Here is a 72,089-nt window from a genome sequence, read left to right on the forward strand (position 1 = left end):
CTGTTCCCCCTCCCCCTCTCCCTCTCCCTCTGCTTGTGCTTTCTCTGTCTCTCTCTCTCAAATGAATAATATTTTTTAAAAAATCTCAAAAAAAAAAGTAGATGGGAAGAGATATAAAACAACAGAGATAAAACAGTGTAGACTGATACAATACATATGTTAATTTTTAGAAGTTTTGAGACAGGAAAGAGAGAAAGGAAAAAAGTAAATGCAGAAGCTAAGTTACAGAGGACACGCAGAGAGAGTTACAATCTATATTTCTGATCATTTTTCAGTACTTCCTTTCCTGGGGCTTACCTAAAATGAACTAAAGCTAAAATGGTCAGAAAGAACTTCTGAGAGACGTGGGATTTGATTTGGGGCTAGAAGGAGGAGACAGGATTTGAAAGGATAAGTTGCCACACGGACAACATAACCCAAAGTGTGGAGACGCGGGTACGCTCAGTTTTGCAGAGAAACAGTTAATCTTACCAGACCGTTAAGTGCACGTTGGAAGCCACGGGAAGCTATACTAGGTGAACATGGTGGATAAGGAGAAGTCAGAGGACTCTAAACATAAGGAGAATTAGGAATTTCTGAGCAGAGAAAGAACAGGATAAAACTTGGGGTTGAGGAGATTAGTTGGCAAAGGTTATGAAAAATGCATCGGGAGGCTGGAGACTGGAGTCTGGCAAGCTAACTAGGACATTGCTGGAGTCGTTCTTCCATGAAGCAATGAGGACGTGGATTGGGCAGTGTCATTGCAAATGTAGTGGTTCAGTTTCATTCCTTTGCATGAGGCTGTCCAGTTCTCCCAGCACTATTTATTTAAGAGACTATCCTTTCCGCATTGTATGCTTTTGGCTTTTTTGGCATATATTAATCGACCACATATGGGTGGATTTATTTCTGGGCTCTGTATTCTGTTCCACTGATCTATGTGTCAGTTTGTATGCCAGTACCATACTGTAGGATTATTACAGCTTTGCAATATAGTTTGAAATCAGGGACAGTGATGCTTTGTTTTTTCTCGAGCTTGGGTCTTTCTTCAGATTGTTTTGGCTATTCAGAGTCCTTGTGGTTCCATGCACATTTTAGAGTGGTTTATTCTATTCCTGTGAAAAATGCCATTGAAATTTTGATAGGCATTGCCTTGTATCTGTGGACTGCTTTGGGTAGTATGGATAGTTCAACAATAATCTTTAATCCATGAGCATGGAATATCTTCCCATTTATGTGTGTCTTCAATTTCTTTCATTAATGTCTTATAAGCTACATGCTTTAGAGATTTATTAATTATATTATCCTTCAGAGAAGACACTCTGGAAGGTTAGAGTCTTATTCTAATGATGTTGCCATTACTCTGAACACTTTTTAATTCTTTTTCAAACCAAGTTACGAACTATGGAAACAAATGTTTCACCACTTATGTTACACCTCATTTTTAAAATCTCAATTCAATTAATTAACATGTAGTGTATTATTAGTGTCAGAGGTAGAGTTCAGTGTTGCACCATTCTTACATAACACGCAGTGCTCAGGACATCCCATGCCTCCTTAATGCCCATCACCCAGTTACCCATCCCCCCACCCAACTCCCCTCCAGCAACCCTCAGTTTGTTTCCTATAGTTAAGAGTCTCTTATAGTTTGTCTCCTTCTCTGATTTCATCTTCTTTTATTTTTCCCTCACTTCCCCTATGATCATCTGTTTTGTTTCTTAAATTCCACATATGAGTGAAGTCATATGATAATTGTCTTTCTCCAACTGACTTATTTCACTTAACATAATACCCTCCAGTTCTACCAAATCATTGCAAGTGGCAAAGTTTTTCTTTTTGATGGCTGAGTAATATTCCATTGTATACTATATACACAACATCTTCTTTATCCATTCATCTGCCAGTGGACATCTGGGCACTTTCCATAGTTTGGCTATTGTGGACATTGCTGCTATAAATTTTGGGGTCATGTGCCCCTTTGAATAACTATATTTGTATCCTCCAGATAAATATTTAGTAGTGCAATTGCTGGGTCTATTTTTAACTTTTTGAGGAACCTCCATACTGTTTTTGAGAGTGGCTGCACCAGCTTGCATTCCTACCAACAGTGTAAGAAGGTTCCACTTTCTCCATGTCCTCTTCAACATCTGTTGTTTCCTGACTTGTTAATTTCAGCCATTCTGACTGGTATGAGGTGGTGTCTCCTCGTGGTTTTGATTTATATTTCCCTGAGGCTGAGTGAGGGTTAGTCTCCAAAATCTATAAAGAACTTCTCAAAATCAACAGCCAAGGAACAAATAAGCCAATCAAGAAATGGGCAGAAGACATGAACAGACATTTGTCCAAAGAAGACATAGAGATGGCCAACAGACACATTAAAAAATTTACACCTCATTTTTGATCAAAAGAAATATTTTCCCAGGCTGATCACTCAACTCATATTATACCAAGCAACTTCTGACTATTACCAAATGACAAATCCACCCTCAAGTGATAAACATTAGTAGCATTGAGGGCATTTTTAAAAAGTGTACTAACTATTTATTGAAGGTAGCCTAAAATGTCCACATGTCCAAGGAAAAGACTCTGATTTCAAATAGAAAAGCAACTTTATTGGCATAAATGCTTGACTTCAAACCAGGAAAACTTTTTAACAGAACTTTTTAAAAGCATATATTATAGAACAATCTGTTTCCAGATACTTAAATAGTTAGCCCTGACTGCTTACTCTTACTGAAGCAATGATGACATTTTCAAGGATGCATTTCCAGTTGAGGTCAAGTCGGCAATTTCAAAGTAAGTGACCAATTTAAATACATGAATTTTTTTCTTTCTCATTTCTTAGGTCTCAGTATGCATAAGAAGGAAATGGCCTTGTTTTTCAAAGGCTCACAAAGACTAGTAAGGAATAAATAATGATTTCAAAATGCTTAATAATCTATTCACATCATGTTCAGACTTTCAGAAAGGAAGAAGGGCAAATGAAAGGAAAAATGGTCTTTAATTTGTGCCCACTTCAAGTAACTTCCCCAGAGTTTCCAGATTCCCCTCCCTAAAAAAAAATTATTACAAAATAGTCACTCTGTTTAAAATGTGATGTTTTTAAATGGGCCCCTTAGGATACATGGACTGCAAATTTTTCACTGCTGATCCTCACCCTGGAGTAAATTAATATGTTTATTCATCCTTCTGTGTTTTATGTACATATTTCACAGTAAAATACTAAACTGCTCTTTGTTTAGAAATCCAGGGCAAAATACCAGAAGGTTGAATTAAAGGGGAGGTTCCCTTGGAAGCCAGACTCTGAGAAGCAAGAAATGCTCCCTGGTTGCAGAGAGGAAGTTGCATTTTGTTGTGCAACTTGTTGGTTACACAGCACTGTTGGCCTAATTCTGAGAGATGCCACTTCAACCATTGCCCAAACTCAGTGCCTTGCTCAATTAGTATCTGTTAATTTGATTTTAAGACACTGTCTTCTATTCCTTTGGTCTTTGGGAATGATAAATTAAGAAAGGTAGTTGAATGCTCTAGTTGATACAACCTTTCCTCAAATTTGGAATTGAGTCACGTGATTTTGTGTATATGTGTATATATATATATATGTAACATATTTACTGAGTACACACTATATAATATAATATAGGAAAGTATATAATGTATATTATTCATATAATATGTAATACATGTATATTTTATATATACATATTACATACAATACATATATAATAATGTACATACATATATACATAAATCATCTAATTGTGTGTTATATACATGTATAATACATGTCACACATGTATATTTCATATATAATGTTAGTGTATGTTCAGTCTCAAGTTGTTTTTTACCTGTTTCTTTATCGTTTCTAATGTATGTTCTGTTCTCCCTTAAATTGATGCTGAGGTCTTCAAGGGTAGGAATAACAACTTCTTTTTAAAAACCATATATGATTAGGATAAGGAAAGAAAAATGATGGAAATTATTAACATGGGTTCAAGGTTGTACTCTAACAATGGGCCCGATGTTTTCATTATATTCCTAGTTACCCCAGATGTTTACTATATGAGCTTGAAAATGTTATATTATCTAAGATGGCATAAAAAATGGCTACTGAAAAATTTATGTTCAGGGTTTTACTTTAATGTGACAATATATTTCTAGTTGACTTCAATCTATGATTGGTTATACAATCAACATATGATTGGTTATACAATCAACGTATGATTGGTTATATATGTGACAATGTATTTCTAGTTGACTTCAATCTATGATTGGACAGAAATTTAACATGGGCTGGAGTGGAGGGGTAATGTTCATTGTGCATGTGATATAAAAAATTAAGCTGTTGGAATGGGGGAAGGAAGCTGGTCTGGGTGAGTTATCCAGGAAATGCATTCACTAGCTACAGAAGTATTGCTTGGGTAGAAAGATTTTGTGATAAACAAGATCTGCTCAAATTATTTGAGTCTGATAGAAAATTTGGATCACCTAGATTGGATTATTACATTGAACTCACTAGTAGATTCCAAGAAACAGAATTACACTGAATTCATCAGTAGATTCCAGGAAATAGAATTAGTGAGCCATCAGGTACAACAGAATGCATTCCTATCAGAAAAGTATTGGAACATTAATTAGGTTATCTAAACCGCTGAAACAAGAGCTCCAAAATACAATAGCTCAGTGCCAAGAGGGTTCAAAGTAGCTCTATCTAGGTCAGTAGGGGTGCTCTCTGCCTTGTTCCATGCACCCTCCCAAGAACCTGGGCTGATGATTGCTTTGATGTCTTCAAGTTCTGGCTTTCAAGGCTCCTTGGGTATCACCATCCCAATGGGTCAGAAAAGTGAGAGACTGTAAAGGAACAGTTATGAGAGGTTTTTACACACCAGCCTGAAAAGGGTACACAGCACATCTGGGCACATTCCCTGGCTAGTCTTTAACTCCAAGGAAGGCTGGAGAACATATTCCGCTGTGTGCCCAGGAGGAAGGGAAGAAGAGAATTTGGTGACCAGCTAACATCTCTGCCACAAATATCATACAAGAAGTTCTCCTTCTATAGTTTCTATAAATTTCAAGTCTCAGAAATCTTACTAAAAGAAAGGGGTAGTTTGGGGGAGTAACAGGTTTGGGGGGTCTGAAGTTAAATGGTACTGTGCTTGGTGACTTTGGCAGGTAACTGGAGGCTCAGAGCTACACTTTACTCATTGGAAAAGTAGAATAACACCCGCACCTTAAAAGAGCATTTGAGGGTCATAGTTCAGCATGTGGAAGATAGAAAAGTCAAGTGATAGCTTTTAAGCTGTTTGTAACAGTTCCACCTTTCATTTCAGAGTTTCTTTCAATAATATAAGGGATATCCCTTCTGTTGAATATATTGTATAACCTAGATTTCTTCAAGTTTGTTTGTTTGTTTATGTATTTATTTATTTATTTATTTTAGAAAGAGGAGGAGGGAGCACAAGCAGGGTAAAGGGTGGGGGAGGGGCAGAGGGAGGAGCAGACTCCCAGCTGAACAGGGACCCCTCTCCCAAATGTGTGACTCCATCCCAGGACCCTGGGATCATAACCTGAGCCAAAGGCAGAAGCTTAACCAACTGAGCCACCCAGGTACCCCAATCCAGATGTCTTCAAATCTCCTGAATTTCTTAGATTACCCTTGTGATGATTAATTTTACGTGTCAACTTGACTGGGCTATGAGGTGTCCAAATGTTTGGTCAAATGTTGACCTCAGTGTTTCTTTGAGTGTGGTTCTAGATGAGATTAAGGTTTGAATTCGTAGACTAAGTAAAATAGGCTGCCTTCTCTAATGTGAGTGGGTCTCATCCAATCAGGTGAGGCAGTTAGGGGACCCTTATCCTGCTCTTCAAGCCACAAGAAAACTTCTCTTGGGGCTCTCTCTTTGAGTACCTGCGTCCCTGTCTAGGTTCTGTGTTGTCCTGAGCCTGGGCCAGGGAACACCAGAGGAACAAAACATGGGAAACTAGTGGTCTGTCTGGTGGCACTTCTCATCCTCTTCTCCAAGCCATCTGCTACTATTTACTTTTCAAAGTTCTTCCTGTCTTCTAACTGTAATAGCTTAGCACTCCACAGAGTAATAGCACTCCACAGAGGATGCCAAGTGAAGGGTTTATTCTATCTTACCTTGAACTAGACTGTGACTTATTAATTTTTTGCTTAATCAAATTTTCACTTAAGCGTGAAACAAAAGCAACAACAAAATATTTTAAGGAATTTATTGTATTTTCCATAGACTTCTTAGTGTCAATGATGAAGTAATACTGTGTAACTTACAGAAGTTGAGAGGGAAGTGGGTAAAGGGAAGGTTTAAACATTTGGATTTCCTAATCTTTTCTAGCTGGGATTGAAATGATATTTAAAGTGGCTAAGTTTTAGAATGAATCAGCAGAAGAGTTAATACCAGTGGATACCTGAGGACTACCAAGTGGTTGGGGACCAGAGGTAGAAGAAGACTTTTCACTGTACACATTTGCATGATGAGAGTTTTCAGCCATGGGGATATTTTATGTCTAAAAAAGGGGTTGCGGCACCCAGGTGGGTCAGTCACTTAAGGGTCTGACTTCAGCTCAGGTCATGATCCCCAAGTCCTGGGATCAAACCTCATGTCAGGCTACCTGCTTAACAAGGAGTCTGCTTTCCCCTCTCCCTCTGCCCCTCCACCGGATTTGTGTGCAGTCTTTCTCAAATAAACAAATGAAATCTTAAAAAAAAAAAAAAAAAAGGAGATGAGGAGAATCAGAGGTAGATGCTTTCCCATCAAGACTATTCCTTGCAAGTCCTTTTTGTATATTCTTTAGAAGAACTATTGTTCAGAAAGTTGACATTTCCATATAGTTTTATATATTTATATATATTAATAAAACTATATTTCCATATAGTTTTATAAAAATATAATAATATTTAAATAAAACAATAATAAAAGCTAGCTTTAATTAAATGTTTATAGCTCCCAGATTCCGTTCTGAGTACTTGTCTGACCCTCACATTAGCTCTAGGAAATGTTAAAATAGAACATATAATATACAAATGAACAATAGAAATATATACGCACACACACACACACATACATATATGTATGTATATGTATATGAGGAAATTAGAGATTAGACAGGTTAAGTAATTTGCCTAACATTAAGTGTTCGCATCTGGAGGAACAGGCAAACTAGGATTAGACCAATGTAGTTTAGCAGTAGAAGTAAAGAGTAGAAAAAATATATAATCTACTATAATCTGATGGGGAAGAAGAGGAAAAACAGATGTGAGGAAGTGGAAGTAAGTAATTTTAGGATTGCTTAGAGTGGGTCAGGAGTCACATTCTAAACAGAGGATATGTCTATTAGTGATGGTGATAGAGATTATAATAAGAAATAAAAACAGAATCTACTCTTTTAAATGATAAGAAATGCATAAAGGACGTACAAACCACATTAATTAAATACTTCTTTTAAAAAAACAACACAAACAGAATAATATAACTATGATACAACTAATACCACATACCTATTATGTCAGCAAATGGAAATGGTTTCAAATTTTCTGTAAATTAGTCTAATGGTGCACCACAAAGTCAATCTCAACAACAGAACCGCTAGAACAAAGTTATTCAGAAAGGTTAAAAAAGAATGGACAAAATTATGCCTAGCAAATACAAACAAGAATATTTCCTTTAAAGTCATGACCTTAACATTAGACAAGATTAAATTAAATGTTGAAAGCCTCTATAATACAAATGAAGACATTTTATTATTATTATTATTATTATTATTATTTAAGATTTTATTTACTTGACAGAGGAGAGCACAAGCAGGCAGAGCAGCAAACGGAGAGGAAGGGAGAAGCAGACTCCCTGCTGAGCAGAGAGCCCAATGTGGGGCTCAATCCCAGGACCATGGGACCATGACCTGAGCTGAAGGCGGACACTTAACCAACTGAGCCACCCAGATGCCCCAAATGAAGACATTTTAAATAGCAAGGCATTAACCTTAAAAAATAAAACCAGTTATTTTACCAGGCAAAAATGGGTTTATTTGGGAATAGCAGAGAATGGCAATCCTGGACAAGCAAACTAAGACAAAACCTAAAGGCAAGTCCACTGAACAAAGCAGAGGAGTGCTCTTTACAGAGGAGAGGGGGAAGTTGGAAGGCTGATTCAAACAAAAGTCCACTGGAGTAAACTGGGAGTTAGAAGCATAGTGGCCTCATTGGCTGAGGTGTGACCAGCTCTCATTGGCTGGGCTGTTGCTAGGAGAGGAGGAAAACCTTTCTTCCTCCTGCTGGGGTAGTAAAATTGTATCCATGAATAAGGTCTGTCTCTTCCTGTCAGATTTGCAATGGTAACAGGTGGTAGGGCCCGAGAGCTCCTGTCGCCCAACCTCTGGACTCTGTTTTAGTGAGGTTTCCTTTTATTAGTTTTCACAAAAGTAACCATCATAACAAGTCTAATATACTAGAAAATCTGCTCGCTGAAAAGTATACAATCAAAATTCATAAAACCCAAACTACAGAAATAGGAGAAATAGACAGACATATTGAAAGGGTTCTATTCAAAGTCCCCTTCCCAGCCAAGCTTACAGACGAATCTCACAGGTGTCTGTAGTTGGCCTCAACTCTTTGTTTTTCTAGGTCATGGTGCTCCACGTCCTCAAAAAATAGACCACAACTACCAAACATATTCTTCTCCAGCTGGACCACAACCCTGGACAAGCCCTGGACAGAGTTGTTTGTGAAACCTGTCACCTCCTGCTCTACCAGGCCAAGGGTTGACCTCCTCCCCACACACCCTTCCCCATAGGCACAGCTACAACCCTCTCACATCCTTAAGTTCCCTAACAGAAACTTGGGGTTGTCATCTCTCTTAATGTCTGGCCCCTCTCTTCCCTTGGAGAATGAATAAGCTCTCTTAGGCTTGTTGCTCTATTCTTGGTGCCATTCTTTGCCACCCACATTACTGGCCACCCTAATACATATATTATTTGTAGGAGACTGACCTCACTCAGCCTGTTTTGGACTGTATTATTTGTTCAAATTATTTGTTGCCTCCATGCATCCATGCTTCCCTTCCTTCCTTCTTTTCCTTCTTTTTCCTATCCCTTTTGGTCTTTTTTTTTTTTTAAGATTTTATTTATTTATTTGACAGACAGAGATCACAAGTAGGCAGAAAGGCAGGCAGAGAGAGAGGAGGAAGCGGGCTCCCTGCTGAGCAGAGACCCGGATGCGGGGCTGGATCCCAGGACCCTGAGATCATGACCTGAACTGAAGGCAGAGGCTTTAACCCACTGAGCCACCCAGACATCCCTCCCTTTTGGTCTTAATCATGTAACCTGCTTTGGCCAAAAGAACGTGAGTCTATGTGACATGGATCATATCTGTTCGTAAACTTTAAATGCACCGGTTTAGTTTGGCGCTCCTCTCTTGTTCCTGCCAGCGCTAGGACTGGGGGTGAGGTGGGCAAGGTAGGATTATGCAAGTGCAGGATCAGATTCTGCTTTTATTTAAAACTTTTGATATTGTGTTCATCGTGGATTTTTGTATTAATATTGATTTTTTAAATCTTTTTTTTTTTTTTTTAGATTTTATTTATTTATTTGACAGACAGAGCTCACAAGTAGGCAGAGAGGCAGGCAGAGAGAGAGAGGGAGAAGCAGGCTCCCCGCCAAGCAGAGAGCCCAATGCGGGGCTCGATCCCAGGACCCTGAGATCATGACCCGAGCCAAAGGCAGAGGCCCAACCCACTGAGCCAACCAGGCGCCCCGTTAATATTGATTTTTGAAACTATTGCACGAGAACATTATTTATATCGATTGCTGAGGTTTGGAGTCCTCTTGAAATTTGCAGGCAAAGCCAGAGCCTTTGCTGTGACCCTACTTCCAGCCCTAGACCATGAGGACAGCATGAACCTTCAGACGGTATCTGATGTGAATAGACCTGGACCTGGACTGAGCCCAAGTGAGTGGATACCAGGAGAACAAAAACTGATCTAAAGTCCTCATGCTCCACAAGTAAGAAATGAGATGTGTTGTTTAATCCAATGAAATTTTGAGTTTCTGCGTTGTGTACCTTGGGCTAGTGAAACCTAATGTACAGCCTATGGAGATCTAGCAGGTAAAAATAAGTAAGATTTGGAAGGTTGTTGGTAACAGAGTAAAAATGGTAGATCTTCATGGATACGGCAGTTTACTAAAAATAGAATACACATTTTTTCTCTGTGTTTTCTCACTTACCAAAGTTAACCATATACTGGGCCACAAAGAAAATGTTAATAAATCTCCCAAAGTAGAAATCTTATAGATAACACTCTTTGGCCAGACTGTAATTGCATGATGAATGGCTAGTCCGTAGGAAACCTCCTCTCCTAAAAGCCAAAAATTAAATTATCTTTTTGAAATAATTTAAAAGTAGAAATCAAAACTACAATGGCAGAATTCCTGGGAGGTAATAATAGAAAATATTAATGGAACAGTATGCTTCGAAAGCTCTAGAACAGAAGTACTGTTCAGTGAACACTCAAACTTATGTACTTATTCAGAAACAAGAACAAAAGTAAATGAATCAAACAGCTAATGTAAAACTAATAGAAAAGATCAAAATGATACAAAGGAAAGCAGAAGAAAACTGATCATGATAAAAGTAAAAAAGTGAATGAATATATAGACATATGGAGAACTGATAAGTATCTCTTAAGACCTAGTTAATGGGGAGAAATATAAAATCATCAGCAAATATAATTAAGATAAAATGAGGGAATATGCAAATTCACAAACTAAGCAATGTGTTGGAAAAGTTTAAAGAATTACAGGAGGCATAGGTTAACAATGAAAATTATCTTTTAGGGGTGCCGGGAGGGCTCAGTCAGTTAAGCGTCTGCCTTCGGCTCAGGTCATGATCCCAGGGTCCTGGGATCCAGCCCCACATCAGGCTCTCTGTTCAGTGGGAAGCCTGCTTCTCCCTTTCTCACTCCCCTTACTTATGTTCCCTCTCTCTCTGTGTCTCCCTCTCTCTGTCAAATAAATAAATAAATAAAATCTTTAAAAAAAAAAAGAAAATTATTTTTTTAAATGGTGGACAAAATTATAAAAAGGAATCGAGAAGAGAAAAACATATCCACATGGATTGACTGCCCCAGGGAGAAAATATTAAATAGAAAAAGCTGATGAAGAACTGCTTCCCCAAAGCATCAACAGCAGTTTAACAGTTGAATTCCTCCAAACCTTTAAGGGAGAGAGGAAACCCAAATAAGAACAGTTTCTAATTATTTTATATAAAGCCAATACAAATTAATTAGAAAAAAACCCTAAATTAAACGTGTTTTTAAACAGAGAACTGCAGATCAATCTCACTTGTAATATTAACGGCACAATTCTTTTTGTTCAATTTTTAAAGTGTTTTATTTTTTAATTTTTTAGAGACGGGGAGAGAAGGAGCACAGGAGTGGGGGTTGAGGAGCAGAGGGAGAGGGAAAGAATCCTAGCTCCACACCCAGCGCAGAGCCAGATGTGGGCCCAGATCTCAGGACCCTAAGATTATGACCTGGGCCAAAATCAAGAGTCGGATGCTTACCCAACCGAGCTATGTAGGGGCTGTCACCCCCTCTTTTTTGGAAGATTTTATTTTTAAGTAATCGCTACACCCAGTGTGGGACTTGAACTTAACAATGCCATAATCCGGAGTCACATGGTCTACTGATTGAGCCACCCAGGCACCCTAAAAATGGCAAAATTTTAATAAAAAATTAAGATGCAGAATTGAGTATCATATTAAAAGAATGAGAGATCATGACCCAGTAGCATTAATCGTAAGAATTCAAAGAGAATGCATTAGGAAATGTATTAATACAATTCACCATATGTGGAGAACCAAAGGAAGAATCACATGGTCTTATCTACAGATATTAAACAGACATTTTCAATAACTTTTCAAAATTAAAATTCTTAAAATAAGGGGAAAGTTCTCAATTTCCCCTAAACTTATTTATAAATTTAACATAATTCCACTAAAAATATAACCAGTAGTATTTTTAGAATTAAGAAGCTGATTTTAAAGTTCCTCTCGGATAATATGCATTCAAGATTAATTTTTTCAAAATTGAAAATGAAGAATAAGCAAGATGGAATTTAGATATTAAAGCATATTTTACAGTTAAAATAAAAACAGTGTAATACTGATACATGAATAGATAGATGGAACAGAAATGAAAGCCTGAAAATAGATCCAAGTATATAAAGAATTTTGTACATGAAGTAGCTGGTATTTTAGGTGGTTAGATATTTTAAGCATTTAGGTGAGAAAATGATGGATTATTCAATAAATGTTTTAGGACAACTGAGTGGCCATCTTAAAAAAAATTGGATCTCTGCCAAACTCCTTACATTAAAAAAAATTACAAGTGGACCAAAGTTGTAAACAAAAACACTCATAAAATATTCAGGAAACGTATAAGAGACTTTAAAAATCAGATCTGAGAGAAAGGAAGACTTTCTAAAGCATGGCTGAAGACTCAGATACCATAAAAGGAAAGCCTGACAATGTAAATATCAGAAATTCTGTATGACAAAAGAATTTTATTAAAATTAAAAGGCAATGGACAAAGATTATGGAAATGATAAATGCAATGCATGTCACAAATGGTGTGTTGTTAAATATCTAAAAGGTCCTACATGGTATTTTTAAAAGATAAAATACCCCAAGGAAAAATGGGTAAAATTCCCTAGAAAAGGTAATCCAAATGTTCCTATACACATGAAAAAATGTGTAACTTCACTCAAGATCCGAAAAACATTAATTAAGATACAGTGAAATATGACTTTCACCATTTTGTTCTTGGCATATAATGTTTGCTGATGATTAGATCAACAGTGAAATAATTTAAGAACTGAATGCAGTGAGAATTAGGTATTACAAAACTATAGGTGCTGTTCAGTCAACAGACTATTTTATGTTTTATAGTTGACCTTCCATCTATAATATGAGCAGGGTAGATGCAGGGTAATTTGTAAACGTTGGTTTTAGGGTGAAAACTAAGTCTTGTATGTTGCCAATGCAGGATTTTGTGTGCATGTGATTTTAGCAGTATTTTTCTTCTTATGCTCACATTTAGCCTTCAATATATGAATTTTTAGAGTCCAAATTTCATTATGTATTCTCTCTTTTTAAGACTTGGGATGATATCGGGGCGCCTGGGTGGCTCAGTGGGTTAAAGCCTCTGCCTTCGGCTCGGGTCATGATCCCAGGGTCCTGGGATAGAGCCCCACATCGGGCTCTCCGCTTAGCGGGGAGCCTGCTTCTCCTCCTCTCTCTCTGCCTGCCTCTCTGCCTACTTGTGCTCTCTATCAAATAAATAAATAAAATCTTAAAAAACAAAAAGACTTGGGAAGATAAATAAGGTGGTTTGAATACACAGGTAGAGATAAGGCACAAAAATGAGATGGAAAATGGAGCTGGAGGCACTGTCAGTTATCTATCTGTCCTCCCATCTCAAACATGGCCTTGACTCTTGATGACTATGGATGGATGTCCCACTGCCAATGTGGAGAAACTTTTCCTTTTCTGGGCAGCTCCATAAAGGTAGCTTGGCATCCTAAGTGTGCCATATTGGGGAGATACAATAGGACACACCTTTGTATTTCCCCGTCACAGAAATTTCAACTTTTTAAATTCCCAAGGTGGGCAAAGTGGAATGATTCTAATTGTGGTAGCTAGGCTATATTTAGGGTGTGAATTTCCACAGTGTCATTTTGCAACATTGTTTTTAGAATTACAGCTTTTAGAGAAGGAAATACTGTTTACCTTGTTCTCTGATTTACTGTGATAGAAATGTCTCTTGACTTAATAGGTGTTCTGAGAAACACTGCAACATGTAAAACATGTAAAAAACGACTCTTTCTTCTTCTTACTTCTGTCATTTCTTTCAACCGAATTTTATTTTCTTCAGAAAACAACCAACAATGATCTCACTGTGTGTGTGTGTGTGTGTGTGTGTGCAAAGAAGATTTGGACAGCTTTATGTATGGATTTCGAAAACAAAATAGTTTAAAAGTGTTGTGAAATTTTAACTCATCCTTGTGAAAATTAAATCTATAGTATTTTACACAAGGCCTGACATAAGGAAGGAGGTTGCATTCATTATTACTATTTCTCAAAGGACATCAAATATTTGGAGAGAGAGATAATATTATTATTCCCATTTTAAAGCTAGTAAGTGTTGCAGGCAGTATTCAAACCATATTTTTCAGATAATCAATCTATTGAACCTATTCCACCACTCAGGGTTTAGAACCCCTAAGATGTGCAAGAAGATGAAATTAGATTGTCTACACAATGTGACATTATGCTGTAGTACTGTAGACCAAGAGAGGAAGATAATAAAGTGAAGGAAAAAATTCTCAATTGTCAATGTTTTTCTCAAAGGATCATATCATTTTATATTCCGGTTGATTTTTAAAGCTTTCTTCCGGGCCCTCTCTGAACAATTAATAAGAGGCCTAAGACTTAGGGGTGTCCCTTCACTCGCAAGCAAAAAATAAACCAGGATCTGTTTGTAGATTGGGCACAAGGGCACAAGATTGAAAGACACCTCAAGGATTCATTTGAGGCATTCCCTGACTTCCGCAGTGTGACTAAGCCATTCCTTGATTGCTACATTAATTCAGTATCAAAATCTGCAAGGAAAGAAGTTACGCACGTGACTTCTTTTTGCATTAACTCAGTTTGGAGTTTCATTACTCTGGCTATTGGGAAAATGTTCAGTTTTCTTAAGACTATAGGGTTCTACATGGTGGATATGATTAGCTTATCAAAGCAAAGACATTAAATGCAATACATTAGCCTAGAGAATAGGGACCTTATTCATCTTCAAATCCTATAGATGAGGCCTCACATAGAACATTATGGATAGTAGGAGCCGAATAAATACCAAAGTGAACTGAAAAGGAGGGAGAAAATTGTCAGGTTATCGAAGTGCAGATCAACTTGAGGCTTCATTGCTGTGTTTTACTTTCACATTTCCTGACGTTGTTTAGATTTAGTTTAAAAAATTTTGCAAAACAAGCAAAATGCCAACTCTTCTATGAAGTTCATTCAGTTATTCATCCAGCTAATATTTATTGAATATCACTTGCTAGGCACTGCCCCAACTCCTGAATGTTTTAAATATATGCTACCTTGTTTAAATAGTGTGTAACCAGAAGAACCCCAATTGATTCTATGTAAACTGACTAAAAGTTCTTGATGTGAGAGTTTAATGCAGCTGTTCCTATAAACCCTTCATCATGGGATGTGCTCATGTTCTCTAATACCACTAACCAAATAATACCAAGTCTCTTAATGTTGCCATAAGGTAACCAGCACTTCCCCATTCAGAACCTTAAATTATGGAGTTAATTACTGAGGTGAGAAAGATAGTGTCATTTGCAAGAAAGAATTCATAGATGAGGAATTCAGAAACTGGACTTTCGAGCAGTGTCACCTCTGTTCAATCACTTAATTCTGCAGGATTAGTTTTCTACCTGTAAAATAAAATGCATTAGAAAATTATTAAAGCCTCTTTTAAGTCTGGTAGTGTATAATCTTAAATTAATTAAGATGTAATACTTCTAAACGGTAGGAAGATAAACTGTACATTGTGAGTTTTGGCTCAATTCCTATTAATAACGCAAAAATTTCCCTTTCCTGTGTTGTAATAGCAAACAAATAATACATACATATACACAACAGACAATTACATACATATAAAATTATTTTTAAAGTGGTCACCAAGACCACTGTCTTACAGGTGATTCAATCCCTCTGTGCTTTGGCCAAATATACTTGGTGATTTAGCTAACACATGAACTTCTTTATTTCTCTTTGTCGATTTTCTTTTCCAGAAAGCAGAGCAGTTGAAAAAGGCTGGAGAGGAGGAGGGGGCTGCCTAGTGTATATTTATGTTATCGTCAAAATTTAGCTTTTATTTTTCAAGTTAAAAGGTTTCATCCTTTAAGGAGGAGTTAATAAATGAATTTGCTGTAGTTGTAAATCAGACAGCTCCTCGGGCTCAGGTTGAACACAGAGAAAGGCAGCAAGCCATGGGAAGAGAGTACAGTTTCAGTCGTAGGGGGAAAAAAAACAACGGAGGCTCTGACAATTTAGATAAAAAGAATATTGCAACGAAAAGAGAGCGAGACTAGAGGACGGCATTCAGGAGTAGGACACCTCCGGATACCTGGATGCATAGGTGATTTCAGATGCTAGCACCACGGGAGGCCCAAATTCTTGAAGCGGGAAGGACTGGATGAATGATAGAGCGGGTCTATTTCTGTTTTAGCGGCTTAGAAATATATTCTGCAGGTTGTGACCTAGCCAGATCAGCTGACTTACTTGAAAAAAAAAAAAAAAAAAACACCGCAAATTTTAATACATCTAAAACGTTGAGATATTTACACCCTTAAAAGAAAAAAAAAACAACTTGTACGCAAACATCTTTATTAAAAGCATTTTGAGGCCAAAGAGCTGTAATGCCACAGAACCCATCACACGCGCTTGAGCACCCCGGCTCCCCACAAGGTGGGTCAGGGCTGCCCCTCACGCTTCGGGTTCCGCATCTCCGCATCCAGCTCCGCCCTGGGGCAAGACTCCAGCTCACACCAGGCGCGCTCCCGGGGTCTGGGGGCGGGGAGGGAGTGGAGGTGGTTCCCTCAGAGCACCCAATCAGCGGCGGGGCCGGGCGGTGGCGCTAGTGACGTAGGCCGCGCTTCCCTCCGCCCCACTGCGGGCCGACGCTTGGCGCCGTCAGCCACCCAAGCTCGCGCGCGCGGGGAGGGGGAGGAGGAGGGCTTTGGGGGCCCGCAGGCTGTCGGAGGGCGGCGGGTCGAGGGGAGGGGGGAGAGTGAGCATGCGCAGCGGCTCCGGGGACGGCGGGGGAGGTGGGGACCTGTGCGCGCGCGCACGAGCGGCCCGCCGGCGGCCGCGGGTGGAGGGGGCGGTTCCTCGAGTGTCCGCGGCCGGAGGGTGGGCAGGCTGGCGGCAGGTGCCGCTGCGGCCACCGCCGCAGCCTCCTCCGGGTCCCGGGTCTCCTCGTCCTCCGGCGGTGATGAGCTGGGCCCCGTCGGGGGCTGCACCTGCCGTCTGCCCATCACCCCGGGCCTCCCTGCGTGACCTCGGCCTCCTCGCGTGCCCGGCCCCAGCGGCGCGGGGCTGCCCCTGAAAGGGAGCGGCAGCGGCCTCTTCCGCCCCGAGTCCTCGCTCGGGGGCCGCGCGGGGAGAGCGCCCGGCCCCCTCCCCTCCCCGTCCGCCGTCCTCAATGTCTCCCCGGCGGGGAGGGGGCTGCCTGGGAGACGCGCTGAGCTGCCCCCCCCGGAGGCCCGTCGGCGGCAGCAGCAGCGCCCGGCCCGGCGCCCCGCAGCCTTCCCCGGCGGCGGCGGCGGCCTGGAGGAGCCCTGCACCCGCCGCCGCCCCCGGAGCCTCGCAGCCGCCGCCGCCACCCGGCGCCCGAGGAGAGGGCGGCGGGCGCCCCCCGGGGAAGATGAAGGCGGAGGGGGGCGACCACTCCATGATCAACCTGTCGGTGCAGCAGGTCCTGAGCCTCTGGGCCCACGGGACGGTGCTGAGGAACCTCACGGGTAATTGATGCGCCCGGGATGGGGACGGGGATGCGGTGCCGCCCCCTGCCTCCCTTCTCCCTCGCGAGGAGGGGCCGCGCTCCTGCCGCCCCACCCCCGTGCGCGCCGGCGGGCTGGCAGGCGGTCCCAGGTCCTGGCCGGGAAGGTGTTAACTGGGGGCACTCCACGCGGGTCCCCGGGGCCAGACGCTCGACCCACTCCCAGGGCGCTCCGAGGGGCCTGATCGCGGGCGGAGAATCCACGACCCCCTCCTCCTGCCCAGCGCGGGGAGGGCTGCCGATGGTGCTGCCTTGTGTAGTACGCGCGGAATAGCGTTAGTGCTGAGACTCGGGCACAGTTAGCGTTGGTTTCCCCCACACCCCCCGCCCCGCAAACGCGCACACACACACCCCGCTTCTTGCTGCTAAAATCCTCTTCTTTCTGGCAAATCTCAAACCGGATGCAGGACTTAAATTCTCTGTACACCATGATCAGTTTGCTTCACCTGTTAAATTGTTGTTGCCCTAGATGACTGATGAAGTAGGTTATAGGGGGTCAGGGGCTTGGGCCAAGATCTAGTGCATTTCAAGCATTTCAGCTTAACCATTTTCTCCCTCTTGTCTCTCTCTGGCCTCAAGCTGCCGCTTCTGTGACATTTGATTTTTTTTTTTTTTTCATTTCCCTTCATTCGTCAAGGCTGTCAAGAGGGAATTGGACTTAACTACATTGTAATAATTAACCTCAAATTTGGTTGTAAAAGTGTGCAGTAATACTCATTTTTATCGAATTTGTAGGTTTGGTTTGTGAAGAAACTTCTGCATTAATGTGGAAATTCTTACACTCTGATTTCTGAATTTAAAAAATACTCTTTAAGATTAGTGGTTAGAGGAAAGAGATTTACTTGCAATGTGATGTCTCCTCAGTCTCTGCTTCCCAGGGAAAAAACTTAAAAACATACTCAGGATTTAATTCTTGCAAATGTATAAAGCTAAATTTGGTAGGAACATTTAAAATACATTATGTCAAACTTGTTAAGTGTGAGGAGTATTTTACAAATATAACCTGTCCTGACATTATATACACATGTGTATTATATACATGATAAATATAGAGTATCATTTATAATATAGTAACATATGTATATATTTATTATAAAATCTGGCATGATATGGAATTCGGATATCTGTAGAGAACAATTTTATAGAATTTTATACCATAGAATGAATTTAAAGACACTGGTTTTCTTGAATGCGGCAACTATAAAATTAACATAGATTCTCGATTGATTCATGGTGTCCTCACTTTTAATCTGTGGTTATTTAACTTGATACAAACTGACCTTACATGATGGTTGAGGGTCAGGAACATATTTTTATTTCTAAAAAAAATACACTGACAGGAAGACCATTTCATGATTCAGTTGAACTTGGAGATAGCCTACGTTATCTTATTTCTGGCTTTGCTTCTATTTATCTACTGTTCATATTTCAAATGTTGTATCAATAGTGTTTGTAGGATTGAAGTGAAAAGTAAGAACTTAAATATATGTTTGTATTTGGTAAAGACTGGCTTAGCTCCTCATTTATTTAGAGAAAATTAGTTTGGGGAGCTATAGAGTAGTGTAAATGTAACTTACCACTTGGTTAAATTTAACAGTATTTCTAAAATATTGACTTTAGGATTCTAATCATTATAGTAGCTTCCAGTTCTATGAGTCAACCAGTAGGTTGATAATAGTTTCAACCCAGCGTTAGCTCTCATTATCGCTTAATATAATCTTAATAATCGTCAGTTGCTCATCAGACTTCGCCATTTCGTAAAGGATATGCTGAACATCCAAAACTAGTTCCTTGGGTGGGACTGAGGAACATGGGGACCGCTTCTAGGAAATATCGAGCCTGACTATGCAAAATGCTGTTTGTCTCAGTAGAAACAGAGGAAGATGTAGGTCAGAAATACGCTTCACCAGCAGGTGAGTGGACCACATGTTAGGAATCCATTTCTAAAAAAATGTGGATTCTGGAAGTGGTAACATTTGACGTGATGTGATTCACTGTGGCCCTCTCCTGCTGGTGACCTTAGTAATCCCATATGTAGCTTGGTCATTAGTCAAGAGATGCTCGCCATAGTGCCATTTAGGATTTGGTCTATTCAAAACAAACACACACGTCCTAAGACAAGACTCGACCGCCGCTTACTTTGTGAGTGCCTGCTATGTAGCAGACACTTTCCATATATTATTTCTGATCTTAAGAATAACTTTCCAAAGTAGAATTGCAGAGAAGAGAGGCGAAGTTGCCCCAAATCATATCACCAGTGAGTGGCCGAGCAGGACTTGCAACGCCTGTCTTTGCCCGCAAATGTACTCTTTCCCCTTTGCCACCTGCTTCCGCTCCTCTTTCTTTCGGCAGAATGAGTTACTTACCTCACCCTGCTGCTTCTGCTCCATGTACGTGCTTTTATTATTATATTGTCCCAATTACAATTTTTATTTGTCTCTTCCAGACTGAGCTTTTGGGGGGGTCATTGTCATAATCATGAAATTCTAGAGTTTTAGCATTATTCTATCTGCACATATAAATACTCAATATGTGTTTATCGAATTGCATTTCTAAAATAATACTTAAAAATTGCATTAGTTAAATATTCTATTTGCATTAGTTGGTGTGAATATACTGTTAACTAAGGGATGAGTTGTGTAAGCAAATTTTATGGCTAGATGTTGAACCTTTAAGCTACTTAATCCTAAAACTACTTAAAATGCTTATTAAATATACTTTTCTGTGCTTGTTATCATGCCTTCATGTATTTGATCTTTTCGATAATCTTGGAAGAGATTATTGTTTATCTTTATGGATTCAGACATGAGAGTAACTTGCTCAGCTCTGATAGCTAATAAGTGAAAATTTATTACCCTTTTTTCAGGCTATGATAACACATTAACTCAGAAGACATGTTTGTCATCATGATAAACTTAGGAATGAAACAGGTAGAAAGGAGTACAGTGTAGAACCAAATTAATTTGGATTTAAGAAATGACTGGGTGAAGGATTGCAGAAATCTAGTCAATAGGAACTCTGGTTAATTAAGCAAAAGGAGAGTGTGTTCTCATCTCTATTTTTTCTTTACACTAACATAAATAACAGGTGTTATTTATTCTTCTCTTTGTATTTTATCCTAAACAAAGGTGAAGTAGGGAAGTTTTTATATTGACTTTTTTTTTCCCTTAGACACTTATCTTTAGGAAACAGTCTTGTGTATTTTCAAAAAAATGAAAATAAGAGCTAGAAATTAGAACAGGCTTTAGAACTAGAACTTACATAGATTGGCTGCTTCATTTTAGAAATACTGATGTATCACATCATTAAAGTAACATGGCTGGAATCAGTTACTCAGGGACAGAGGCAGGCCTAGAAATGATGTTCACTGATGCTTTTCTGTGCATTTTATTTTGTTCCACACGGATTTTTAACTCAGGCACGTCTGGTGATAAATCTTAAGATACTTAAGAATAGCCTAGCATTATTTGCCCTGATAAGCCTAATAACATGTGAATGGAACTATTTTTTGTCTAGCAAACAAAAGATACTGGAAAATGTAAGATATTATTGAATAATATTTCTTTCCCAAAATTTTAAGTTGCCATTGCCTGTGTAAAAGTTAGTGATCCATATTTATTATAGTAGCTTTAGAAATCCTACCAAATTTGCTCTGCTATTTATTTTTTCTCCTTCCTGAAGACACTAGTATAGGGATTCCATATAGAACAGATTAGTACCTGGAAATTCCATCTCTTCTGTTAATCACCATTGCTAAAGTTCTCTTCTCTATCCATCACTTCCCAAAGTGTGTAATTCACAGGATTCCAAAATTATTAACGGTGTGTAGGTTATACGCTTCTTCAGCTTACTAAAGTAGAGATAAATGCCTTCTTTATGAAATAGTTTTTCTTTCTTTCCATATGTTCTAAGTCCCCTTTCCCCAATCTAAAATTATAGTCAGTATGCATGTACTCTTTCAGTTTTATGGGTAATTTGACTTAAAAAAATAATCTACAGTGTAATACATTCCTTTGCTTTACTTTTATTTTCTTCAACTACTTTGGCTCCCAATTTTGTGTTCTGACCCAAATTTAGTTGCTAAGAATTTAGAGAAGAATTTTTTACTTAGAAAAACGCAGGATCCCTAAACCCGTGTGTAAACACAGAGTGAGGCTGGTACTGGGAAAAGATAATTGGTCCCTGGGAAAAAAGGCACAGGCTGGCCTCAGGCTCATCCTTTTGCAGTGTCTGTTACAAATGTGGGGCAGGTGCCCCTCTTCTGTTGGTACAGACATGGAGAAGCTGGGAATTCAGGCTTGAATGAAGGTCAGATAAAATATATATGTGCTTATTTTCCTGTTATACATACACACTATTCTAGTTCTCTGTTAGACTTTATAGTGGCTGAGCTACTTTAGTGTTAATGTTGACTGTCAGCAAAAAAACAAAGAAAGAAAGGTGGGGGGGGTGGAAAATTTTTATCCATTTCGTGTAGTTGGAATTGTCCATACTCCCACGGGAATAGCCAGCATCTTCTTTCAGTGTGCTCCCAAGAAAGTGTGCAGCTTTCTGGGGTACCCTGCTCCCTAGCTTCCAGTGAATTAAGTTCTTCTTTCTAAATGCTCCACTACAGGAGGTTTTTCTGCAATACAAGTGAAAAATTCCTTACTCTTATGTGGTACAGAGGCCATTAACTAGCGCTGCTATGACTTGTACTTTATAGGCTTTCACTTTTTGGAAGTTTTACCTGTATGTCTTACTGAGAATGAAGCTACTGTAGTTTTTCAAAACCCAGAATTGTCATCCACGGGTTCTTACTTTCTTAGTCTCTGTCCCATTATCTTTGAGTCATGCGTCCGTATGATTCATCCACACCCTCCGGCAATCGCAAGGCCGAGGTCTAGATGACATTTCTTAAAGCAATTTCTGGTTACGTCTTCGGACTGTGTGAGCTGTAATTTTGACGCTTTAATAGACTCTTAATATAAATTTACCTTTGCTTTGTTTGGTGATTGAAAGGAAGGACCGGAAAAGTAAGGTAATTCAGGAAGAGGAGTCAAATAGCTAGAGGTATTTGGTATTTGTCTTGTAGAGAAAGAGCCTGAACTGCAGAGGAAGGGTGAGTCCGGGGTGGGGCGCAGGCCTGAAACCAGGAAAGGGAATTGGGATTAAGAATAGTTAGGTGCGGGCGCCTGGGTGGCTCAGGGGGTTAAGCCGCTGCCTTCGGCTCAGGTCATGGTCCCAGGGTCCTGGGATCGAGTCCCGCATCGGGCTCTGCTTGCCAGGGAGCCTGCTTCCCTCCCTCTCTCTGTGCCTGCCTCTCTGCCTCCTTGTGATCTCTCTCTGTCAAGTAAATAAATAAAATCTTTAAAAAAAAAAAAAAAGAATAGTTAGGTGTAAACTGCAAAGCTCCTGGAAAAAACAGAGGCAGTAATCTTTTTGACATTAGCCATGGCAGCATTTTTCTAGATCTGTCTCCTTGGGCAAGGGAAACAAAAGCAAAATTAAACCGTTGGGACTATAGCAAAGTAAAGCTTCTGCGCAGCGAAGGAAACCCATCAACAAAACAAAAAGGCAATATATTGAGTGGGAGAAGATATTGCAACTGATATATCTGTTAAGGGATTAATATCCAAACTATCAAAGGAATATAAATAATACCAAAAAATGAATGATCTAATTAAAAAATGGGCAGAGCACCTAAATAGTCATTTTTCCAAGGAACACCTTTGGATGGCCAACAGACACATGGAAAGATACTCAACGTCACTCATCATAAGGGAAGTGTAAACCAAAACTATAATGACGTATCACCTATATCTGTCAGACCAGCTAGAGTCCAAGTGACAAGAAATAACAAGTGTTGGTGAGGATGGGAATAAAAAGGAATCCTCACGCACAGTTGGTGGGGATGCAGACTGGTGCAGCCACTATGGAAAACAGTGTGAAGGTTCCTCAAAAAATTAAAAATAGAACTGTCATGTGATCTAGTGATTCTACTACTGGGTATTTACCCAAAGAGAATAAAAACACTAATCCCAAGACATACATGCAGCCCTATTGTTATTGCAACATTATTTACAATATCCAAGGTGTGGAAGCTACCCAAGTGTCCACTGGTAGATCAATGGATAGAGAAGATGTGGTAGGTATGTACAATGTAATATTAGCTATTAAAAAAGAAAGATTTGTGACGCAATGGATGGACCTGGAGGAAATTACAATGAGTGAAATAAGCCAGACAGGTAAGTCAGAGACAGATACCATGTGATAGTACTTACATGTGGAATCTAAAACCAAAACAAACCAACAATTAAAAAGCAGAAACAGACCCATAAGTACAAAGAACCACCTGATGGTTGTCAGAGGGGAGGGAGATGGGGGGGGCAAAATAGATAAAGGGGATTGAGAAATACAGACCTCTGGTTATCGAATGAATAGGTCACCCAGATAAAAGATACAGGAAAAGGATTATAGCCAATGGTGTTGTAACAGCGTTGTATGGAGACAGTACTGCCATAGTGAGCGGAGTGCATAGTGCAGCGTGTAGACTTGTGCAATCACTGTGTTGTGCACCTGAAACTAATATTGTGTGTCAGCTCTTCCTCAACTAAAAAAAAAAAAAACAGCTGTAGGAAGAGAGCCCCGAGACTCTATAGCTTGTTGACTTTACTGCAGTATCAGATGAAAAATTCTAATAAATACCAAAGCTCTAAAATAGTGATGTTCATTGAATATTTACTACATACCTGACACAGTGCAAAGCATTTGGTGTGCTTCTTTTTTCCTATAATGGAAGTGACCGTGTAACCTACTGCTTTATTAAATGTATGTGGTTATATCAGGTATGATAGACTAATTGTGCTTTTCATGACAAACTATTTTAGCAGTAAAAGTGTAATATAAAAAAAAGTAAAATATAAATAAAAAGTGTAATATAAAAAAAGTGTGATATTAAAAAAAAGTAAAAGTAGTATAAACAGTGGCAGTGGAATCATTTGAAAAAAGGTCTCATTAGATTATCGAATTCCAGTAACCTTAGTTGAGATTTTTCACCAAACCTTGTACAAGTAGGAAGAACCAGACTTTTACCTGGGTCCAGTTGCCTGTTCTTACAAATCTTGGGATATAATCTTGAAGGACTTTTTGTGAGAGTGAAGTGGTATAATAGGAGATTTTGGAAAGCAGGAGGCACCTGTATAGTACTCTCAGATATCAATGTCTAGCTGCGATGTTTCTGTCAGTGTTGTGGACTGGATTTTCATGATGAAATTGCTCCCCTCTCCCATTCCCTGCCACGAATTACTTTAATCCAGCATAGTTTCTGAACTTTGCTGCTTATCAGCATCACCTGGGTTGGGTTAAAGGTACAGATCCAAGGTTCCAGTCCCTATTTATGGAGGACTTTTGAGAATGGGGTCTATGAAGCTACATTTTTAGCTAGTTCTGGGTGGTTTTGTTATTGAGAGCTCAAGGTTTGGGAACACCCGATTTTTAAAAATAAAGTTTTTGGTGATCAATCAGTAGCTATGTTGTGATATATAAAGCAAATTAATATGGAGAATTTGGTATAACTAAAGACATTAAATTTTCAATATAAATAACTCATTTCCAGGAGGATGCTCAAACCCAGTTTTTAAAAAGTGACTATCTTTTAATTATTAATATTATTATTATTTTTTTAAAGATTTTTATTTATTTATTTGACAGAGATCACAAGTAGGCAGAGAGATAGGCAGAGAGAGAATGGGGAAGCAGGCTCTTCGCTGAGCAGAGAGCCCAATGCGGGGCTCGATCCCAGGACCCCAGGATCATGACCTGAGCCAAAGGCAGAGGCCTTAACCCACTGAGCCACCCAGGCGCCCCTTAATATTATTTTTAATACTTTAATCTATTTAATATTTTAGTAATGTTTCTTTATATGAACCGTTAGCTGTAGAGAATAATTCCTATTAAATTATCATATTTTGAAAATTCAAGATGGCTTAGCTGCATTCGATCTGAAGTATATGGGAGAATTTAACATTAGCAATATTTATGTAAACACTTAGATAATGTGCAGTTATTGGAATTCTTCCTTCCAGAATAATCTGGGTTCTGTCAGATTTTTGTATGCAAATAAAGAGTCTGAAGAAGCAGTAGGATCCTTGCATTTATGGATCAAGAAACCGAGTCTTATGCTTGACTGCGACTAACTGGATTTTGCACGTTGGACAAGCCGCGTGTTTCCCAGGCTCAGGTTCCTTGTGTGTAACACAGTCTGATACCAGCCGTTCTCATGCTGATGTTATGGGAAAGCTGAGTTAGAAATTAGTAGGGAGAGAAAAGTTTAGTTACGGGCACCTGGGTGGCTCAGTCCTTCAGTGTGTGCCTTCAGCTCAGGGCATGATCCCAGGGTCCTGGGATGGAGCCCACATTGCACTCCTTGCTCGGCAGGGGGCCTGCTTCTCCCTCTCCCACTCAACCCTGCTTGCGTTCCTTCTCTCTCTGTCAAATAAATAAAATAAAATCTTAAAAAAGAAAAGAAAAAAGTTCAGTTAACTATGAGTTAAGGAAAATGCTTACCATTTGCATATAAACTTGTTTCTTTAATCTTTAAAATTAAGAAATTTTTCATTTTTAAGTGGTGCTTCCTCAGATTTTTAATAGGCTGATTTGTAAGGTGAAGCTTAGGACCTAGAGAAATCCATACTCTGTGAACACCATTTAACAGCTCTTAGGATGGGGCCTTCTTAAAATTTGGTTTAGGAAACTCTGCATTCAGTATCTGAAATTATGTCTTCGTTTAATTTCGTTTTGTTGATCCGTGTGTGGTGTAACCGCTTCCTCCGGATTATTGTCAGTGATATCCAAGGTGTGACGCTCTGACCAGGCGTGCACATTACTTGCTAAATTTTCTTGGTTGTGCTTTTATTTTCTGATCTGTCATTCATCTGATCCTGTATTTAGATTTAACTTTAGGAGTTTATTACATTGAGAATTTCTTTATACATTATGCTCATTGATGTAAAAAGTTCAATTTTCAGTGTTCAGTGTTAATATCCCTTGGAAATACTGTGTCATGAGATTGTGAAACATTTTATCAATTGCTGACAAGATTTTTTAGATCAGTGACTGATTCAAACAAACATGTTGTTACTGACTTTTTTTTTAGTATGACATGGATAATTTAAGATACTTGAGGGCATACAAGTAAGAACAATTGAAATCATTGTATAATGCTATAATTTCATAATAGATTCAGATTTTGACATTTAATTCTTATGCTTTTGTAACTGAATAGCTAATCCATTACAAGGAAGAACAAGTTGAGTGACATCTTTCAGGAAGACAGTACTATGGCTTGAATATAGAGCAGTATTTGAACTATTTTAAGTAGCCTTAACCTGATTGCTTTAAAGCAGTGATATTTTGATTGTTTTAAATTAAAAAACTTGCTTTTTAAAGAAATTTCTTTTACTATTCAATGATAAGTACTGTAATTTACAGTTTGAAATTATATAATTAGCTGGCAAAAGTGTAATTTAGTGAAAGTGGGTAATAAGTGTTGCCATAAGCTTTGAAAAAGCCAGTGAATTAAGGCAAACCTTGAAAGTATCACCCTTGAATTTAAAAATTAGTATTTTTTTCTCTCTTTAAGAAGCAGAAGCAGATAACTATTAAATATTTACTGTAGCTTCAACTTCTATGTTAATTGGGGTTTCAAGTGGACGAATACAGCAACTTATTTTTAAGTCCAGTTAATATGTTAAGAATGATTAAAAATAAGGAAAAATGTCCTTTATGTTTACCTTCATTTTAACTTTCTTTTTTGTTCATTTCTTAGTGTAGAGTTAAGCTTCCATCTACTATCATATTCCGTCTGTCTGAAGAGCTTCCTTTAATATGTCTTTTAGGTCCAGTGACGATTAATTCTCCCAGCTTTTCTTCTTTTTGAAAAAAGTCTTCATTTCACCTTCAGTTTTGAAAGCCATTTCTCCGAAATATAGATTCCTGCCTTTCCAGGTTTTTTGTTTTGTTTTGGTTTGTTTTCCCCTTTCAGTCTTTAAAAAAATGTCACTCTATTGTCTTCTGGTTTGATAGTTTCTGATGAGAAGTTTGCTATACTTTTTATCTTTGTTCTCCTATATGTGAACTGTTCTACCACTACTTTCAATATTTTCCCTTTATCTTTGATTTTTCATCATTTCACTATGATGTATCTATGTAGTGTGTAGCTTATTTTTATTTTATTGTGTTTTGGTTATTTTGGCAAGTCTTTATCTTGCCTGAGATTCTCTGGGAGTCTTAGATTTGTGGTGTGATATCTTTCATTATTTTCAGAATTTTTCAACTATCTCTCTTCAAATATTTTTCTTCTCCATTCTCTTTTTCTTCTCCCTCTATGACTCCAATTACATGTGTGCTAAACCATTTGAAATTGTTGCATAGCTCTTAGATGGATGATTCTTCTTTTCCCTTAATCTCTTTCTTTCCCTTATTCTCCTCCTTTTGTTCTATTATTTTTTCTCTCATATTTTAGTTTGAATAATTTCTTTTGGTCTATCTTTAAGTTGACTGATTCTTTGCTTAACTGTGTCAGGTCTATTGGGGAAACCATTAACAGAATTTTTTATCTCAGATATTATGGTTTTTGTTGTTGACTTTTAAAAAAATTTCAAGCATTTCCATTTGACTTTTACTTGGAATTTCCATTTTTCTGCTAAAATTCCCCATCTGTTCATGTGAGTTTTCTACCTTTCCCATGAAAGCCTTTAACATGTAAATTATAGTAACTGTAAAGTCCCTTTCTGCTTGTTGTAAAGTCTGGGTCATTCCTCAATTTGGTTCTATGGATTGCTTTATTTCTTGACAGTGGATTGTTTTCTTTATCCTCATGCCATCTCCAATATGTTTATTATTTGGTTAAATTAAATTTATTTTAAAAAATTCATATGTGACAGTGAATTCTCTTGGGACCTTCCTTGACATTGTCCTTCTTGTTCAAGCTTCTCTTCAGCATGACATCAGCTACCCACTGTGCTCTGAAGAACCTGAGTTATTAGAATATATGCCATTGAAGTATCATTAACTAAACACTCAGTGTGTCAGCTCTTGCTAATATATGAAACTAATTGTATTAAATTAATTAAAGTACCACAGTAAATATTTTCAGCTATGCAGGCCATATGATCTCTGTCATAACTACTCAGTTTTGCTTTTATAGCATGAAAGTAGCCATAGAGAGTCTGGATGAGTCTGACTATGTTTCAGTAAAGTTTTATGGACACTGAAATTCAAACTGTGTAATTTTGAGGTGTGAAATATAGTTCTTTTGATTTTTCAACCACTTGAAAATGTAGGAACCATTCTTAGCTCACAGACTTTACAGAAACAGGTGGTAGGCCAGCTACAGCTCAAGGACCCTACTTTGCTGACCCCTGATCTAGGGGACTTTTTCAAATTATAAGTGCATCATCTTCCTGAGAGTCTCATAAGTCACCTAGATGAGATGCATCCCCAAACTGAGAAGTCACTGATATTGGAAACTAAGGGGAGTGATTTCCACACTTTTAGATTTGCTGGAATGAGAACAAAGCTTGAGATAATCTAATGTAAACACAGACTATCTAAACATACAATGTGGACCATTTCTATAAAGAAGGTAGAAATCATGAACAGCTTCAACATATGGTCTTACTGCCTTGGTATTTTCTGCTGGAGACTTCGAGTATGTCGAGCACACAGTAAGAGTTTGGTATCTGTTAATGATTTTAGTAGAAAGGTGAGATAGTCTCTAGAGGATTAAAAATACATTTAGTGTTTGTCTAATGAGATGGTTTTATTGTTTTTATGACTTTGGGATTTTTTTCATAAGTATCTCTTCTGTAACTTTATCATGGAGTAGTAATTCTGATTTCTATTGCATGTTGTGATTATTTGGTAGAGTTGACGAAAGTGTTGTTCTTTAGGTCCTACCTCCAGAGATTACTTTAATTTAGGGTAATTCTTGTGAGCAGCTCCGGTTGAGGAACTTTGGCCTAGTAGAGCACCTTCATTGATGAATTTTAGAATGAAAAACTACTTTTTTGAAGACAGTATGTTTGCAGCAAAATTAAAAAATATACACATTTCAGGCAGGTGCTGAAAAATATAAGGAATATATAAAATAATATCACCCATCTCTTATCTTTAAAAGATAGCCATTGCCAAGTTTTCTGTTTGTGCTTTTTTCTGTACATAAACATATTTTTTAGTGAATAGGATTGTACAGTATGTACCATTCTTTAACTTGTTTTTACTCAGTTAATACATTTTAGACATCTAGAGAAAACCATTTCTTTTTTTTTGTTTTGTTTTGTTTTGTTTTTAAGTTTTTTTTTTTTAATTTTATTTTTTATAAACATATAATATATTTTTATCCCCAGGGGTACAGGTCTGTGAATCGCCAGGTTTACACACTTCACAGCACTCATCATAGCACATACCCTCCCCAATGGAGAAAACCATTTCTCATAAATAATTTTGTCCAAGGATTAAAAACAAAAGCACAGAAGTTAATTTTTGAGCAACTTGGCAACGGGAGCTGATGAGAGATACAGATTGGGAGCAGGGCTATTCTAGGATTGTTTGGAGGCTGGGACACATCACAGTTCTCCGTGCAACGATTCAGCCAGAATTTGTTTACGGTGAAGATTCCATAATCTTTGAATAGGGAAAAATAACCAGAGGAGATGCACCCAAGAAGAAGGAATATTTCCTTCCAGTGAATTAAGGTGAGTGTATGGATGGCAGGCTTCAGAATTTTCTGTTTTGTGCATTGTATTTTTAAAATTTTGTGTTGCGTCTTGTTTAGCATGCGCCAAGTCTCCCTCTGGCCTATCCTCCTCTCACCGTTGCTCAGTTGCTGGAGGCTTAGATTAGGTGGGCCGTTGGCAGACAGGAACACTGGGCCTGTGGATGTCCACATCAGCTGTATGGCCTAGGCAGTTGAAGAGAAGGTGGTGGTATTCCATGCCTGTCCTCCTAGCATCTGTCCTTCCTCTAGGGCTCTTGGACATCTGGTCTTGCTCTCCTCTTAGGATCCTGTAGTTCTCTTCACCTGAACTAACCCAGCAGGCTTCCTGTGTTTGCCAGTAGTGAGCAGGGCCTAAGACAGACTTGCTTATGCAGAGGAGATCAAGTTCTTCAGAAGCCTGTCCATGGACCAGGTTGCGTGCATCCATCAGGTAGTTCATAAGCATAGTGATAACATGAGGCCTAAGTTAGCTACAGATATTCTCAGCAGAGTTCAGTTTTTCCAAGATAAATAATAACGATTTTTTAACAAAGACAGAAATATGAAAATAAGTTTAGGTAGTTTATGCTCAGTCTGCTTAAGGGATAACCCTTGCCTGGTCACTAGAGGACTCTTCAAGGTTCTATTTTAGTTGTATAATTCTTTGATATCTTGGGGCTTCATAAAACATTAAACTTAAAATTTACATTTCCAAATGATCAGGCCAATTTATCGTTGAGACCAATAAATATCTAGTCAATAGACAAACACCATTATTTATAATGTCAAATAATCCCTCACTCATAGTCTTAAATATAGTTAAGAATGCTTTCACCCTATTTGTATTTCAAGGACAACGAAGAAAAGTGCTTTCTGGGGTAGATCTGGTAAGCTACCAGAGTTGGCTTGGGATACGAGGCAGATGATTGTTTTCCTTCCTTCCTTCCTTCCTTTCTTTCTTTCTTTTTTTAAGATTTTATTTATTTGTTTGACAGACAGAGATCACAAGTAGGCAGAGAGAGAGGGGGAAGCAGGCTCTCCGTGGAGCAGAGAGCCTGATGCAGGGCTCGATCCCAGGACCCTGAGATCACGGCCTGAGCTGAAGGTAGAGGCTTAACCCGCTGAGCCACCCAGGCGCCCCGATTGTTTTCTTTCTTAAGAGTATGTGCCTGTTGCTATAGAACCCTTCTTGTCTCAGAGCTCCCCTGATGAAAATGCCTTCATATTATTATTCCCTTATATTTCCAGTTTTTTAGGTTCACTTTGAAAAATTACATCTTTTAAGATAGAAATATCTTCTGAGCAGGTTAAGCCTTTTTGTCTTTAATGCATTTATTATAAATCGAAGCTATTTGTTTGGGAGTGACAGCACGAAAACACTATTTTCCTGAAAGCTGGAAAGGCAAGCTTTGTCTTCTTTTCCGAAATGACCAGCATCTGTCTCTTATGCCACTGAGAAGCGTGCATGGTCCTTCAGCACACATTGGAAGATATATCCGATGACTCTTCCTTCAAATTATTTCACATTAACTGAGTCCAATCTAATTGTTACTCTTAAGAATTTGGCATGCTGAAATGATTTTATTTTTTAATCTGTTTTCTGTATATCCTCTCTTTAAAAAAAAAAAAAAAAGGAGCTTTTTACTTGGAGATGATTGTAGATTCACATGCGTTTGCAGGAAATAATGTGGAGAGAACCCCCTTACCCTTTATCCGGTTTACCCGATGAGACCATCTTGGAAAACCACAGTATAATATCAAAACCTTGATACGGACCTTATTCAGACTTCACCAGTATTACTTGGATAGGTGTACTCATTTGTGTGTGTATATTTATTTCTGTACAGAGTGACAAAACTGTACACTTGTACAAAACCACTGCAGTCAAACTATAGAATAGTTCCATTGCCCGAGACCCCTAGTATTTACCTTGTTCTATCCACACCTTCTTTCCTTCATGAGGTTTTTTTTTTTTTTAAGAATTTATTTATTTATTTATTTATTTGAGAGAGGGAGAGCGCAGGGGCGGGGGCAACAGAGGGAAGAGGACAAGCACACTCCCCGCTGAGTGCAGAGCCAGACGCAGGGACCCATCCCAGGACCCTGAGATCATGACCCGAGCCAGAATCATGAGTCAGGTGCCTAACCACCTGAGCCACCCAGGCGCCCCACTTCACATGTCTTTAATTTGTTTCTCATTTATGGTCATGACTTAAAATAATTATCTCTTTTTTCTTTAAATTTTATTTTATTTTTTTCAGTGTTCCAAGATTCATTGTTCATGCACCACACCCAGTGCTCCATGCAATACGTACCCTCCGTGATACCCACCACCAGGCCCTCCCAACCCTCCACCCCTCACCCCTCCAAAACCCTGTTTGTTTCTCAACCGTGAGAGACTGTGGACTCAGAAAATAATTATCTTTGAAAATTATATCCATACTTTAAAAAGTTTATTTTTAGTGTAGTTAAAAAAAACGCATAAAATTTCCCATCATAGCTATGTTAAGTGTGTAGTTCAGTAGCGTTTAGTCCCTTCACACTGTTGTATAACGGATTTCCACATCTTTTTCGTCTTGCAGAACTGCAGTTCTGTACCCATTTCCCTCTTCCCAAGCCTCGGGCAATCATCATTCCGTTTCGTCTCTGAACTACACTGCTTTTGATATACCTCATGTGAATGGAATCACACAGTATGTGTAGTTTTCTGTTACTGGCTGAGTTTACTCAGTATGAAGTCCTCAAGCTTGAGCCCTGTCATGGCATGTCCCAAGGTTTCTTTCCTTTTTTGAGCTGAATACTATTCCATTGTATGCGCCATCCCCGTTGGTGGACACTCAAGCTGCTTCCGTTTCTTGGCTGCTATGAATAATGCTGCTATGAGCACGGGTGTGCGGATCGCTCTTTGGGATGCTGCCTTTAATTCTTTGGCTCTGTACACAGAAGCGGAATTGCTGGATTGCATGGTAGTTCTTTTTCCAAGTTCTTGAGGAACCACTCTACTTCTCCTTGGCAGCGGCACCATTCTACATTCCCACCAACAGCATATACCTGATAAATCTGTTCTTATTCATCCATTTTTGTTCTATCTGTCTGTTTCATGACTGTTTCATTGACCTTTCTTTTACAGTGATAGAGAGCGAACGCTAATGCAGATAGATATTTTGCATTACGGAATGTTGGCCTACCAAGGATGATCCTCAAGGTGACATCCCAGCGTTCTGCTGTCAACTCTTCCAGCTCTAAGTCACACAACTTGTTTACATAAAAAGGAATTTTATGACAAGAAAACTTGGGTGTTAATGTGGAAACTAAGGGTGGTGATGTGGCAGGCCATAGGAATCACTGGAATGAGGGATTTGGTTGTCTCTTGTCTTTGGTGGGTACAGTTTTCTTTCGTCCTGTCCCGAGGCTCTCATCATGTGATGAAGAAATGGCCCTTCAGAGATCCCTCATCCACCCAAAGACTGAGGTGCTCCCTTGGGCCCAGTCCAGAATTCTCAGGGGAAGGGAAAGAGCGGCTTAGCTGGGATCAGTTGTCTCCCCTGACGTACCTCACCACAGGCTTGGGCGGGGAGAGGGAGTCAATGCAAGGACCTGGCCAAGCCTCTAGAAGCTGCACAGGTTGACTGGGAGGGCGCAGGAAGCCAGAAAGAAAGGGAACGAGCATGAGAGAGACAGAATGGAAGGTGCGCTCATCGACCGTAACCTAAACCACAGTGAACAGTAATTAAGGACACTCTGAGGAAGGAACAATGGAGCTTGGGAAGGTCTGGGTAAGGACTATTAAAATTATGCGAGACAAAGAAATTAAAAAAAAAACCCATTCTGAGTGATGCCTTAGTATATAAAGTTGGGAGCCAAGAGGGGAATTGCCTGAAATGCCTAAAATCATAAAAGATGAAATTGTTGATTTCTGGAACAATTTGAATTAAGAGGTAGATTTCAAAAATGTCAACACTGTTATTTAGTGTAGAAAATAGAAAATCCTATCTCAAACAGCAGTTAATTAATTTATTGCACAAGATTTGCAAATATGTTAGGGACTCGTTAGACACGTTGATGGGTTATAGCTCTGTGATGGAGACTGAGCCAGTCAGAGTGTCTTCGCCTTAATGTGTTGAAGGCTGAACTCTTCCCCGCTCGAGCATCAGTGATGATGGTCATCGTTAATGTTTAGTTAATGTTGCTATGCGTGAGGCACAGTACTGGGCACTTTTCTATCCGTCTTCTCATTTACCCTTCCTCCAAAGCCTTGGTGTGCCCCTGTTCATTAACCCAGATTGTCTAGGTTGTTTCCAACAGAATTAATAACCCTCTGCTCTTCTTTTCAGAGATGTGGTACTGGATCTTCCTGTGGGCTCTCTTCTCGTCCCTGTTTGTCCACGGTGCTGCGGGCGTGTTGATGTTCGTGATGCTGCAGAGACACAGGCAAGGGAGAGTGATCTCACTCATCGCTGTCAGCGTCGGATTTCTGGCTTCTGTCACCGGCGCGATGATTACTAGTAAGCTGGTTTTGTTTTGCTTAAGGACCTGCCCGTGCATGCACTTTATTTTTACGATGAAGGGGACGTTCGTGTCATCTCCCGTGCAAGGTATTTTCAGCACTGATCACACTTCACCTGGGAGTTCATGGGCTCATGGAATGGAGAGTTTTAGTACTTCTCTGTGAAGACTCGCTATGCAAGGTTCTGTGGGAACTAGAACAACTTGTGAAAATTGACAAGGGGCACAGAAATTCAGGGGGGAGTTTATTTTCTAGTGGACTTAGTTTTTGCTTTAAAGGAACTCCCGATGTAGTCAGGGAGAGAGACAGGCACACCGATTTGACAGTGATCATTGTCATCAAAAAAGTGAAAATAGAGCCCCGAGGTCCTCGATGTGATCTGTGAGGACTACAAGGTAAAACCACACTTTTCTTCTTAAATACAACTTGTGACGACACGAATCTCCCCTGACCTAGTGGGGATCGGCCGCGTGTGAGTGTCCTTGAGCCCTGATCAGCTGTCCTCCTGTGCTGCCCAAAGTGCCCAGCATACAGGCCCTCAGTGTCCTTCCCTCTGCCTTTCTCTGACGCCGGAGCGGGGCCCCGCCTCTGCCTGGGGTTCAGAGAGGCGGTCCCAGTTCCTCCTGTGCTGGTTGAGCCAGGACTTAGATGCATCCTGTTGAGACCGGAGGGTGCCACGGCCGCTTCCCTGATGCAGCTCTGCCTGCACGGGGCTGCTTCTCCGTGCTGCTGGGGACTTATGCCCTCACCAGGGCGTCATAGCGGCTTACATGGCCCAGCACTTGGGGCCTGCTCCCTGGTGTCTGGGGCAGCTCACTGCTGCACAAGAAGGACGTCTTCCTTTCTGGTTGGTTCCTAGCCTCCCAGATATAACAGTCAGTCCTCTTCTTCTCTAGTTCAAAGGCCTCTTTTTGGGCGCCTGGGTGGCTCAGTGGGTTAAGCCGCTGCCTTCGGCTCAGGTCATGATCTCAGGGTCCTGGGATCGAGTCCCACATCGGGCTCTCTGCTCAGCAAGAAGCCTGCTTCCTCCTCTCTCTCTCTCTCTGCCTGCCTCTCCGTCTACTTGTGATCTCTCTCTGTCAAAAAAAAAAAAAAAAAAAAAAAAAAAATCTAAAGGCCTCCTTTTGTGGGGGGCAGTCACCTTTTCCCAGAGGGATTTGCATACCTTGCCCTGTTCCCATGTCCCAGTGTCTGTCCTGTGGCACTAATAGGACATTCATAAAACAGTTGTGGGACAAAGTGTAACTATGATTTGTACTGGGATTTAAGGGAATGGAGAGGTTAATTTGGAAGGAACTGGTATAGTAAACTGTTCCCCCCAAGAACATGTATTGGATTTCCATGTCGTCATCTGTTTCTTCATCCTTTCTTCCCTCACCGTTTGGTTTTTCTGTGTTACTCTGTATTAGGTTTCCATTGTTGCCGCAGGCAGCCTGTAACCCTATCATACGGTACTGCATCCGTTCTGCCATAGCTGGGGTGTAGGGCAAGCACTCAGGTTTAGCCGAAGCACAGGACATTCAGAGTGAAGCTGGAGATTCAGCTGGAAAGACAGTGGAACCAGATCCTAGAGGGCCGTGGAAGGCGAGCCAGAAAATTTGGGCTTTTTTCCTGCAGGCCATGGAAAACAAGTAAGATCATTTTGAATGGGGTTGACAAGGGACAAAGCAGTCCGATGGAAAAATTTGTTTTAATAGCTGAATATAGTTATACATAAAGAACCAAGAGACAACTCTGAAGGGGCAGGGGCCTCGTCTGTCTTCACCACTGCTGCCTTCCTAGCAATAAAACAGTGCCAGGATCATAACAGATCCTCAGAAAAAGGTCAGAGGGATGGGTTCAGTAGGGGAGGAGGTACAGGGGTAAGAAAGGAAGAAACAGGGGAGGGAAGAAGGGAGAAACGGGGAAGGAAGAGGAAGTAAGAGACCTTACCTGTGATCTGAACTTGAGGCTGGGATCTGAACGAGAGTTGTAGCTGTGCTTGGACGTGACGGGTAAGGACTATGGCAAAAGGAAACAACCCAAATTAGTTTTACTCACTGTGGTGGCATACACAGAGGCTTGGAAGGGATGCAGTGTTTTTGGTGGGCGCCACTGCTGTGATTCTGAACCCATAAACAGAGTTCGGAAGAAGGAACATTGTGCTTAGGAGTTGTGAGCCGCGTGCGGATATGTGCATTTCTTGGCATAAATTACCGTAAAAGCTCGGAGAGCAGGAGAAACGTCACTCTCCTTCAGTTTATCTCTAATGATGCATTTGTATGTTTATTACCTAGTTTCAATTCAGCCAAGAATAAAATATGCCAGTGATTTTAGAAACTGCTGAGTTATATTTTAAATCCTTAAAAAGATAAGTCTGACATAATTTCAAGTAAAAATGTGTATCCAGGTTAGCAATAAAGCATTTAAATTTCTTCTGGCTAGTCTTTTGACCTGCAGACACTTGAATTAAGAAAACTAGCTGAAGTTAAACTATTTTAGTTATATTTATTTTCTTAATGCAATTTGTGAGTGTCCGTATTCTCACAACTCTGTATTCAAGTCTGTAAATGATTGCTTCAGATCTCTTCTGAATAAGAAACTGATTGAATATAGACACGTATCTATTGTATTTTGCTCCTCCTTAGGTTTTATTTCCAATACAATGATTTTTCATTTTATTTATTTATTTATTTATTTTTTAAAATTTTATTTATTTATTTGTCAGAGAGAGAGGAGCGAGAGTGAGCACAGGCAGACAGAGTGGCAGGCAGAGGCAGAGTGAGAAGCAGGCTCCCTGCCAAGCAAGGAGCCCGATGTGGGACTCGATCCCAGGACGCTGGGATCATGACCTGAGCCGAAGGCAGCTGCTTAACCAGCTGAGCCACCCAGGCGTCCCTGATTTTTCATTTTAGTTGGTATTGGTGGTTAATAACAAAATTGGGAGAAACTAGGTGTCTGTATATTGCCATCAGCCGACATTATATAGCTGACTAATTTTAGCAAATCTGAAAGTATAAAATGACATCTCTTTGTTGGGTTAATTTGCATTTCTCTGATCACTACGGAGTTTGAACATCTCTTCTTATGCTTATTATATATTTAGATTTCTTTTTCTGCAAATTGTTTCTTTAAGCAATTTAAGTGCTTGCTTTTCTTTTGGGGTTCTTGCTTCCTTCTCATTAAATTATAGGGGTTTCTTATACACTAGAGGTATTGGTCTCTTGTTAGTTTTGGACTTTGCAAATAACTTCTCCATCTTTTATCAGTTACCATCATCTATGATGGTAGATGATCTATTCTATGATTCTATGATCTATTGAGCAGAAAGCCTGAATTTCTGTGTTATCAGCTTAAAGAGTTTTTTCACGTTATGGTTTATAATTTAAGAAGTTCTTCCCTCCACCAAGGTCAAAAGATATGCTGAAATATTTTCTAAGGTTAATTTTATTGTTTTACCTTTAGTACTGAGGTCTTTAATACCTAAAGAACAGGAGTCAGCCAACCTTTTCTTAAAGGGAGTATGTAAACTTTGCAGGCCCGGTGGTCTCGGTCAGAGCTCTTTGGCTCTACCACTATAGGTGAAAGCAGATACAGAAGTGTGTAAATGCATAGGCATCGCTTTTTCTAATAAAACTACAAAAACAGGGGTCTGGCATTCAGGAATAATTTCATAAATTCCTGACTTGTGCCCTGGTTTAGAGTCTAACTTTGTATTTGGTATTAGATAGGATTCCAGGTGGATTTATTTTTCTTCCCACATAATAAGTCGGTTTTGACCACACCATCCATTAAAAATACCCATCATTTCCTCATCGATTCACCTTGTCTGCGTATTATGCTCAAGCACGAGGATCTGTCTCCGAACCCTGTTCCGATCTGTTAGTCTTTTTACGTGTTCTTGCAGCAAGGTCACATTTTTGTTTTCCCTGTGGTGTTGTGGTATTTCTTGATACCTGATCAGGCTAGATCCCTCTCATTTCTTTCTTTAAGTTAACATGGCTGTTTAAGGACTTTTATTCTTTCACATAGATTTTAGAATATGTTTACTCAATTTCTCAAAAAGTGTAACTGTATAATTGTTATTGGGATTTAATTTAATGGAGAGGTTAACTTGGGAAGACCTGGCATAGTAAACTGTTCTACCCAAGAACATGTATTAGATTTCCATGTATTTGGATCACCCTCTGTGTCTTTCGTTAGAGTTTAAAAATGTCTTTCTCAACAAGAGGGTTGCATGTTTTTGGTTAATTCTTAAACTCTTACATCGTGGTTGCTGTGCATAGTATCTTTCAGTGACATTAGTTAGTTTTATTGGTATAGAGAAAGGCTGTTCGATTTTCTGAGTGGAGTCTACGAAAGATAAAGCAAAACACTGGTTCTTTGGAAAGATACTAAGATGACTAGATCACTGGTAAACTAATTTTAAAAAAAGTTAAGGCAGAAAAATAAAGTATAGAACAAAATAGAATAAATAACTAGAGACCCAATGGTAGAGATAGAATAAAGAATTATAAAAATAACAGTTTTGCAAACAGGGATATATTCCTAAGTATAAAATGTCAAAATTGGCATTAGAAGAAACTAAATGAGATTAGGACAGTAAGTATATTTAAACAATTGAAATGCTGAAGATCTTCCCCTCCCAAAGGAATTCCAGGGTCAAATGAGTTCTACCAATATTTTGAAGGGACAGTTTAGTTCCTATTTTATCCAAATTTTGAGGAAATGGAAAGAGTAAAAGCCATGCACAGTTCATTTGCTGAGGCCAAGGTAATCTTGTTAAGCAAAATAAAGACTGTGCAGGAGCAGAAAAGTATAGGCTCATTTACCTTTTGAGTGTTACCCTAGGAATGCAAAAATAATTCAGGATCAGACATGACTATGGCTGTGTGCCAATAAAACGCTATTTATGGGAACTGAAATTTAAGTTTTGTACAACTTTCATGTATCATGAAGTGTTTTTCTTTTGATTTTTAAGAAATCATTTAAAAATGTAAAAACCATTCTTCACTCCTGTGCCACGTCCGTGTGATGTGGTATGCAGAGTGGACCTGTGAACCGCAGCTTGCCAGCCCCTCATTGGACCACACAGGCTGGTGGAACCAACACTGTTAAAACCAAACCTGCCTTAGCCTTCACATTTACTTTCTCTCAGGAAATTCGGAGGGCAAGTCAGGTCACTTTCTTTGGTGTGTTACTGTATATTGACATCTTTCTTCTGTTGGTGGCTCTTCTAGTCTCTCTTGACCTTGTAGGTTCATGCCTTTCACTAACTCTCATGTCAACTCAGCAGTATTGCTTTCCGTACTTCATCTTTACTGTGCAAGAGTTTGCTAGTCCCTAGGTCCTCAGGAGCTCTTTCCTCATTTCTAAGTGATTCTTTCCTCCATGGTTGGTGGGGGCAGTTCCAGACATGCACCATTTATTTCAAGCATCCTGTTCTGCTTGGGTCTTCTTTATTCTTGCATAACTTAGCCTTGTACTTCACCAAAAAAATAAAGACCATAATATTTGTGGTCTTTCATCTGGCTAGTGTGTAGCAGAATACACTGTAGAGAGAGTGAAAACTAAAGCAAGAATTGGAGGGGACGACATTTGTGAACATATATAAATATAAAAGGATTAATATCCAAACTATATTTTAAAAACCCTACGAATCAAATAAGAAGAAGAAAACTCAATAGAAAAAAGGACGGAAGATTTGACAAGCATTTAGTAAAAGTAGAAAACCCTCCTGGCCTCTAATACGTGAAGAAAAGTTCAGTCACATTAATTATTGGGGAAATGCAAATTTATCACAGAGATGACATCTCTTATCAGATTGACAAAAATTTAAAAAATAGATACCAACTGCTTCTAAAGATATGAAGTAACTGAAATATAAATTGGTACAACTACTTTGAAAGATAGTTTGGCATTCCTTACTGAAGTTGAAAATGCCCATAATATAAGACTAAGCAATTCTACTTTTACTCGTGTATTGAAGAGAAATTTTTGACTGTGTATGTGGGCCAGGGGTCACGCACAAGGATCTTCACAAAATCAGTGTTTGTCATTGTTAAGGATTGGAAACAAATTTACTGGCAGTAGAGTGAACAAATTGTGGTATATTCATGCTTAGAATTCTATGCAATAGTGAAATGCATGAATTATAGCTACACACTACAATGTGGGTAGCTTTCAGACCTATGATATTGAGCCCAAATTCTGGAATACTTACAGCGTCAATTTACATAAAATTAATTTATTTTACAAAACTAAATAATATATTATTTATTTATATTATATATATAATTTTTAGGATACAAGAAGGTGGTAAAGCTGACAAAAAGCAAGGGAATGATAAAAAACAAATTCAAGGAGGGAATGGGACATAAACTGAGCAGAGTCCACGGGAATTTCAGAGGAGATAGTGACGTTCTTCTCTTCAGTTTGATGATGGTACTTGGGAATTTGTTATTTTATAATCTACACACACACACACACACACACACACTTCAAAGATTTATATATTTGAGAGAGAGTGGGGGAGGGGCAGAGGGAGAGAGAACCCCCAACAGGCTTCACCCTGAGGTCACAACCCTAAGGTCATGAACAGAGCTGAGACCAAGAGTCAGACACATAACCGACTGAGCCACCCAGGCACCCCCCTACATATGTTTTTATAAATATTCTTTCATAGCTGCTCCATATTCAATAGCAATATTTCCAAATTCATTTATTAGGCACCTAAAATTGTTTTCTTGTAGATCTTTTAGATTGAGAATCACTGGTACACTCTTCTGACCAGTGCATCTGGGTGTGGAATCCCACAACACAGTGGGGATTTCTGTAAATCTGCTTCTTCTGGAGGAAAGTTGTAACTTCTGAATTGTTTCCTGACTGATTATCAACTGGAAAGAAAATGGTGGTTTATTTTCTGTATAACACTATATAGGCTTGAAGAGCTTGTCCTCTGTTCCTTGAAAGATTTTAAAGAAGAATGGTTTATTTAGGGGGCGCCTGGGTGGCTCAGTGGGTTAAAGCCTCTGCCTTCAGCTCAGGTCCTGATCCTAGGGTCCTGGGATCGAGCCCCACATTGGGCTCTCTGCTCAGCAGGGAGCCTGCTTCCTTTCCTCTCTCTCTGCCTGCCTCTCTGCCTACCTGTGATCTCTGTCTGTCAAATAAATAAATAAAATCTTTAAAAAAAAAAAAAGAATGGTTTATTTAGTAGCTTTGTTTGTTTTTCCTTGAACAGCAAGGCCTTCCAGCGTGAAATCCATTTTAATCAGCAGAGCAGCCAAATACTCAGTAAAGGAGTCAGCTTGTTTGGGAAAGGAGATGCCAGTAGAGTGGAAAGGTTCTCAGTACTCATTTTCTATTCCTTAAATCTTTTTTTAAATTCCCTTTTCCCTTTGTTTCTTCGGGTATGTTTCCATGGTTCCTGACCTCCAGTTAAAATCTAACCCCCTACGGAGATGCCCCAAATGTGTTTTCCTGGGCCCTCTCTCTCCAGCCAAAGGACCCCACCCTGAACTTCAGAGGCAAAGAAATAATAAGTATAAGCACCGCCTCTTTTAGTTACATAGAAAACACTTGACATTGAACATGTACACAATTTTTCTTATTCTGTAAGATTTGCTACCTAGCTTAAAGTGTAATTTATTCCTTATTATTTCATATTAAGAATTCAGTGTACTTTGTCATTACCTACAAATATTTTAGTTTGGAAAATAGGATTGAAAGATATTCTGACCTTGAGGATGAAAGTTTCTTAGACTTATAGAGAAGTATAGGCAAGTTGGCGTGGAAATTGTTAGATTTTTAAAATGAATTTTAATTTCATAAGTAATAAATGACTGCATATTCTCCTTGTAAAATGCAAAACATTATGGATGAGGCAAAGGTCTCTTTGGACTAGCACTCCCAAACTAGCGCTCTTTTCAGTTGTAATCCCTATTTTTAGTTTGGCTTTTATTCCCCCAGATGTATGTCTATATGAATATTACATTTATTCATATTTACATATATAAACATTTACATACAGGCACACCTGCATACAGATGCACGTACTAGTAGAGAATAGATATAGTTTTAGGTTTCATTTTCTTTGTTGCATAAATGATATGTCTTAGGTTCTTTTCATATCAGTTCATAAGTTTTTTTATTTTTCCTTTGAAATTGTATGGGTTTCATCGTGTGGGCTTGATTTAGTTTACCCACTCCAGACTGAAGGATATTGGGTCCTTGCTTTTGATTTTGTGGTGTTTGTTTGTGTTTGTTTTTGCTACTACAAAACGTACTCCCTTGGTTATCATATGTGTGTTTGTGTGTATGTGTATGTCTGTGCTGTGGGCATGAATCAAGTATTTTTCTAGTCTGTCCTTTTAGGGTTTTTCTCTTTTTTATATAGTTTTAAGCTATCTTCTTTTCCTAAGATCATAGATACATTCTCTTCTGTTTTAAAGTTTACATTTATAAGTTTATTTTTAGTATTTTGTTCTTTAACTCATATGATATTTATTCTGGGGAGTGGTGTGAAGGAGGGATCTAGATTTTCTCCTTCCAGTGGCTGCTAGTTGTTCCAACATCATTTACCGAATGCTAAGTCACTGGAAATACCTTTTTCATTTTCTACTATGACAACCATTAGCCAAAGTTGAGTGCATACTAGGACCAGTCACTCTTTATCTTCATGCTCGCCCGTTTTACAGTTGAGGAAATGAGGCACAGAGAAGTTGAGGGACCGCCCCATGTAGCATGTCTGCTAGCTAGTGGATTTCGGAGTTTGATCCACAAGTCTGGCTCCAAAATCCGTGCTCTTCACCTCACATGAGCATGAGATGTTTGACTTGACGCATTTGCTTACCATTTCCTGGGAAGCCCGAGCTAGTAAGTGCTTAGATTTTCACTTCTTGGATCACTTTTGAAAACTTAGTGCTGGAGAGATGGAGGCCAAATTGAAGAGAGTCATGGAAATCTAGGGTAAATCCACAGAAAAACAGTATTTCTTCAGGTTTATTTTAATATTATTTTTGATAACAGAGAAAGCATAAAATCTTTAAAATATTTTTTTCTTTTTCAAAGATCTATTATTTTAGGGAGAGAGAGAGAGTGCATGAGGGAGGAAGGGGCAGAAGGAACCCCGTGCAGGGGCAGAAGGAGCCCCGTGCAGGTTCAATCCCAGGACCCTGAGATCATGACCTAAGGCAAAATGAAGAGTCAGATGCTTAGCCCCTTAGGCACCCACATGCCCCAGATCTTTAACATTTTTTAAAGAATGTTCTCTAATTCTGAAATTTGAGGACATCACCAGTTACACTAGTGAAGCTTATTACTTGATGAGGTAAATGTTAGTGACACTAGTTTTATTTAATGTTGAGATGTTTATCAGACTTTATGATTTTCTGAATTCCTTGTTTTCTTTTTTACTTAGTACATATGTGAAATGATAGAATGATTTGGGGATTTATAGCCAGATTAACTGATATTGAAATTCCAGCTCTTGTCCTCACTGTACTTCCTTGGGAGGGTCATTTAACCTCTCTGAACCTCTGTTTTTCATCTTTACATTAGGTGATAATATTCTGGCCTGGGATGATACTTAAACAAGATAGTATTTGTAAAGATAGTATTTGTAAAGTTGCTATCAAGATACATACGCGTAGTAAAAAGGGAGTACATTTTAATTTCCTTCTTAAAAAATGCACATATGAAGTCCTTGGCTTAGATCAGGAACTTCTCTTTCCAGTTTATATCTCTTTAAAGGAATATAGTTACTTTTATTTGGGGGATTTTAAGAGAACGACAGTTATTCTTAGCTAATTTTTTATGAACAGATTTCTATCTCAAAGAATTGTCGCTGTCAGTATCTCTGAATCATTTACTTCTGGTCTTGCTTTTTGTTTGGCCGTTCTAGGATCTTTTTTTTCTAGGGGAAAGTTTGAAGGCCATCTCAATCTCTAAATTAAATACTCTACTTACTCTAAATTAAATGCTTAGAAGGCATACTCTAAATGTTTCATTACATGTGGTATATTAATAAGGTGAAGTGTTTAATCAGACGGGCTCTGAGACTCCTGGAACTCCGGGATTCCCGCATTCTTGGAAGTGTGCACGATCTAAACATTTTTCCAGAACAGACGTCAGGTTCATCTTCCATTTTTATTAGATGTCATGATACTAGTCTCTAAATAACTTTATGGTTGTATGCTTTATTACAAAATAAAAACTATATGGTAGATTCTGAAATGTTGCCATCAATTCTTCAATATTTCATATCACATTTAAGAATTTTTTAAAAATTTCTTGAGTAATTTAGGAACTGCATTATACTGTGCAGTTTTCTGTATTTTCATTTATGATTATCAGCATGTTGAGTTGTATGTTTATAAAAATAGTGATTGGCCAGTTCAACACCCAGGTGAGAGATTACAGTAACAGATTACTCATGTTTATGAACATATTTGGTGTCAAGTAAACAGCGTGTGTTGTAAATACGTATTTTGCAGCTGAATAGAAATCCTGTCTTTCCTGGAAGCGATGTGGTCAAGTGTGACTTTTACGGATCACACGGAAACTTCCGTGGACAGTTTAGAACACGAGCGTGTAGGTGACGGACTCTGGTGTGCTGAGATGGAGAGCGATCTGACGTGCCCACGGCGCAGGGTATCAGGAAGGGAATGAACGTGTTCTTGTCTTTCTCTGCCCCTTGTCATCCAGGCGCAGCCGTCGCGGGCATCTACAGAGTGGCAGGGAAGAACATGGCCCCCCTGGAGGCGCTGGTGTGGGGCGTGGGACAGACTGTATTGACATTAATCATCTCCTTCTCAAGGATCCTCGCCACACTCTGAGCTTTCGGTGGGAATGTCTGACTTCACAGAAGGAGACAGATGTACAGATTCTCAGAACACGGCGTTGTGAAGGAGCGGGGATGAAATTGAGCAAGGAGAAGTGGAAGAGCAGGTCGCTGCAGAAGGCCTTGAGCTGTGTGCGAAGATCGCCCTCTGGTGTCCAAGTGATTGCACTACCGCACCGCACCTTAACGTGCCTCCGTCCCAGGCCAGGCGCATCCTGGAAGCCGTGAGCAGAAGCACCTTGTTCAGCCGCCAATCAGGTTAACACTGGTGTTGACTCATCGTTCTTTAACAGTGTTGTGTTGAGTTACAGGGACGTTTTGAGGAATTGATATATGTGCCAAACTCTTCTCTCTCTCTCTCTTTTTTTTTTAAAACATTGATCCTGTGACAATTTGCAAGTGTAGATGTAGATGAGTGCTGTGAACCACATTTGACATGAATTCAGGTAACGTAGTGAGATTTTTGTTTCGTGACGCTAAATCCCGTATGAGTGCTGAACACCGAATCCTTTAGTATGAGGTGAACTTTTTGGTTTTTAATGTTGAACGTTTCTGGGATTTAGGGCTTTCATATGTTTAGGCATTATTGTTATTTAATTTATGTGGAAAATAATGCTTAATGGAAAACTAGCTAAACTCTTGTAAGGACTCAAAGTAGACCCATAGGGTGCATCCTTCCCACTCACTTAAATAACACTCTTTTAATAGTTTCCCGCCTACGTAACTATTCTATTGATATGAATTCAAAAACTATGGGTCACACACATTGACTGTAGTTTGTGTGTCATAAAAATATAATTTGAAAATTTTCTTATAAACTTTGTAAGAAAAGAAGTCTGAAATGCATGTTGCATTCTTTAACCCTTCTAAAGAAAGTTTTTGCCATGTATCTCATGGAGAAAACATCTTTATAACTCGTATCTCGGTGGGATTATATTACTTCTTGCATATATCTTGATTTTTGACAAAACATAAACGATCTTGCATTCTGGAGTATTACCTATATTTAAAGAGTGGCCTAAATTAGGCTGTGAAAACAAAGAGCCTCATTTGTAGATAAGTGACAAGTTATATAAGAAGAGTAATAAACTATCTTACATTGGGCATGTGGTAACATAATTTCACTAAGTAAAAATTGGGGAATATAATTAAGTAATTTAAAAATTTGGCACTTAATCTCAGCATATCAGTACAGTACTGAACATATATTAGAGCGGTTCTGTCATTCAGTTCTCGATTTGAGCTATTAAGTTTCCTAGAATCAGTGATGACATTTAATAGAATGAAAAAGTCCTTAGTTATACAACATTTTAAGAGGTTTTGGCAAGATGGAGTTGTTTTTAAGAGAGCAAGGAGTAAGGGGGACAGAACCTAGTTGAATTTGTCTCCAACTGATTGTTTTAAATTCCAGGTCCTCTGATAAATGTGCTAACTCAGAAACCCACTGCAGAAAATGTGAGGTTAAGGGCAATCCAAAAAACAATCTGCATACTCTAGCCTCACTGTTTTATACCCCGATTTGCTAAAAAGTACATTTCTATTAGGTCCCATTCAAATTTAAGATCCTCATTACCCACACCACTTCTTTTCCACCGAAAAGCAGAAGATCTTTCAACGACTTCACAATAGGGAGTTGGGGAAGGGGATACTTTTACGAGTATGGAAGCCAGTTTTGGGGGGTTTACTAATGCTGTGGCTTGGAAATCTGTTGTTGTTTTTTTTTAAACCAATAAGCAACTATGCATCCCTAGAGATATTTGAAGTAAACCTTAAAATTGATTCTTTTTATTATGTACGAGCCTAAAAATTATTTTCATGTGTTCTTTATGCTCCTGATGTTTTCCCAAATTAAATTTAGGCATAAATTTTCCAAGTCAGTTTGATTTCTCCTTTTCTTTCAGACTTGAATTGTGTTCTTCCTTTACTTTGGCTCTTCTATTGGTCATTTCACGTGGTCATATTCTTTGAGAGGAGCTACCAATCACATGTTCACATTGTTTCAGATCGACGATACAAGTATTTCTTTGAACATTTGGTTGTTTCATGGTTTAAGAAAGTTACCTTGGTAAGAGAATAACGAGCACATGGTTTAGAATCCAAAATTAGCCAGAAAATAACTCAGACACATTAAATCTATCCGTGTGTGGACCAAAGAGATTCTAACTCCTGTTTTTACTCTAGAAGGGAAGTAGAATTGGATGGTTCTTAATTAGTCTATGGAGTGTCCTGCAGCTCTCCCCATCAGGTTGCTTTACATTATGAATTGTGTCTGTGTGTGTGCTCTTAACCTTTGGAGGAATTGCTGGTTTCTTTGCTGTTTTCAGTTCTTTCCATTGGGATTTTGTGCAGATGTCACTCTCTTGATGTTTTCAAATGCAGTTGAATCGCGTGAGTTGATGAAATTGTCTTAATAGCTCTTTCTATGCCGAGATTTTTTTTTTAAATCAGTGGTTTTCCTACAGAGACAACAAATGCTTAATGTTATATATCCACACGCACATATATATCATTATATACATATATGTAAAGCTGCTACATACGAATATAGTCTAATTGGAAAGCTTTTGTTCAGTGAACACTTTCCCGTTCTAGTAGAGAATTTTATATATTGTTCAGTTGAGTGATCTTTTAAATAAGCAAGGATGTTTGAGATTTTTGAATTTGGAGAAATTTTTCTTGGGTTATTAGTGCTGGAGACCCTTGTTTGTGATATGACAAAAAGCCCTTATTGATGTATTTGGGTTACACCATCTTAAAATGTATATATGATTTAGCAGTAAACTTTCTTTGTGATAAATGCAGGAAGGAAGGGGGAAATCTTTTAGAGTTTATACTCCTTTATTTAAAAAAAAAAAAGTTTACTAAAATACTACTGATGGTGAAATCAGTTCCCCAAAGAAGAGATCTATGCCAACATCTCCAAACTAATTATTACTTAACATACTGGTTAGAACTGTCCATAGATCAGAATCGATCAGGGGGGCCCATTGAAGCTACAAATAATGCAGAACTTTTAAATGAAGGTGGTGCAGATGGCCCCATGGGATGACTCCACTGGTTGCCCAGAATAAGGACATTTCTAAATGGTGGCTGTATTCAATGCCCACAGTTTAATCACTCTTACTTTACATCTTAATGTATACTAAGCAGTCTTAGTCTGTTACCTGAGGTACTTTCTTAGTATTTGCAACATATATTTGCACAGCCCAAAAAAGCATAAGGGTTTTGTTTGTACTTTAAATGAGAAGTAAGGAAATGAGCTGCCCCGTATATCATGCATCTGTGATATAAGGAATAGGGGTAAGTTAAAATCAAAGAGTGTTGTTGAAAGCGCCTTTAAAGAAGGACTAATTAAGACACAGAGGGCTCTGCCATGTTGCTATGCCCATGCCGGCACTTCCACGCCAGCTAATTCTGTCTGGTACGCATGGCTCTGTGGCTTTCCAGGTGCTGTCCTGAGAATTTCTGTAGTAAATACAAGGATTGGGAGTCCCCGCCCTTGAGTCCACCAAGAGCTAGCAAGGTGATTGTAAATCCTAAAAAGTTGGGACATTTTATTTCCCGATTCTGTTTGAGAGTTTAAGTCCTGTTCCCCCTTCCCCCTGCCCCCAGATTCTGGTTTTCCCAGTTTATCCACTGAATTGACTTTCTGAAAGTGAGATACCATTGCCCTGACAGAGTGGACAGAAGGCTAGACTCTAGCCCACCGCCTCACCTCGAACCCAGGACCCGTCTCTTGAATGCACAACAGTAACTATTGGGCAGTAGGTGACCAAGGGAATCATTAGGATGGTTTCAGTTACATTTTTAACACCAACTGAATATGTTGTTTTGTAAAATTCATCTATTTTCTTCCATTTCCACATGTTCCCCTACATCTATTTTAAGAAGGAAACTAAAAAAAAGTCTCATAATCTTGCTTCCTTTACCTCCTCTCCAGCTCTTTATTTTGGAAATGAGCAGATTCTCCAAGACCACTTCTGGGAGTTGGAGGGGGTGGAGATGGCCAGGGCGAGCAAGATTAAATTCGTTTGTTTATTGCTAGTTCAACTAGAAAAAGGGTAAGAGTAGCCAGCACTGACACTCCCCCTCCCCCTCCCCGGCCCTGGTCTTTGTCTTATCCTGCTTTGCTTCCTTGGATCATTCAGCCTGCGTCCACTGAATATCTGCCACATGCGGCTTCACTGTCCTTGTTTCAGGGATGGGACAGGGTGTCCTCCGTGTCCTCCCCTCCTCCGCCGCCCTGCGCCGCTGGCTTCAGGTGTCCGGTCAGTTCTGCAGGAAATAGATCTGGGCTTCGGTGCCTGCCGTGTCCCTCATCCTATGGACCAAAAGTGCTTATGCCCTACTTGTTTCTAACTGCAGGGGGTTCTGTTATTTTTGATTTATGTCAGGTTATAATTCATGAAGTCACAAGACACGAAGGGTATTTTCTGAAATATTCTCAAACTACGTCACTCTTCTATTACCTTTTTTTTTTCCTCTCTCGAATGTCTTAATCAGAATCTCTTCAGAGTCCTTACTTGTTTGTAAGATGTGAAGAACATAGAAGGTCACAAAGAAGTTCTGGTAGACCTAAAGGGCAGAGAAGTTGGGCGCCACCTGCTGGGTTGCTGTGTAAATTGTTGCTTTTAATAGTCAGGGGTGAGAATCTCAGTGCGGAAAATTGGCTAGTGATCCGATCAGTTGGCTCATAATCTCTCTTAACTCAAGGGGAGACTCTTCATGCAAAAGGACATTATTCGATTAAAGATGACAAGGTGTTTCAAACACGTGGTAGCATTTTGTAGCAGGGGGCAGTTTTTTCCTTTAGGCAGGAAGAAGCTGGAGGGGAAGCACCGCAAGCCAGGGCGAACACAGCTGCCCCGCGGTGGTAGGTCTGTAAACTACACTGTGAGGACGTCTGCTGTTTGAGAGACTCAACGGAGCATTCGCAATCCGTGTGTGTGTGTGTGTGTGTGTGTGTGTGTGTGTGTGTGTGTGTGTGTGTGTGATAGGTTTGCTCTTCTCATAGAACGATCTCTGTTCAGTGTAGACAGTATAGTGATTTTAAGGAGGCTGCTAAGGTAGTTATCTAAAAATATATCTGAATTTGTTTGGGGGATTAGTACTTAATATGTTTCAGTAAATGTGGAGGTTTACCAGTTAATACTTGATTAAATCGATGGAAGCACCCACATTTCTGCATGAGCTGAGCTCTGAACTGTTATCTCCTCCCTGGAGGTTAGAGGACTCCTCCTTACATTCATTGTACATATGTTGGACTTACATAATGACCCTTTGTCAACTTCAAGAACGAATTTTCCAGTTTCTTAAAAATCTCCCCCTTCCTTCCATGCCGATGTCATAAGTTAAAGGTTAAACCCAAGTGCCGTTTGTTGATAGACTCAGAAGTGCTGTTTAAAGGAAAAGGTTCTTAATACCTTACAGTTAGAATCTCACTCAAAAATAAATGCTCCAGGCAAGCCAAGAAAGCATGAACCTCTTCCATATTTTTTGGATGATGTACTGCGTCCTATCAATCTCCCCTCAATGGTAATGTGACTGTCCCCTCTTTGGGAATCTATTTAGGTACGGAACTGAAACTGGAAAGCGGTGTAACACTAATATATAGAATGAGGCACCATCATCCATAATGACCATAACTGTAACACTTTTTCTCCTAATTACATATTGAAAATTTCCAAAGTCCATCTCTGGTTTTAGAGCCCTGTACGAATGAATGTTAACTTGACAGTACTACTGATTAGGAGAAATTTCTCTTGTTTTTAGACTTAAATATTTGCACATCATCACTAAGTATCTTGGGGGAAGGAACATTTTAAAGTTTCCTCCATAGAGAGCGAAATAGAGGCCCTTGTTTGAAAAGAAGTTAAAAATGATTTACTTTCACTACTGGATGAGTTGGTTGTCTAACTGTTGACCCTTTCTTGGTGTTTGTGATAGCAGATGCATTTATGGGGAGAAATTTTTAGTTTCTACCCTCAATACACACACACGTGAGCTGTACACATTTTAGATGAACAAATAAAACTCCACAGTATTTTCCATTACAGTCCTATAACTTACTAAAATTTATAGGATTCTGCCATGAAGTATTAACCCCTGACTCTAGACATTTGAGGACGAGGGGATCAACTTCAAATTAACCAACAACAATGGCTTGATTTAAATAGCAAAAAATATAGTTTACCCGATAGGTATTAAAAATTCACTTTCAAATTGTGTTAACTCTCAGGTCACTGATGAATCATTTAGTAAAACACAGCAGTTTTTAAAAGCTAAATGATGCCTTAGTGCCTTGGAAGTTAAGATACTTTTGCAGAGTGAATTTGGCAGGATTCAAGATTGGCATACTTGTTACTGGAGGTTTAGAATTTACGGATGGTTTTATTGAATTAACTCCTTATGGTGAATAAAAATCAGCCATTTTGCCATTGACTCCGACAGATGACAACTACTTTCCTTATATTTTCATGATGTGGTATTTGTCTATAATTTTTTTCTTTTTACAAGTAAGTTTGAGATGGAGAAAAATGTAGTCAAGACAATGAAGTGTGGGATTTTAAAATTCAGTTTTGTCGTAAACTAGAAATTCTAGCGTGGACAGTGTTAGTTTTATATCGTAGTATTAAAGGGCAGAAACTTTATGTAACATTTAGGAATATGTTTATCATCAGGGATTTCTTTTTACTCTAGAAAAACTTAATGTACTGTGAAGTTTAAAGACAGGAAGAATAAATGTTAGACGGGGTCACACACAAAAGCAAAGGCATATGTGATGAACTAACCCATATTATGTGAACACAATCCCCCCTTCTGTTAAGACTATAAACTACACTGTATGAGTATGTGTACTGCATGTTTACATAATACAGTTTAATTTTGAAGGATTATTTTAAAAACTATGTTTATGTATAATACCTAACGAGCTGTAAATATTGTATACTATTGATTTTTAATTTTATATAAGCGATTTTTTTATTTCCCAATTCATGTACAAACCTCATTGTGTATATAGCCTGATTTCCTGGAGAACACAAATTTTGCAGTGAACTTTATTTTAATTGTGGTAAGCATCAAGTTAGCCTTAGGGATGTTGGTCTTTATTTTAAATTATTTTTCACCACTCATTTTCTTCAAAGGGCAGCAATAAACACATGCAAGTTATTTTTGACTCTAGAAAGTTGGTCTGCAAACACAAGATCTAGGTTCCAATTCATTGCTTTAAAGAAAAGATGCACAATTACTATCTACTGTCTGATCACAGGACCATTTCTGAGGTCCGTGTGTCTCTCCTCTTTGTAATATACAGGGTGAACTCTTTACTGACACACACAGGACAACTGTTAAAAGCGAATCCAGCACTTAAACGTCATTACACAGAATTTATTGGATTAAAAATTTGTAATATACAGTATTTTAATAAAATTTCTGTATTCAATTTCATGCACTTATATATAAATAAACCTGTCTTTAAAAGCTTTATGGGGCGTTTTGACTCTTGATGACAGCTTCTCAACTCAAGACTGGAATGTTTTCTCTTACCCTTCTGTTGGGTTTTCTTGGCCCGTTTTACATGTGGATTTTGGAGGTAGTCCTGCAAAAGTAAGAAGTCCAAAAGACAAACTTGGTTGAATTTATCGTTTTACTCAGGACCAGTCGTAGGCCACATAAACATCTTCTTCTAAGAATTATTGTTTTACAAGGCACACTCTCACTTTTATTAATAAATGACTACCATTTATGGAGTGTTTATTATCTGTTAGACACTTTATTCTTTAACACGGTGATCCTTCAAGTTAAATGGATTACTAAGGTTTGCAAAGGTAATCCTTTGCAAATGAAGCATTGGAGGTTCTGGGAAGGTGAGAACTTCTCAAGGTCCCACAGCTAACAGCGCTGTGCTGGGCTTTTCTTACTCTCTTACCTGTGTGTTTTCTCCGCGATGCTCTGTCGGCTTCCACAGAGCATTCTGGGAGCTCCTACCTGCAGGAAGAAAATCTCATTCTTGACTAAGACAAGATGGCCTCATGGGGATTTGAAAAATTATCAACTCAGGATTTGTACTGCCAAATTTATGAATGCTTGGAATTTTTCTTAGGGATTTCAAGGGGCTGGTACTGGATACCCAGTTAGACTCCTCTATTCTTCTGCCTGAGAAAAGACTGGGACTGACAGAGCCAGTTGCTGTCATCATTACTAACCCCACAGGAATAAAAGCGAGGTAACTGTAAAAACTCTACAAGCAAAGTGGAAGTAAACAGGGTTTTTCCCCCCCATGTACATGGACATGTTAATTACTGAACTGAAATATTTTTTCTCGGTAACTATAATAATTATAAAATTATTATATTTCTTTATAAGTCTTAAAAAGTTCTTGAGCAAAACATAAATCTTGAGATTAAAAAAGCATTTTCTGATGCGCCTGGGTGGCTCAGTGGGTTAAACCTCTGCCTTCAGCTCAGGTCATGATCTCGGGGTCCTGGGATCGAGCCCCGCATCGGGCTCTCTGCTCGGCAGGGAGCCTGCTTCCCCCTCTCTCTCTCTGCCTGCCTCTCTGCCTGCTTGTGATCTCTGTCTGTCAAATGAATAAACAAAATCTTCAAAAAAAAAAAAAAAACCCTAATTTTCTATGTTGCTTCTCTTATCTTTGACACTTAAAGTAATATTTTTATAATGTTTTTCTAACGGGTAAGCTATCCTTGGGTATTTTGATATTTATTGAGCATTGAGAAAAAATGTCAAATTCAGACTTAGTGCCGCTGGTGCAGAACAAGAGCAGGGGAAAAAGGTTCGGGTGGTAGGCTGAGCTCCGTGAGGGAGCATGGGTCTTAGACTTGTAGAGGAAGAGGAGCTCAGACTTCCTGGATAGGCACCTGGACCGTCCATGTGCTGAAATGGAACCCGTGTCAATTACTGAAATAGTACTAAACGTTTCAGGGTACAAGGAGAAAGGAAAACAGGACCTGCCGCTGATCTTTAAGGAGTAGAATTTGGGTTCACCTCCAGCTTCTAATGGAGTCTTACCAGAAGAATTTTGACAGAAGAATCGTTTCCGTTCCATTGTTCTTGTTGACGGCCATTGATTTCCCATTATTTTGCTGTTATCAGACCTCTTTCTTTAGGCCAGTTTTACGAATATTCTTCAGGCTCAGAGACTTCTGGGGACTGATTTGCAAAATGGAATCACCATCGGGTGGTTTTCTTGCAGAGCAAGAGTTGTACCACTAGATGGCGCAATGGCTCCATTTTATTTTCCCCTGCTTCCGTCTTGGTCGTACCCTACCAACAGAGCCTGTACTTTTGGACTCAATTCTGTAGGATACATCTAATGTTCATTTTTTTCCGACAAAAATGCACCTGAGGAAAGTAAAGTTGAGAAAAATCAAGAGCTATGCATTATCACTAACAAATTTAACTTTCCAAAGAACATTAAGATCAGGTTCAGGGGTTATTTGCAAATCAGAAAAATCACATTATAACTGTACAATTTTGGTAAGTCATTAACCTGGACCTGGATTTACGTATTTTTCTCAAATATGTTATTCTAACCCCTAACGCATTTTTTTTTCATTGAAAAGTTAATGCTTTAGTGACATTTAGTTATACAGTTGGTCAACTTGTTGGATCAAAGGGGATACCCCAACATAATGCCTTGTCGTAGCATGAGACTTGGTTGTACATTCCTGCTCTGCCATTTAGTGTGTGGACTTGGCCAAGTTATTTTCCTTCTGTGATCTTCAGTTTTCTCCTCAGTAAACAGGGACGCTATCTCCTGTTGCATGTAATGGGTACTCAGCAAATACTCCATCCCATTCGTCCTCTCGTACAATGTGGGCACCTGGAAGGGTGATGTCCTTCTAGACTTTGCCCTCAGTTGTGGTAGTTAAGTTCAGATACCTCCATTTCCACGTCAGAGCCGGATCCTGTTTCCACACAGCACACAGTGTATTTTTAGAGAGAGGACTCGTTCCAGGTTCAAACTGTCCCACTGAACCGTGTGCTGCTCTGGTAACAGTCCGCTGAGGGACTTTCTCAGAGACCTACCTCAGTAGACAAGAGCCTGGTTAGAAAAAAAGAATGGATAAACTTGCTCAGCAAGTGAATTCCTTGCATTCTGCCAACCAAATACGTACAAGATGAGGAAGCCACAGCAGCCAACATCGATTCAATCCCCCGATGACGGTTGTGACTCGCCTGTCAGCTGTACACAGAGTCATCAGTCACCTCAGATCCTGCTTCAAGTGGGCTTCTCGGCTTTGTTTATTGTTCTGCAGAGACAGGGAATTGTTGGGCTTCTCAGCTCCCGAGTTTCTGACCTTAAAAGCACAGGCGGAGACAAACATGCCTGTGCACTCAGGGTCTTAAAGAAATCGAGACCCAACTTGAGCAACCAGAGAAGGTACCAAACTGATCTTCACAAAGCGAACCCTGGTTCGAATCCCTTCACAAAGGGAACCCCGGTTCCCTTTGCGTTGTTTCGGGGAGAGCTGGTGTTGGTGGGTGAGCCCAGCTTGTGATACGAGACACTGGTGTTCTCTTCGGTGTGGAAAACAGGAGGAGGGATGGAGACGGTTGGGAGATGTAGGGCTGAGGGAACAGCGGGTTTGAGAGACTTAGGATTTCTGGAAGCCCCATGGTGTGGACTGATGGGGAAGGGATCAGATCTGGGTCTTCTCCCTGGTTCTGACCCCTTGTGCCCATAAGACCTCACGTTAGAGTAACCTCTCTGTGCCTGTTTCTTCTGGAAAACAGATTGGCTCTTTCTGTCTTCTCTTAAATGTAGGTTGAAACTTTCCATGGGACAACATCAGTACAGATCCATCATTCAAGGATCTTACGGCCCCAGACTGGTTTGGCATGCTGGACCTGACATTTGCCACATCTGTTACAGTTCTAAGCTTTGGCCCACCTTTCTATTTCTTTTTCTTTTTCTTTAAGATTTTATTTATTTATTTGAGAGAGAATGAGTGAGAGAGAGCATGAGAGAGGAGAAGGTCAGAGGGAGAAGCAGACTCCCCAAGGAGCTGGGAGCCCGATGCGAGACTCGATCCCAGAACTCCGGGATCACAACCCGAGCCCAAGGCAGTCGCTCAACCACCTGAGCCACCCAGGCGCTCCACCTTTCGATTTCTTATCTGAAGCTTGTTTAGCTTGGAGACTTTTTGCAAGGTGAAGGAGAAGGGATGAAATTTTCAAAACTAAGGTATAACTTTTTTTTTTTTTAAACAAGTATTTGGGGGAAATGTGTAAAACCTGTATGGGTAATCCTTGTAATAATGTGGATAGTCAACTTTTACTCCCAAACCATTTTTCACATCTATAATCTCATTTTATTCTCACAATTCGTTCTTATTGGAAGAAAAAACGCCTTTTCTTTTTTTCTTTCTTCCTTTCTGTCTTTCTTTCTTTCTTTCTTTAAACCAAAGCCATTTACCTGGTTAAATACAGGTTATTCCGATCAGATGCTAATAAGAAGAACAGACCGGAAATGGCCACAGCAACCTGGTTGCCTCAACTCAGGTAACCCTCAGATGCCTGAAGAGATCCCCTTGGAAACTGATTATTTCCTGTATAACCCACGACTAGATCATTCTTTCACAATGCTTTGGCCTAAGACATTTTCAGAAAGGATGCAGAAGGCCCAGATGGGTCCTACTGAGAATTTATTAAAGAGTCAACCTATTTTCTTCCAACAGAAATATCTTCCTGGGGCACCTGGGTGGCTCAGTCAGTTAAGTGTCTGGCTTTGGCTCAGGTCGTGATCCCAAGGTCCTGGGATTGAGCCCCACACGGGGCTCCCTGCTTGGCAGGAAGCCTGCTTCTCATTCTCCCTCTGCTCTTTCCCACCACTCGTGCTCACTGTTTCTCTCTCTGTCTCTCGAATAAATAAGAAAATATTAAATAAAAAAGAAAGAAAGAACTTCCTTGTGATGAACATTTTTAGTCCTAAGACTTCCGTGCCCAGTGTCGATAGAATGCTCATATCGACAGAAGAGCCACCATATTTAATTAAGGTTTTCCCACGAGTTAGCTTCACTAAGCAAACAATTCCTTTCATAAATAAAACAGCATGATGGTCAGAGACTCTTGTTTTCATCTTAACTGGCTGAATGCACACTACAAATTATCTGGACAGGAAAACTTGCCGAGTCAAAGCAAAACATGAAGTCTTCCTAGACATTTTTGCGTCCAAAAGAGACCAAAGAAAAAGCTGTAATTTTGGTATCCCGGAGATGGGAAGCAATGTGTTCGGGATATCTGTACATTAGGGTCTTTGGTATTTCCGTAGCAGACTCGTTGACTACAATAGGCAGAGTGGACAGCACGAGTCAGGACTAAGTGAAAACACATCCACGCTTGACTTCAGCAATCTGTTCGTGGTATTCGAGACTGTATCGAGAAAATTATTGAAAGCTGGAACCAAAACCTAGATTACAGCTGTGTCCATAAATAAAGATCAGCTCAACATTATGTCATCCCCCTTCACAATGGAGGAAACAAGAGGCAGAGATAATAAATCGGCGGATAACCCCCAAAGAATTTTTGCCTGACATTGAAACCCACACTGCTTTATCAACATCACTTTGTATCTTAAAGCATTTCTTTCTCAAATGTATATAAACTTGGTCTTCACTCACCATCTCTGGAAGGGGGCAGAGGTAGTTAAGTGTTGAAGGATTTCGAAGGATTTTGTTACATGCAGAATACAGAATTAAGACGGATTGAGCAGATAAGATTCTTTTTTTTTTTTTTTTTGTCAAAACAACCCCAGAAGTTTAGGAAAGAAGTCCTCAAAATAGATTCTGACACAAGGGCAAGGTTTCTTTCATAAACTAAAATGAGAACAATCAAGCTAAAAATAAGGACGAATTGTTTTATTTTTGGAAATATCCACTCAGTGTCTCTATTATTAGAAAATATCAGATGTCAACTGGAGAAATGTATCAAATCGTTTGGTAGGGTTCCAGGTTTTTGAGGTGCTCCTTTACTGTTCTGTAATTATCTTGGCTCTGATTAATCCAGGCTGGAATCATTTTATCTGAAGCTACCAATAACTCAGGCTCTTAATACAGTGAAAATTTGGTAAACCAGGACCAATCTCTCTGAAATTTCCTAGTCTCACTGCTTTTGAGTCGTGGAGAAACACGGGTTTCACATAAATGTAAATAGGGTTTATTAAGGATATTCCAAAGTTCACTCTTGAGAAAAAGAATTCCCGGGACACATAAGTGATAAAACTTGCCTCGCGTCTTTCTAACTTAGACTGTCACAGTTCACCCAAGCCTCCTTAGGATTTTGAAAAACTTTGAGTTAAGAGCCCTGGTTGGCTTTGCTTCGTTGCCATGAACCCTCTGAAAAGTTGTCCATGGCAGTAAGACAGATCTCATGGCTGATCCGGGGGTCTTTTGGAAAGCATTTCCAAACGTATTTTTAAATTTCCACCTGGCGTGCCCATCTCAAAGATCCCTGGCTCAATCATGCTAAACATGAAGTAGGGTTTTAATATCTAAGTTTTAACCCACGTTTTTAATCCCAGTGGCCCGGAGCTGCTCCTCTCTGGCTTCCAGTATATGCCGACCTTCAGGCTTCTCACCCTTGGCTTGGCCCGGACCTCTGGCCGCAGGTGCCTTCCCATGTGGCCCTGCGAGGTCATGCTTGGCAGAGGTATGTCAGGCATTGCTGTAACTAGCATGCCCTTCTGGGGCTTCTCGGTCCCACGTTCCCAGGCTGGCATTTGCCATCCGTGACCCAGGCTCAAGTTAGTCATGTTCACTGGGATTTTATGTAGACTCAAAGGTTACCCCTGACACGCGTCAAGTGAGAGGTACAGGTTGAATGTCACGGCATTTCCAGGGGCGGGAAGGTCAGGGACAGCTTCCCAAGTGACATGGCGTCAGGGCAGGACTCCAAAGGGTGTTTCTCCAGCCTCTGTTGAGGAGAAAAAGGATAGAGCTGGACAGCGCAGGGGGAAGGATAACAGAAACCCAGGCGGTGGGGCGGGATGTGCCAGGAGAGCAACAGACAGGACAGGGGGAAGTGGGAGATGGCAGAAGGGGGCCTGGACGGTGCATAGACACCACATGGAAGAGCCCTCACCTGGGCTCATGAACTTGACTTTGATCCTAGAGGAAGAAGGAGCCATTGGAACTTCTGGAGAAAGAAAGGCACACCTCCATCTGAGATGAGAGGGAAGGAGAGCGATGGGGTCCAGGAGCTCCCCGGTCATTCCAGTGTCCCCTTCTCACTGTTAGAGGAAAGAGCAAGGGCTTCCATCCAGAATCCTCCTCCTGATCTCACTTATGATCCTGAGAAACGTACTTGGCCTCACAAAAATCTGTTTCCCCATGTATGAAATGATTGCAAAACTACCTCGGGGCAGCGGGGGGGGGGGGACCCAGTTCTCATGAGCATCTGAGATCCACCCTCGTCAAGCGGCTGTGCTGTCAGAAGAGGACGCGGCCGCCCACCGTTTGCCTCCACGTGGGTGGAACCGGAGGGGATTCTGCTGTGCGAATCGGTCAGTCAGAGAAAGGCCAGGACCATCCTACGGTTCCACTCGTATGTGGGATGTAGGAAATAGGACAGAGGACCACAGGGGAAGGGAGAGAAAACTGAATGGGGAGAAATCAGAGAGGGAGACAAACCATTAGAGACTCTGGACTCTGGGAAACAAACTGGGGGTTGCTGGAGGGGACGCGGGTGGGGGAAAGGGGCAACTGGTGGTTTGGCATGAAGGAGGGCACGTGATGTGATGAGCCCTGGGTGTTAAACGCAACTGATGAATTACTGAACGCTACATCTGAAACTAATGACATACTTACTATAGGTTGGCTAATTGAATTTAAATAATAATAATAATAAAAGACACGGCTGCAGACAGCTGCAAAAGCCATGCCCTATGGCCATCACTCTGCTCTTCTGGATACAGAGATGTTGATCAGCATGCCGTGGGCTCAGCTGCACACCCCGGTGGTATCCCTGAGCCGGCATGGCCCGAAGTGCCCGGGACAGACAGGATCCTGCCACCTCCATGCTTCCCCTTCTTGAGCTGCTGGGTTCGTCTGTTTGCCAGGAGCCCCCCACCACTGCTTTCTTCAGCGACATTAGCCCTAGCCTTAGCTGTCATAAGGAGAAAAGCAGCCACCTGGGCTGGCTCTGGGAGCAAGAGGGCTGAAACCCAATCTGCTCAGATAGCTCCCGTGCAAAGGAGACAGTCAGAGGAAGGTGAAACCCATTGACCCCAGCCTGGCTCTTTTCACAGAAAGCTGGAAAATCCCAGTTCCCTCGTGGCTTTCCCCTTTCTGCTTTCTGAAGTTCCTTAATTGGGGGAGAGAAGGCCAGATGGGAATTGTCTCGAAGAGCTCTTACCTGGATGCTAGCCAGGGCCCAAGGTGTTGAAAATAAGCAAAAGTACATTGTCATCTATGGGATTTCATTTAAACTGTAAGACACTTAGTACATGGTTATTTTTAGTTAACATTTTATTTATGTCCCTTCTGTCCTTATCTTGTCTCTATGTGTCGGGATTTTACAAAATTGATTTGAACACCCCAGGCACCTGGGGGGCTCCGTCGGTGGAGCATCCAGCTCCTGGTTTCGGCTCAGATCATGATCTCAGGGTCGTGAGATGGAGCCCCACGTCAGGCTCCTGCTGAGTGGGGCGTCTGCTTGAGATGCTCCCTCTCCCTCTGCCCCTCCCCCTGCCCACCCACACGCCCTCTCTCTCTCTAAAATAAATAGATCATTTTAAAAAATTGATTTTAGCCCTTAACCCAGACTCTCTTTCTGGACTAAAGGCCTTATCTCGTTCTCCCCTCATGTGGTAGCTTTTTAAATAATGTGTCCATTTGGTCCTTTGTCCCTGTCTTTGTGTTTTCCACCTCCTCCAGGCCTGACACCCACCATGGCCCTACTCCAGGGGCCGCTGTGCCTGACATGGTTTCTGGGGAAGAACTTGGGTAGACTCTGAGTTATGGGGATAAAAATGCCAATGGAGAAGGAGGAAAGGTGACAGAGAAACAGAGAGGAATACAGAGAAAGGGAAGGAAGGAGGGAGAGACAGAGAGAGAGACAGACAGAAAGAGGGAGGAGAAGGAGGGAGAGCTAGGGATAGGAAGAGAGAGAGAGGGAAGGAGAGAGAGGGGAGAAGGAAGGAGAAGGGGGAGATGGAGGGAAAAAGAGGAGGAAGGGGGGAGGGGGGAGAGAGAACTAGGGAATGGGAGAGCTAGAGAGAGAGAGAGGGAAGGGGAGGAACAGAGAGAGGGAGGAGCAGAGAGATTGTTGGAAGAGAAAGAGAGCAAATAACCTCCAGAAGTTCCCACAGGGTGGGAGAGGACGAAAGCCTTGACCTCCTAAGGCTTCTCTTGCAATGACAGGGAAGAAAGGGATAGAAGACTATGTGTGGCTGTGGGAACGTACGTGCCATTGATACAGTATCGATATCACATGATCATGAAATCAGCACATACCCTCCCGGTGGATAATGGTGTGGGCTTGCTCGCTCTCGCTCTTGCTCTCTCTCTCTCTCGGTAAGAAGGAAGAGTGCCGGAGCCAAGGTTGGTCATGTGTTAAGTTAAGTTCAGCACTTCTAGCTCTTGGCTCCTGCTGTGGCTGTTGGTCTCCTGGGGTCCTGGGGTCATTTTCATAAAGAACATTGCAAATCTACATTTCCATTCTTGTATACCCCAGAAGCCCAAATCCTGCTAAAATGTTAAAGGCTGTATTTTGCCTCTTCGACTTCCTTACGGATTAATTGCATTTAGAATGAAATATCAGATCTTTCAAATCAACTTGATGCCAGCAGGATGGTCAGAATATCTTCCCGGATTTATAAATAAGTATTTAGAGGCCTTTGAATATGAGGCAGTAACCAACGTAAACGTAGTTAGATCAATAAATAGTTTATGGTGCGAATCATTTGTTTTTAGTAGAAATTTGTGGGAATTTTCTCAGAAATGGTCTCTGCAGTGCACCACACGTTTTCCTTTGGTTTTATGACAAATAATAAACTGCCTAAAACTGTGCTAAGACTTTTGGGATACATTAGAGCCATATTTTATGGGCTGGAGATGAAATATATCTTATCAGTGTTCAGTTTCTTGAATTTGATAACTGCACTGTGGTTACAGAGGAGCACCTCTGCTCTCAGGCAAACACTGCTCTACCCCAGGGAAGGGGACATCTTTCAAGGAGTTTAGGGGAAAAAATATGGGGAGGGGTGGTCTGGCTACATGGACTTAGCAGGATTCTTGCTGAACTTGGACAATCCAGAGACAAACACAGAAGCCCACAGGTCAAAGGCTAGTCTTAGGAGAGGCCAGATTTGAGTTTGGTCAAAGAGAATGTGTATCAAATAGCCAGTGGTGGTTTATAGAGAGAATAATGTGAATTGAGTTGAATAGTCAGAATGAGTTACTATCGGCAATTAGATCCTTTCATTCTACATGCCCTTTGCTACTAAGACTGCCCTTTATCAAACATTGGTCAGGCTCGTCTGAGCCTTCTTTTCTACTAGGTCTTAAAAGTGACCTCCTTCCTATACTGGGCCTACCCCAGCCTAGACTTAGCAAAGAATCCTGCTAGGTCATCTAGCAAGAGTCCCCTATTTTTGACATGACCTCTGAGTAATATCCAACCACACCTCCCCTCCGACCCCTTACTCCTTGGGTGTAAACCCTCAGATGTTCTTACCAGGTTCAGAGGTGAGTCTATTCTCCCTCCCCCAAGTCTTATTTTTACAGAGATGCTAAGACTGGTCCCAGCTGGGGTAGAAGTGCTTAGGATCCAACAAGGAGAGTGTGGGTGGCATGAAGAGACAGCCATGCAAATAGAAAAATGATGACAGCAAAAGTAACAGGGCTAGGAGTCAGTTGCTGTGAGGATCTAGACTGAACTGTGTGCTCAAGAATGGGTACAACTTTGCCACGTAGAGACACAGAGGGAGGAGTGCTCCAGGAGGAGAGCTTCGAATGGGGACCTTCCATGTCTTGGCTCAAACAACTGATCTACTGGTAGGGATTCCAGACCCTGTCTGGGGATCCCCCCCAAAATCACTCGATGGGGCACACAGCCCTGCTCCCAGGAAAATGCTCATTTCAATGACCCACATGCTACAACGCCCTGCCTTTGTTATTATAAAGGTATTTATTAAAGAGGAACTTTGGCCCTTTGGTTTGAAATGTCAAAAAAGAAACTTTTCTCTCTTTCTTTAAAAACACAATCTTTCTTTTGGTTCTTCTGAAAGTGACTGAGAAGACCAAAGGGGGTGAAGCAGGAAGGAAGAAGGAAAAGAGAAAGCTTGGCACTGGGGCCTGGAAAATGAGCCCCTACGTGTGGAAAATGTTTTCGCAGTTTCTCCTAGGCAGGACTCGAAGCAAAGAAATCATGCAGAAAAGCCCATGGAAAATTCAAGCAAAATATTTTTAGCTAGTTGACCTTTTTGTAAGCGTAGTATCTCCTTTAAAAGGAAAAATTATCAAAAGAATGTTATGGTACTAATACTTGGAAGGGAGGCAGGAGCAGGAATAAGCCAAAGGTAAAAATATCCAAGTTGGGGTATACATTTGTGGGCCCTGAGCACACAGTGCCTCATCTTTCTGGACTGGATGGTCTGGAACTCTTTTCTCTTAAATCCGGTAGAACTACATCCCTTGCCTGTTGGAATGTGTCTCAGGGTCATTTCTCCCTTCTCAAAATGTTCCCTTACAGCTCCCTCCCTCCCTCCCTTCCTCTCCCCACCATCATTTCCCTCCCTCCCTTCCTCCCTCTTTCCCTATCATTTTTCTTTACTATGCTCAGGAAAAGGCAGCATCTGGGAGGTGGTGAAGCTTCTGGTTAGGATCCTCGGCTAGAGAGTCTCGATGGTCTGAATTTGAGTCCAGACTCTGCTAATTACTATCTGCGTGATCTTGGGCCACTTACTTAATTTCTCTGGGCTTCTGTTTCCTTATCTGTACAGTGGGAAGGGTCACAGTGGCCACCTCATGGGGTGGTCGGGATGGTTAAAGGAGAGAAAAGTACAAGGGAATTCTCAAGGGAACTGGAGGAGCTCCTTAGAAACCTTAGAAACCCACTCACTGACTCTCTGCTCAAGGGAGGAGGAGTGTAAGATAAGCCACCTGCTGGGGACGCCCCATCCAGCCTTCCTGGGATTTTCATACCTTCCAGTGTCATTCGAGTACTCCCTGACTTGATTCTGTTGTACTTGGCTAGATTGCTCGGACAGAATAAACTCTGAGCTAATTCCACTCCATGTTCTGCAATAAAGCGAAATCCAAGTAAAATTATGATGCCGATAGGGCTTTGCTTCGGTATTGCTTTGGTTTTGTTCCTCTCTACCTCTTCTTTTCTCTAAGTTTCTCATCTCTGCTTCTTGCCTGCTCCGCTAAAATCCCAAGTACCCAGAGATCCAGACAACTTTACTGCAACAGCCTGCCCAGTTCTGCCTTCTTCCTTGTTTTCCAGAATGGTCTGTCTTGGTGATGGTCTTCCCCCAATCTCATTTCCTGGGGCAGGAGATGCACAGGTGACCCATCCACAGGTGACCACAGGAATGACCTTCTCTCCTGTGCCGCTCTCGTCATTTTGATTTCCAACACACGTCTCTACGAATGAAAGAGTGACACATTTCCAGCCCACCCCTGATGGTGGTACCCATCCTGTAGGGAATTCCCCGTTCTTCCTGGAGGTTAGGCTGGCTCCAGCCAAGGCACGGTCACGACTCTAAAGAGACCCACTGCCAGATAGAGGGAGCAGGCTGTAGGGCTGAAAGCTAGACAGGTTACACGGCAGAGGGGTGGGAGCATGGGTGGGTCATCCTGCAGGCAGAGATCTGGTTGTCCCTGGGTTGACTTTGCCGATTGGAACAATTGTTGGAATGGATACAGTCCTTTTCTTTTCTGGGGAAGTCTTGTCGAACTCACTTGGGCAGTTGGAAAGGGAAAGGAGTGAGCTTCCAGGACTTGCATGCTGTGATTTCAAGGACTCTGTGGGGTCTAGACCTTCTGTGATATTAACATTCTTTCCTCTTAACCAGATCGAGATTTCTAAACCTTTCTTTCCAAACCCGGCAAGACCCATGCCCCTCCTACCTGAACCCCACTCAGCCAATGATCTTGGCTCATCCACTGGCCCCTCAGTTTCCCTCACCTGCCTGCTTTCTTTACTTGTCCATTCCTCCTGCCTCTCCCCTCTCTTCAGGACCCCAGTGTTCCTCTGCCTCTTGAAGGCTAATGCCCTAGTCCCTGACCTAGACTTAGAGTCCTCCTGCAAACCCCACTGACTTTGTTCTGTTATCTGTGTCTTCTCTTCTTTGTCTTGGAATGCTCTCCTAACAGATTATTATGAATACCCGCACATCTTTGCAGTCTTCTTGAGTGGGAAAAACCCACGTCCCTTCCTCCTTTGAACTCCTGCACATCTTCCTCTCCCTGCTGGTGGCCAAGGTCTTAGACATGGCAATTCTATTCACAGCCACGCTTGCTGGGAGCTCTCATCCTCTCTCTGACTTCTGAGCCCAAAGCACTCCAGGTCACTGTCCCCCTCCCTGATGCACCAGTGTGTCCCCTTCTCGAAACCTTCTCTTTCCCCACTTCAATGGCCCCTTCTCCATTGTGATTTTTTTTTTCTAACCCTTGATTATTATCATTCTGTTTTCTTTACTGTGTTCTCTTCTCCCTTCCTCCTCCTTCTCCCTCCTCTTCCTCAATGCACAGGTTCTGTCCTAACATATTTTCCATTTTTTCTGTGGATACTCTTTTGTCCCTTTTGTTTTTCTTCTGACCTCATCTGTCAATGACATCTAAACAGGCACTTCCCTCTTTTCCAAACTCCGGATTTTCTTTCCCTCCCTTCCTCCCTCCCTCTCTTCATTCCCTTCCTCTCACCAGTCCAGCAGGTAATTACTGAGCATCTTCTGTGGGCCAGGCCCTGTACCAGGACATTGAAATAGCACTTAAAATGATGCAGGGCAAGTGCTGTGATGTGGGTGGGGGTGGTGGGGTGGGTACAGGACATTTTGGGAGAATCCAGTAGGGACCCCCATTAGTGATGGGACCATGAGGAAAGGCTTTCCCTAAGGGAGCAGCGTTGAGGAGGAGCAATGGGACAAGCTAGAGACCTGAAGGGTGGGGACAGTGTGTGGGGGAGTGTCTGCAGGACCAACCAGCGGAGCTCAGGCATTTCTACTGGCTCTGTTCCTGCACTCACAACTCCACCTGATGAGGTGTCCCTTGGTGACAGATTCTTAAGCCTGGACAGGTTTCAAACTTCTTATCCCTTCCCACCCCTTCCATGTTGGCTTCAGGAAAAGTCACATCAGTGTCTCTTCCCCAATTCTCTCGAATGTCATATCCGATGGCTCTTGTTGGCTCACGCTTCACGTTGGTCCCAACTTTGCAACATCTATCTCATCCTTCCCTGTGTTTTCATGCCCATGAAAACGTTCATTGTTTTCTTTTTCAGATTTAATTAATTAATTTATTTATTGGGGGTGTGGTGGAGAGAGTGCATAAATTGAGGGGTGGGTGGAGGTGGGAAGAAGATGGACAAGTAAACTGTGCTGAGAGCAGAGCCTGACACAGGGCTCAATCCCATGACTCTGAGATCATGACCTGGACTGAAATCAAGAGTTGGACGCTCAACCGACGGAGCCACCCAGGTGCCCCCGAGATTCCCTGTTCTTCTAGCTCTTCCTTCTTCTCTGAGCCCTCCAGTCTCTTCCTCATTCGATGAACCATGCATTTCTGTTTACAGATATTTTCCAAAATACATTGTTCATCATATCACCCTCTTCCTCAAAAACTGTCAAATCACTGTAAAATAACTTATCTGACTCTGATGTCATGCATTTTTACCATTGGACTCAAACAAATATTTCAACTTTTTCTCTCACCGTTCATTTCCAGTGAATGGTCCAGGCAATGCCATGTGACCGTGGTGACGGGATCAGGCATGCACTCTGCTCTCCCCGCTCCAGGATTCCCATAGACGATCCCCCCACCTGTGATACCCTTCTTTTCCATGGTATTTTTTTTTAATTATGGCAAAAGACACATATCATGAAACATTATTTTAAGCATTTTCAAATGTACAGCTCAGTGGAATGAAGTACATTCACACTGTTGCACAACTGTCACCACATCCACTCCCAGAACTCTTTTTATCTTCTATAACTAGAACTCCACAGCCCTGGGGCATCTGGGTGGCTCAGTCGTTAAGTGTCTGCCTTCAGCTCAGGTCATGATCCCAGAGTCCTGGGATCCAGTCCTGCATCGGGGTCTCTGCTCCATAGGAAGCCTGCTTCTCCCTCTCCCACTCCCTCTGCTGTGTTCCCTCTCTCGCTGTGTCTCTGTCAAATAAATAAATAAAATATTAAAAAAACAGAAACAAAAACAAACAAACAAACTCCACAGCCCTTCAACACTTGCTCCGCATTCCCCCCCTCTCCCAGCCCCTGGCAACCACCCTTCTACTCTCCATATCTACGAATTTGTCTGCTCTAGGGACCTCACGTAAGTGGAATCATACTAAATTTGTCCTTTTGTGACTGGTTCATTTCACTCAGCATAATGCTGTCAAGGTTCATCCATGTTGTTGTGTGTGTCAGAGTTTCCCTCCTTTTTAGGGTGGAGTGATAGTCCATTGTGTGTATAGACTATGTTTTGCTTATCCATTCATTCACTGATAGATGCTTGGGTTGTTTCCAACTTTTGGCTGTTGTGTCTAATGCTGCTGTGAACATGGGTGTGCAAATGTCTGTTCTAGTCCTTGTTTCAATTCTTTTTGGTCTATACCTGGAAGTGGAACTGCTGGCTCATGTGGCAATTCCATTTGGAATTTTTCTGATGAACCGCCATATTGCTCTTCAAGCGACTGTATTATTTCACCTTCCCAACAACAGTGTGCGATCATTCCAGTGTCTTCACATCTTGGCTAACACTTGTTCTTTTCTTTCTTTTTCTTCTTTTAACAGTAGCCATCCTAATGGGTACGAGGTGGTTTCACGGTCTCCTTTTGAAACCCTTTTGAATATTCTGAAATTCTTTTAGAATCAGTAGATTATTTTTTATATCTTTATTACTTAATGATAAAAACAAGACTCATTCCCTTAAAAAAAAAAAAATCCAAAACTCAAAAATCCCTACCCCAAACCTTGCCCTACTCCCAAACTTCTTTGACATCTTGTTATCTCCTGTACCAGCTGCACCCCTGGAAGTGGGAATAATGTTCGTAGGCATGAGCTTGCCCAGTGGCTTACAGTATGTCCATTCCCACTGGTTCCTGCCTGTGACTTATTGGTTATTTGATACTCAGAATATCAGTCTTTTCCTGGGAGTCCTTTCTTCCGGATACCTCAAACTCACAACGGAACAAAGAGAGGAGAAGTTCTGGGGCAGCATCCACGGGCTGGGGGGGCAGAGCCGCCATGGAGGACTTCTCATTTGGCTCACTCAGTAAGAATCCCTTGGAGACCCTGTTCACAAGGCCCAGGTAATATGAAGTCCTTCTTCCCACTGCCTCCTCCATTGGAGGTCACGTCTTCCTTCCTTTGTGCTCCGACAGCACTCTGCTTGGGTCTGCAATTACATAGGATTACTAATAAACTTTTGGCTCTTCATTATCGTTATTTATGTGTATCTCTCCTCATCCCTGGAACTGTGGGCTTTTTCACTCCCTTAAGTGGTGGCCAAACTATCTTTCATGTAATAGGCATAAGATAAATGTTGCCCAATTCAACTGCATCGGGGCTGTTGCTCCGGAAGGCCCTGGTGATTTCATCCCTGGACTCGTTTGAACATGTGGGTAGTATTGAACTAATCCAGGGATGCCTGCGTGAGTTCCAGCAGCAATAGCCAGACAGTTAATGATGTGTTTTTCCAGATCCAGAGATGCTGACTGGGACCTTGGACCTGGACTGTGGTTTAGAAACGGCACCTAGGGGGCACCTGGGTGGCTCAGTGGGTTAAGCCTCTGTCTTTGGCTCAGGTCATGATCCCAGGTTCCTGGGATCTAGCCCTGCATTGGATTCTCTGCTCAGCAGGAAGCCTGCTTCTCCCCCCGCCCCCTTTCTGCCTGCCTCTTTGCCTACTTGTGATCTCTGTCAAATAAATAAATAAAATCTTAAAAAAAAAAGGAAACAACACCTAGGGTTGCCTCCTGGGGTTTTTTTTTTACTATCAAAGTTGTTTCCCAGGACTGTTTGCATGCTCAGGGTGGGAGTGGACGAGAAACCTTTATGTCAGGAAAGAAAATGGTCATAGGGCATCCGATTTCTCTTCTGAGGTCCTTCTCATCCAACCCTGTTCTCCAGGCCTCACTCATGCACAAGAACCCTGGTTGAAATCCAAACTCTTGAGATCACGGCACCTGACAGCTCACCCACAGTACGGTGCAGGTTGTTAGTAGCTAGGCCTCGAATTCCTAATCTTTGGACAACCCTATGCAGGTAGGGGACATAAAGGTAAGGGACACTCGAGGATCCTACCCTGGAGAGCTGGGCCAGAGCACATTTCGGCTCGTCAAGATGGCAGAGCCTCAAGTGACAAAGAAAAGGAACCAAATAATCAAGAGTTCATCCTCGTGAATGGAGGCCGAGACCAGACTAATGACCTATAAGGCATCATGGTGGCACTGAATGCTAAGACAGTGTCTGGGGTTGGGCAGACGGTCCACGTCACTACAAGGAAGCTGTCTCCACGACACAGCTGAAGGCATATGAAGATGATGTCACCCAGGAGTAGAGGCCTGGGGGGGAGGGGAGATCAGCACTTTCTCAAGGATACCTCTAGTGTGGGTCCCTGACGTGAAGGTTGTGATCGCTGAGGCCTCCATCTCAAAGACAGTCACCTTCAATACACACATGGCCCACTACACACCTCCACGCAGGGCCAGGCCACCCCAGCCACGGAGGTCCCCCTTGCAGAAAGCCCTGAGTGTGAACACAACAGACCATTCCAGGGACCCTGCTTTCCCCTTCCTGCTCTGGTTTTAAGTTCGCCAATAAAAAATGAACCCGAAAAACCCGAGGCACTCCACTTTTGACCTCCCTGAAGTGAAACCCCAGGTCTGTGAGCTCTCTCTCTCTCTCTCTCTGCCCCCACACCTGCACAACCTCACTGTGTGGTCTCGGGCATGCTGCTGTGGACCGTGCAGGACCTGTGAGTAATAAGCCTTGTTTTTTCAAAGTTCGTCTATGCAGGTTGCTTAGGCTCAACTTGGAATCCCAAGATCCACGGAGGGCCAGTCTGGCTGCAACACTGGTTCTGGTCAGGGAGACTTTGGAGGGGCGGAGGGGGGAGTTGCTGGAGCAGCGCAGGGTGGGGCTGGGTGAGGACAGCAGGGGACCAGAGCTGATAGCATCTATCCATGGCCACGAACGGGCTGAGGCTAACCCAGAACTGCCTCTGGAGAGCTCTTATTTGCATGTGATATTTAACCCCCAAGAAAAGCAGTCTCATCAGGATGACTTCAGGTGACCAGGAAAGTGAGAAACAGAGGGAGAAGGGCTACGGGAAGGGAACGGAGAAAACAGGTGGCTCCAAGTCTACACCGTGTGTTTCATCTGGGTTTTGTCAGTGTCAGAAAATGGTTCAAAGCAGGAGAGCCCCAGCCTCTTTCCCTATTAGACTCCCTAGACCTGGCCTTTTAAAATCTTATCATGTCTATTTAAAAGGTTCTGTGAAGGAATAGAAGAGCATGAACAAGGCATTCTGCCTCTAAGCCTAAAGCAATTTTTATCAGCTTCCAGAAGCTTCCTTTTTGAATCATCTGTTAATCACCTTTATTTTAGGAGCTTGGAAGAGGTGACTTACTAACTACAGAGGATTCCCCGGAAGCCACAGATAGGACTCGAAGATCAATGGGGAAGGTGCTCAGAAACCACAGCCCCTCCCCCAGGCAGCCCCGAGCAGAACATTTGGAGCTTTCCCACCAAGAATCTACTCGGGTTTTTGGCCTGGCTGCCACACGGGGGCGGGGTGCGGGAGGCCTGGGAAAGGAAGAAAACCAGATTGCAACCCCACTTGTTTTGTTTCTCCTAACACTCCCCCTTTCTCCACTTGAGTTTGGGCCCTCAAGGGTACCATTTGTTCTCATACAAAGGCACAGAAAGATCTGTTGTGAGTTCCCCGTGTACCTGACTCTGCTACCTGACATCGGGATGGTTTGTTTTCTGGGATGCCTAGAGCTGTACACATTCCTTTCTGGGGTGAATGCTTTGTATGGACATAAACAGCCTGCTAAGCTGTGGGGACTAAACCTGTAGCCGATTTTCTTTCTTTGGAGCTACATTCCTGCCGAGATAAACATACAGAAAGACACACAGATTATAAAGGAGGAAGGACGCCGTGTCAGCATGAGGGCTCCAGAGAGAACAAAAGGGTTATCGTGTGC

General features: G+C 41.0%; 1 protein-coding gene across 1 annotated transcript; it reads left to right on the plus strand.

Moving 5' to 3' along the window:
• The first annotated feature begins 17,434 nt into the window (after positions 1-17,434).
• On the plus strand, positions 17,435-48,515 carry LOC111156747 (transmembrane protein 170B). Its single transcript, XM_022517808.1, has 3 exons — positions 17,435-17,589; positions 34,701-34,871; positions 45,557-48,515. Exons 1-3 carry the CDS (start codon positions 17,493-17,495, stop codon positions 45,685-45,687), a joined length of 399 nt encoding a protein of 132 aa, XP_022373516.1. The 5' UTR covers positions 17,435-17,492; the 3' UTR covers positions 45,688-48,515.
• Positions 48,516-72,089: the final 23,574 nt, after the last annotated feature.

The sequence above is a fragment of the Enhydra lutris genome, unplaced genomic scaffold, assembly GCF_002288905.1.
Source record: "Enhydra lutris kenyoni isolate GAN:26980312 unplaced genomic scaffold, ASM228890v2 scaffoldscaffold48, whole genome shotgun sequence".
Lineage (NCBI taxonomy): Eukaryota > Metazoa > Chordata > Mammalia > Carnivora > Mustelidae > Enhydra > Enhydra lutris.

Excerpts from the sequence above, each read along its gene's own strand:
- LOC111156747 (XM_022517808.1), top strand. The coding sequence starts at position 17,493 with ATGAAGGCGGAGGGGGGCGACCACTCCATGATCAACCTGTCGGTGCAG. Across the intron at positions 17,590-34,700 it reads GGTGCTGAGGAACCTCACGG|AGATGTGGTACTGGATCTTC; the intron begins GTAATTGATGCG and ends TCTTCTTTTCAG. Across the intron at positions 34,872-45,556 it reads CACCGGCGCGATGATTACTA|GCGCAGCCGTCGCGGGCATC; the intron begins GTAAGCTGGTTT and ends CTTGTCATCCAG.